This window comes from Chanos chanos, chromosome 13 (assembly GCF_902362185.1).
Source record: "Chanos chanos chromosome 13, fChaCha1.1, whole genome shotgun sequence".
Classification (NCBI taxonomy): domain Eukaryota; kingdom Metazoa; phylum Chordata; class Actinopteri; order Gonorynchiformes; family Chanidae; genus Chanos; species Chanos chanos.
Genome location: NC_044507.1, coordinates 6,856,713 through 6,927,637, shown reverse-complemented (window position 1 = coordinate 6,927,637; position 70,925 = coordinate 6,856,713). Strand labels below are relative to the sequence as shown.

General features: G+C 41.6%; 4 protein-coding genes and 1 non-coding gene across 5 annotated transcripts; 4 read left to right on the top strand and 1 right to left on the bottom strand.

Annotated features, from left to right (window-relative positions):
• The first annotated feature begins 14,515 nt into the window (after positions 1 to 14,515).
• Positions 14,516 to 25,144, top strand: eif4g2b (eukaryotic translation initiation factor 4, gamma 2b). The gene is made up of 21 exons (XM_030790578.1): positions 14,516 to 14,549; positions 15,643 to 15,751; positions 16,617 to 16,682; positions 16,873 to 16,998; positions 17,264 to 17,366; positions 17,848 to 17,979; positions 18,103 to 18,169; positions 18,264 to 18,415; positions 18,558 to 18,668; positions 18,954 to 19,136; positions 19,366 to 19,504; positions 19,746 to 19,909; positions 20,248 to 20,358; positions 20,703 to 20,831; positions 20,961 to 21,065; positions 21,310 to 21,525; positions 21,674 to 21,932; positions 22,170 to 22,374; positions 22,745 to 22,953; positions 23,154 to 23,275; positions 23,501 to 25,144. The coding sequence occupies exons 1-21, from the start codon at positions 14,516 to 14,518 to the stop codon at positions 23,564 to 23,566; spliced, it is 2,808 nt and encodes a 935-aa protein (XP_030646438.1). The 3' UTR covers positions 23,567 to 25,144.
• LOC115827128 (small nucleolar RNA SNORD97) lies at positions 20,405 to 20,592 on the top strand. Its single transcript, XR_004025870.1, has one exon. It is a non-coding gene; the product is annotated as a small nucleolar RNA SNORD97 (small nucleolar RNA).
• Positions 25,145 to 31,084: 5,940 nt separating the features above from the next.
• On the top strand, positions 31,085 to 35,743 carry lyve1b (lymphatic vessel endothelial hyaluronic receptor 1b). The gene is made up of 5 exons (XM_030790576.1): positions 31,085 to 31,190; positions 33,031 to 33,205; positions 33,705 to 33,844; positions 35,257 to 35,341; positions 35,572 to 35,743. Exons 1-5 carry the CDS (start codon positions 31,085 to 31,087, stop codon positions 35,741 to 35,743), a joined length of 678 nt encoding a protein of 225 aa, XP_030646436.1.
• A 703-nt stretch (positions 35,744 to 36,446) lies between these two features.
• rnf141 (ring finger protein 141) lies at positions 36,447 to 42,808 on the top strand. The gene is made up of 6 exons (XM_030790657.1): positions 36,447 to 36,526; positions 37,470 to 37,662; positions 37,983 to 38,091; positions 38,271 to 38,452; positions 42,059 to 42,166; positions 42,538 to 42,808. Exons 2-6 carry the CDS (start codon positions 37,526 to 37,528, stop codon positions 42,686 to 42,688), a joined length of 687 nt encoding a protein of 228 aa, XP_030646517.1. The 5' UTR covers positions 36,447 to 36,526; positions 37,470 to 37,525; the 3' UTR covers positions 42,689 to 42,808.
• A 1,831-nt stretch (positions 42,809 to 44,639) lies between these two features.
• ampd3b (adenosine monophosphate deaminase 3b) lies at positions 44,640 to 62,527 on the bottom strand. Its single transcript, XM_030790046.1, has 16 exons — positions 62,477 to 62,527; positions 61,507 to 61,590; positions 52,345 to 52,567; positions 51,675 to 51,852; positions 51,176 to 51,341; positions 50,700 to 50,919; positions 49,857 to 49,986; positions 49,497 to 49,691; positions 49,259 to 49,390; positions 48,348 to 48,511; positions 47,892 to 48,018; positions 47,395 to 47,558; positions 47,041 to 47,161; positions 46,531 to 46,704; positions 45,692 to 45,802; positions 44,640 to 45,315 (listed from the first exon to the last, which is right to left on the bottom strand). Exons 2-16 carry the CDS (start codon positions 61,565 to 61,567, stop codon positions 45,139 to 45,141), a joined length of 2,343 nt encoding a protein of 780 aa, XP_030645906.1. The 5' UTR covers positions 61,568 to 61,590; positions 62,477 to 62,527; the 3' UTR covers positions 44,640 to 45,138.
• Positions 62,528 to 70,925: the final 8,398 nt, after the last annotated feature.

Sequence of the window (70,925 nt, the reverse complement as noted above, 5' to 3'; positions counted from 1 at the left end):
CAATAGTCTGGAATGCATAATTTGCCACTGAGCCACCCACCATGTTTTTCAATGATGTGTAAGATATTAGTATTGAGTGATGAAGGAGTTTCGGTGAATTCCGCCTGTTCCTTTGCAGGTTCATGCATACTGAGCATAATCAGACAATGCACCATCTTGACTTTCCATTTTGCTAATAGTAAAGGCTACAAAGTAATGCAATTAGGGTAAAATGATTGCACGAAACAAATTAGTTCATCAGCCCAAGCCCAGCGCAGCAGAGACACACGCTGAATTCTAATTACATCTGGCACAGAGCTGAAGCCTGGTGAATTCAGGGTAAAATTTGCATTCTTCTGTCTTTCTTACCTCTTCCGCTGCTTTTCATACACCTGAAGGTGAAGTAATATACGACTGAGTTTAGCTTTTGCTTCTAAATCATCACCTTGTCATCGGATGACTCGGGGCAGTGGTTCTTTAGCATGACAACAAAACGTAACACAAAAATGAGGTTTATGAAATTGAATATAAATTGAAATGACTTTTTTTTAACAGTTGTGTTCAGGTCATAGCTGAGGAATCAACTGTCACCTACAGGCAATATGTAACGTATTAACACAAAGCTAAACACGGCAGCATTTATACCCAAAAACAATAGGGGCTACATCAATTGGCTAGGCAAATCCAAACAGTACAAGAGCACAAGGCCAGAAATCAAAACAAAAAAAACAAAACTTTTCTACTCCTACGTTGCCTAGTTTTCCATTTGAGTTACTGTGAAATGCATGCAGCATTTGGTCTCGTACGTTTAAGCGACCAAACGCACAACAAAGGAATGTCGGCTGACCATTGAGGCGTATCTTGGAACACGTTTTCTCTTTTAGTTCCTATCTTGTTACAGAAGAAACACATAAACAAGCTTGCAACGCTTCTCATGCTGATGCACCTTTTCAGTGAGTTCAAGATTTTAGATGAAGGCGGAACCAGCACCAGTCAGGGCGGACACCACCGCGCTCTCTCTCCGTGGTAGATAAGGTAATGTTTTGAACGTGCTCTTTTTTTTTTCTTTCCTTCTTTCTTTTTTTTTTTTTCTTTTTTTTTTTGAACCAATTAGATTTTTATTTCAGTCTACCCTTTTAAATGTAATCAAAGCAGCCTGTAATTATCTCCCAGTGAGGACCTTTCAACGTAGCTACAGGGCTCTTACTGGGAATTTGCATTTATAATCGATTCCCACTTCTCTTCAGCTGCCTCCAGGCCACGCAATCATGCCTTAAACTGTACGGGTCCCCAAGACCAAGAAAAAGTTTCTAATTCTTTTTTAATCATCAGGATTTTCTCCTCTTGAGGAAGAAGTCAATGCCTCCAAGAAGGGAGAAGGATATGAGGATGACTGGGTCATTGATGTTTTAAATTTAGGAATACACTGGAAGCATACCTATCCAAACCGCTGAGTTTACTGGATCAGCTAAGACAAATTATTTTCACCAAGCTATGAATTACTTGCTACCAGTGAACTCAGTATTATATGAAGAGAGATCATTTTTGATCTGTGATCTTCTGAGGCATAAATTAGTTTGGAAGTGTCTGCTGTAGACATGTTTTGACCGAAATAGTATGACTGTGACTTTAAATAAGCAACCCTCCTGTGTTATACTACCCAGAGGTAAGCCCGGGCTCTTAAATGGTAATTATATTAACAGTAAAAATTTCAAAGCATGAACTTAACACAGTGTGCCTGTTTTTGATAAGCCGCGTTGCTTGGTGTGTTGCCCTAATTCAAACAGCTCAATTCAAAAGAAAATAGGCAAATCAAATGCTTTTTCCAAAGATCCTTTTGATTTTTATCACTAAGTTAAAAAAAACAAAACAAAATCTACCTGACTTTCCGAGCTAATCGCTGCCCAACACATTCAAAATACAGATAGGCAAAACAAAGCAGATATGGATGTTTTTCCCATTTTATTTTCCTGTCTGAATCTTGGCCTGAAGGGGTATTTTTTTGTGTGTGTATTATGCTGAGATAGAGTGTTTAACTCAATAAAAATCCTCTTAGGGAGCTGTAACATAGCACCTTATTTCTGATTAATCTTCCCTGGTTCAGTTAAGGTAAAATTATTCGATCCGATCCCTGCTCATATGCAATGTATAACCTTAAACTGAAAGCACTTTCCGTTACCCATGTGACTAATCCCTCAGCTCCATCCAATGCAAACAATAAACAGTGTAAAAGTGCAGTAATGCACCAGTGAGCAGGAGTGGAAGCGGTATGTAATGGTTAGCCAGCAGGACATCAAAATTAGCTCAAATGGAGCATCCAATACTGGCCCTTGGTGGCTCTCTCCTGCTGCAGATTTATGGAACAACCTCCAGTCTTTTTCCCTTTGGAATCCATTATTTCTGCTTCTTCTACTCCCGTCAAGGTTGTGGGTGTCGAGTTGAAAGGACTTTTCAACTCAAGCCAACAGTTAAATTTAGCAGTTGTTTGTGTTGCTTTTTTTTTTTTTTATTTGGTTTATGCCTACTTGACTCAAAAAAAACTATCATCCCGTAAGTCTGAGGAGTAACCGCACAAGGTTTTGGATGTAGCGTAGATATAGTGTTCTGTGTATGCTTATTTTTGCTGGAACTGACAGATTAGCATTTTTTTTTTCCTAACAAAAAAAGCCTGAAAAATGTGATCTGCTTTTCAGTTCCCATGAATGATGCTATTCTGAGACAGCTAAAAAATTATTGTCTCATTACTTCAACCAGTATTGATCCACTTAATCTTTTTTGCCGACGACTTTTGCAGCATGAATGCTCCTCTGATTCTTTGAATAAAATAATTAACCATCGTGGCTTACGAGATTAAGTTCACCGCAGGTTACATGCATAAGCTCCCACTCACAGATAGCTTTGAAGTGTACACCAGCAAAGTTCACAGCCGGTTTTTCAGGTTACCACCCTCTTTCTTTGAAACCTAGACATCTGAGGGGAAAAAAGCCAAATTTTCACCAGCATCAATATGGCTCACCAATAATTCAATATGTTTTGCAGTGGCTCTCAATCAAACGAATGGTCCAATTCATTGATGAATATCTTGAGACATGATATTCTACAGAATCATACGATGTCATGACGGCTTGATTCATATCATCTCACCAGGCGTTGCAAAATACACGTTTACGTAGGTTTTCAATTTGCAGCGTGAATTTGTTTCCGAGCTAATGTCTTAGTTTTCATGAAATATCGAGAAGAGTATAATTGAAGTAATGATGAAAATTACACCCCACTGATCTTTGCAACTTTGGCAAAAAAAAAACCCCAAAAAACTCTGTTTTTGCCAGGATCAAAAACCAAATGATGGATATTGTTTGTCAAAGGAAACAGCGAGAGAAGCAGGGATAGAAGTCAATCCACTGAAAATCCAGCTCTCCCATCTTAATGCATTATTCATTACTGACTGTTGTATGTAAATGATTACTGATTCAAGTAAGACAACGGGCACAACAAAATCCTTAAATCGTGACATCTGTCGGCTCCATCTCAGATTCCATTAAGAATCAGATCCTGTGGATGAAACCTGAGCCCACTGTCCACAAAAAATTTAATGAAGAGTCTAATATTCATGTGAATTCACATTGTTAAGCACTCTAACGCAAATGTGGACCATGAAGAGATCCCATTCCTGACAGAACATTCTTTAAGTATCTGTGGAAACAGAGGATTAACTATGTTTACTAAACGCAGAGACGTGTTTGTGATTGTTATTTGTTTGCTAACACCACGGGCTTGAGTGGATCATCTCAGTCTTGTGTACTGCAGTACTTTTCACTTTTTGTTTGAGCAACAATCTGTTACATATGCTTTCCTAAGGTTTTTAATATATATATATACACACACACACACACACCCACACACACACATATATATATATATATATATATCATATTCCTCTGAAGTTAAAAGAAAAATTCTTCTCTCTCTTTTTGGTCTTTCATGTGCAAATTTTGAAAGCTAAAAAGTCTAGGGGTTATTGTGTTAGGAACTTCAAGAGAGAAAGCACTTCCACTCTGACAGAGATTATGCTTTTTTTTCTCTTTTTTCTTTTTCCTTTTCTTCTTCTTCTTCTTCTTTTTTTTTTTTTTTAGTCCAGACACTTTTGTGCAAGTTTCTCTTTCAGTACAGTGCATGAAGACCTTTTTCCAGAATCCAGCACCACAAGGCATTCCAGTGATACGTGCTGCCTGCTGCAAAAAAAAAAAAAAGAAAAAAAGAAAAAGTCAGTGAAAGATAAAATGGCATCCCATTTTCCTGTGTACTTCTCATTTGAATACAAATCAAAGGACGCTGTTTATGTTTTTCTCATTTCGTTCGCCGCTCACTCTGGACGCTTCCATTCCCTTGGATGTATCTGAGAGATTCATATCAGAGAAATCAAATTTAAAAACCAAAGACCAACATGTCTGTGACAGTCAGTTTAATACACTGCAATGACAAAACCACTCCATATTTAATGAGACTTCATTGCGCAGAGCTTGGACTTGTGCGATAGTAAAGTCACCCAGTGTTTTTTCTCATGTTACCCCTGCACCATGATATTACGTTACGTTACGTTACGTTACGTGACATCATGTAATGTCATGTCATGTAATGTCATGTTATGCTATGTTCGACATGCATATGCAACATGCGACATGCATTATATATATGAAACTTAATATTGTCTGCCCGAAGTTAATGCAATCATATGAAATCTGACACAGCATGTTTTCGGAGCCACAATCCGTTTAGCTGTCTGAGTTCTCATTCGAATCCTCTGCATTCTTCCGAGTGCTGTCTGGTGTCTGGTGTAAGCCGCTGCTGTAGCCGTCCTGAACCTCAGGTGTGATGGGAGGCTCGCTGGGGTACAGCTGAGTGGCATTCCATATGAGCATCTGTCTATCTTTAAAGTCATGGCTGTTAAGATGTAATTTTTATAGCATAGTTCTGTCAGAAGTGTCAGTAAATGATGCTCAAGAGTGTTGAAGACGTCGTGCGAGACCGTACATCGTTATCCGTTCCCTGAAACTGTCTCCAGATCCGTCGGGCGAGGCTGCGCTGACGTCTTACTTTTGCACCTTCTTAGCAAATACCATTGTTACAGCTTCAAATTCTCTCACCTCCCTTTCTTTTCCCTGTGACATTAAACGTTCCAACCTTGTCTCATTACTGTGTCTCCGTACGACCCCAAGCTAAGAAGACTTTCGCTTCGCACCTTCTGCTTTAGCGCTGTTAGCTGCCAAGGAGTTATGCACTAACACCTTCTGTCTGCCCCTACTTCTCTGTCTCTCTCTCTCTTTCCTTTTCCCTGTCTTTATCACCTTCCGTCTTTTCCCTCACCGTTTCTGCTGAACGGCCGGTATAAATGTTCAGTGGGATCACAAAGCAGACGCGGGCTTTACCTGCCCTCTGTAAAACCTTGAATTCATAATTCATCAACTAATTTTTGAGGTGATGCTATCAGCCGAGAAGCTCCACTTTGAGCCGTAACCTCTGACTGCCACTTTTCTGATGCCCCGTGCCCTCCCGCAGATAACGTCTTTGAGGTTGAGAGGTTTTAATGAGCCATGCGCTCTCCTGTTAACGATGGTTTTTTAATTATCATAAGAACCATAAGAACCACTCCGCTCATCAGCAATGGGGGCATGAAATTATCAGACTCCTGAAATTATTTAAGGTCGTGTTACCATCCTTACTCTAAGTGGATGGCCAAGAATGAGTTGATCTCAGGCCTCCTCTCACTGTTGAAAATTGATAACGAACAGCTGTCAATAAAGAAAGTGCTAGCGATGTATTGTGATTATTTTCACTGAGGATAAGAAAAAGAGAATGAGAACAGAAAGATCGAGCGCTGTTATTTTCAACAAATTTTCCGCAAATATTTGCCATCTCTTCCTGAGTGTGTTAGAGAAGCAGCCGGTTCTCAAGCAGATGAAAAATGTGTGCATATGGTCCAGTGTAGGTCAGAGTGATTTTTTGTCTTCTCGCAGGTTCACGCGAAAATAAACTCTAGCAGCTCCCTTGCTTTGTCCTTATGAATATTTAATGCTCCAACGAGGCGGAACAGCAGAAAACTCTTTCTCTCTCTCTCTCTCTCTCTCTCTCTCTCTCTCTCTCTCTCTCTCTCTCTCTCTCCCTCTCTCCTTCTCTTTTCACTGTTTGTTGCTCAGCCATAAATTCCACACGCTGACTGGTAACATCTGAAAAACAGAGATGAGTTAAAACACTTTTGGTTTGGTTTGTTTTCCCCCATTTGGTTGACGCTTACAATGAAACTGACTTTGCGTTTTCATGAGTAACGCTGTACGGACCGAAAGCTGCACCCAACAATTAAATAAATGGTTGAGGTTTTACATTAGCTTGAAGTGTCAGTGGTGAATTTACTGAAGGCAAGCTAAGCTAAGGAAATGTGGAAAAATCGATCCAAACACGCCTTGTGAGCAAAGCATATGAACAGAAAACCAGTCCCAGGAGGTGAACGTCATGACGCTAAACGTATCCATCAATCCAGTCCACCCCCCCCCCCCCCCCCCACCCCCCGACAGAACATTTTATAACTGACAAAAACCGGTATAGACCAGACAAACCAGAAGAGCAAAGACAAAAATGTCACGTACACGTAAGGGAAACCTCATGTTAAATTCTTTCATCCTTTTTGTTTTTATTTTTAAGACTAAACAAACATGACAGCCCTGAAGAGAAAACTGGGGAGGGCATGTGGTTCCCTTAGTAAACCACACTCAATCCCTTTCTCAAGCAGTCTGATTCTCCCATGTTATTTCCACAGACCCTCCAGTATAAACATTACACAAACCTCACACTGTGTGGGACACCCAGGAGACCAAACTTAACTTTGAACTTTTTTTTTTTTACAGTATGGAGATTATAAACATGGTCTTTTAAACTGGAGGGTACTTGTCTGAATTTGATGGTGTAAATATTTTCTCTTCTCATTCCCATTACAAAGATATGTTCTTTTCAGAGTCTGAAAAAGTCCCTCTGAAGTGATATTTGAAATTTTGAAAACTTTCTCTATCTGAAGCATTCCATAAAGTGTTTTCTTTTTGCTCTTCTCGTGTTTGAAATTGTTAGAGGTCTGAAACAGTGGGGATTTAAACTGTTGAAAAAAATGAAAATAACAAAACGGACATTAGATTAAGTTCTTTTGTAGACTAGAGCGTGTTGAAGTAGTCTTGCACAGTGCAAACACATGCTTACACACATCTGTTACATGTGAATCAGCTCCAGTGTTTTCATTTGAAAAAAAAAAAAAAAAAAACTTGGCATAGCTCATGTATACACAACTGTCTTTCATTTCAACTCAGCAGACTTTACATCCCGAAACGTTGCCTCGTGGTCACCTGTCTGGCCCTTCTCTGGTATGAAAGAGGATCGAAAAAGGACCTATTAAAACTATAATTCAAAAACAACAGTTCCCCAATGCCTGACATAAGGAAACAGACCATTTTGGTGCTCAACGTGGTAATGGGAAATTTTATCATCCGGTAAGGGAGATAGATTGAAGTGATTGCTTTGCATTATTGGTTTACCTGTAAAAGTCGGCAACATATTTATCAGTTTCTCCACAGTCAATCGCTGCCCCCTCCCACCCCCTCATCTTCAGTGACCTTCACAGAGTCTTCGGTGGGCGATGGGAGAGGGGTGAGGGGAGAGGGGAGGGGGCCTAACAGACACACACATTGGATCTGGAGCCTGATGGAGACCTTTTTTGGATGTTGTTTTTTCCCCACAGGGATGAAATATCTTTTATCTGCCAGTGTCGACCCCCCCCCCCCCTCCCCAATTCATTTTGAACCCCTTTCAGTGTGTATGAAGCGGTGGACATCTATTCAGTGGAGCATATTCTCTGGTATATGCCCCGCCCCCACCCCCACCCCCACCCCCCCGCCCCCCGCCCCCCACCCCCCACAATCAGATTCATCATTCTTCTATTGGACTGAAGTGTCGATTTCCTAGGGGGGCACAGGTGAAATGGCCATACACTGACTTTGTATTAAAGTGAAACAAATGGTACTGTGACCTGAATGATTTCTCCTGTCGCCTCAAGCCACGGGCAAATTGATGAAGATGAGAATCGGGGGCCTGTGCTCAGCGGTAGTTTTAGAAGAAGCAGTAAACTGTGAAATTTGAATTAAAAATGGTGTATGCCGTAGTCAGCCCCCCAGAGAGACAAATGTGGGTGTACATACACAGAATTCTATGGGAAACATAAGGGACAGGATACGGCAACTGTTTATCTTTTCATTTCCTTTGACTGTAACCATCAATTACAGTGTGTGTTTTTAAGTCTGTTTGTCTTTTATTGCTGTTTTTCTTTCTCTCTCTCTCTCTCTCTGTCTCTCTCTCTCTCTCTCTCTCTTTTTACCTGTGGACAAAATGAAGATGAGCTTCACACTACTTAAATAACTGTGACAAAGTTAAGAATATAATTCTGTATGGGCAAAATTCACAAACATGACTCTGCTGTACTGCTGAGAACCACTTGAACTCTAAATATAGTTTTGTGTGAATTCAGGTGTAAAGTGTGTTGCTGTACCTAGAGCTGTTTTGAATCGGCCTAGTTACTCGGGCTAGCTGGTATTATGATGTGTTTCTAGTGACACCTAGTGGTCGACTGAAGAAACGATACCTCACTGCCTAAAGGCAGAATCCTGCAGTGAGACATTCGGTTTAAGGACACGCTTGTTTATTTTTTTGCATCTATCCATATTTGTTTTATGTTTGGTACCTCCAGATATACAAATAAAACAGAATATGGGACATAGCGTGTATAACTATGTGTATACTACAGTTTATTGGTATAAAGGATCATCTGTGGAATGAGTATCTAGCATCATCCTTTAGTGTGTACCACTATTGTTACTCTGACTGTGATGTTAGATGGAAGGGAATCACTCTGACAGCTTCAAGAACTTTCTCCAGTCTTATCAGTACAGAGGGAGTCCTGCTGTCACACACACACACACACACACGCACAGAAATCTGCAGAGTGAGATGAAACCTGAGACAGGTATCAATCACAGAAAAGAAAGAACGAAGGAAGTGGGGGGTGTCCACTGGGGAGGAGGAAATGAGGGGGGGCGTTGAAACAGACAGAGAGAGAAAGAAAGAGACATAGTTACTAAAAGATTCATCCAGAAATGCAGCGCACTGACAGCCTTGTAACATCGTGTTGTTAGCCATTACACTTTTTCCTCACTGCTTCCACAAAACAGCTAAAACTCAGGTCTAAGAGGCCAAAACAGAAACTTAAGCCTAAATAATCAAAACAATAACCCTTTTTCACACCGGATTCATCTAAAGCATCTATCTTCACATTATATCAACATGAACACTATACGTAGTTCCCTTGGCTAAGCGCATTTTTGCAAAATGCTAAGTACGATCGCCTACAATTTCTTTTTTTTACACTTCTTTTCAAAGCGACAATTTTTTGGTGCATACATAGAAACTATCTGTTCACATGTAAAACTAATCATCAGTCTAGAATTGTAGGCCGTTAGCAGTTATGCAATTCTGTATCACTGTTTTTAAGAATGGCTGTCAAACTCTGTATTGTACTGTATGTATTTTCTATCATTTTGGATACACTGAGTAACCGAGTAGAGCATAATTAGAGTAAAAAACTGTGCAACAGAAAGCTATCAATCATACAGACTAGGTATTGGTTTCCACCACCCCCACACCACCTGGCAATGTCCACCTCATACATGCCATTTTGTAATGCACAAGTAAGTTAATACAGTGAGGATTTTTTTTCATTCAGTTTGAACACAGGTTGTAATTTTGGTCAAATGTGTGGCAGAACTGAACTACACTGAAGAAGCTGCCTCACTCTGCCCCGTTTCTCTCAGCTACTGCGTTCATCACATGTACCACATGCCATTTTGTAATACTCAATTATGTTAATACAGCGAGAATTTTTTCATTCATTTTTCAGAGCAATTTTCATATGTTCAAAGCTTCAGCTAAGAAAGAGAATGCTTCATTTTTACTGATGATTCTGTCAGTATATGTTATATGATTAAGTACTAACGCATCATACTGAAATCTGAGTTAGTTAGTTATTGAATGATGAAATAAACTGACCATCAGGGGAAATGCAGATCTGTGTTGGCGCAGATAATTAAGTTTGTGAGTCGTGTTTTCAGTTTTGATGGTTTACACACACACACACACACACACACACACACACACACACTTCTCAGAAAAAGAAAAACACTAATGTAATGGTGAATATTTATCCAGTTTTGTGATGAGGGATTGAGGTTTCAAGGTTGCTGGTGTATTTTGCTAAATGAAGCGTTGTTTTGGTAATCAGATTTCTGTTAGAAATGCCATCTAAAACATCCTGCAAGAACAATTTCTGTAGTGAGAAATGCATTCAAGCAAATAAAACTTGTACATTAATTTTTACATTTGGGTGTAATTTATTCCACAAAGCCATTAGGCATATGTGTGTTTTGTAGTGACACAAATATCTATGAATATTTACTCAACACATACAGAATGGACAATATTTCATATTACAGTTATATTTTCTCAAAACAACTGTTTACATACATTCCCTGAAATGGTACTCCATTTTCCCAAAACTATAAACCCAAATCTGAGGAAGCAAATGGTATTGGCCAAACCTCAGACTTCTGAAACAAAGCCAAACTTTTCATTCAAAGACATATTAACCTCCATGGGAATTAAACGTTGCATCCAGATGTCACACAGAAGACATCGTATATACAGAAAAGCACGTGGGAGTGTGCATTGGCAAAATTTGTTAAATTTACCAGAGTTTTGATGACAGACAAGGGAACTGCAGGAGACCAGTAAGTTATTTCTTTTTCTTTTACACAGTATGATGACAGCATACACATACTGTGTGTGTGTGTGTGTGTGTGTGTGTGTGTGTGTGTGTGTGGTTGTGTGTGTACATGCGTGCGTGTTTGTGTGCATGCATGTGTGCACACACATATGTTGTCATAACATATACATGTACATAACAAATGAAGCTCTGTGTGGCACTTTTTACTCATTCCCAATTTCTGATCACTGGTTCAATGTTCAATGTGAGGCTATCTGTCAAATGTGTTGACTCGAAGTGATCTGAGTGCAGAATACTGAATAAGAGAGCTACAGTTTCTACATGAAAACATGGGGTTAACTGTGCATTGTGAGGATGGTGTAGGTGTAGGGTTTTGTTTGGAAGATAGGTTTAACGGTTCTGCTGTTCTTGTGGAAAACAGGCAACTAGTGCATATAGATTTCATAACTGGGCCTTTCTATTGTTAGCTCATGTAATAGGTTTTGGAATTTTTTGTTCGCTGAGGCAATTTCACCACATAAGTGACAATGAAAAAATGTGACAAGCTGAGCGTACATTTAAGAGGGAGGGAGGAAGAGAAGAAGGGTTACAGTAAATATAGCAAATGCTAAATTCCATTTCTCACATTTCACAGTTTCACTGTAAGTACTGCAGTCATAACAGTGTTATGCTATTCACATTGTCTCAACATATGAGCATGGATTAATGAGTTTCCCTGAAGCGAGTCCACAGCTAATTAAACATTTAATCACTCTGCACTGTAAGAAAAAAAAGCACTAAGAAGAATAATTAATTGTAATTCAACGGCAGTGGAGTTTGGTTCATCAGAGAGAACTGAGTGGGTCATTGGCAACTTCCTTGAGTAACACAGAAGTCAAAGTGAACTTAATTCAAGACGATGAGTTTTCCTTTAAAACTGACCTCTTGTTGTGGAAAAATATTAGACGTCTATGTAATCTTGCTACCCTGGGACATTTATTAGTGAAACCGTTTTAAACAAGATATAATTGTGTGATATCTGTCTAGTGTTAAATCTAAGGTATTTTCTTGTTACACATACCCCAGATGAATTTCATTGACTTTTTGTCTTCCATTAGTTGATGTTCATGTCAAGAGCAACTTATGATTATAACTTTATGTGTCAAAGATCAGACACTTCTGGAAAAATCTCAGGGTTAAGAATGTTACTCAAGGGCACATCGGCAGTAAATCATGATACTTTGTATCCGAACCCACAGCCCTTCAGTTACTGGACTGCTTTCCCTAAAACCACACCATTACCACTCCATATGGTGGGAATTCAAATGATTACATTATAGGTGCATATTAAGGAATGTACTGCCTGTAGCAATTTTATTTATACCAGTGTCAGAACCCAAAACAAACAAACAAACAAAAAAAAACACTGGAATTATGTGATAGTGTATAAGAAATCTCTAAGTTTGTGCTCTCCGACTAGACCAGTCCTTATATTCAGCCAAAACAAATCTATTTGCAGGTATTTCTTTGGTTATTGTTCTAATGCATCTGTACAGAGGAACACAGTCAATCTTGACTGTGTCGGGCAAGCTGAGTGTAACGGAGAGAATGGTGGAAGGCTTTGCTCATAACCTGGACATACACACACTACAGCCTTTGAACAACAAGTGCCCTCTGGTGGTGGCCAGTTTAGCAGTTAGTTTTCGTTTGTGCAAGGTTTTATGTAGCTCAAGATTGGCTATTTCCCCCGACAGATGAAAATAATTTATGTTATTTACATTGTTGAGGGTTTTTTTTTAAACCCTTGTATAATAATTATAGGAGAACTGGTCACGCAGCATATGGGTAATAGACACAAATTATGGTAAAGGCCTCCAAATGACACACAAAATGTTAACATTAAAACTTCACAGGAACCGCAAGACATGTAATTTCATCCTGGCACTGGAATGCTATATTGGAAGTTTAAATTCTGCGGTAACATCATGGACATTGAGCTGCATGAACTTTGCCTGGTCATTCAGCATATATAGGTCAAACATATGTGAGACTGTGAGAAATTCCTGACCTAATTTTTGGGCGGTAATTCTTTTCCTCTCGCGTTGAAAGGTTGTTATACTGCCTTGTCTAGACTGTATTAAACCATCAACATTTCAAGTGACTCATTTAATTATAGGAACTAAAAGTTAAGCTTGTGTCTTTGAACACAGGTTGTAATTTAGGTCAAATGTGTGGCAGAACTGAACTACTCTGAAGAAGCTGCCTCGCTTTGCCCCGTTTCTCTCAGCTACTGCATTCATCACATGTACCAGATGATTACACACGATTTTTGACAGAGAAAGAACTGCTTTTCTTTCATCTTTCCAACTCATTCTAGTGCGGTGTTCATTAGGGAGAGTACATGGACAGAGAACAGGATTCTTGAGCATTTGGAATAGGGATAATGACCTCTATATTTAACAATTAGAGTAGGATATTGACACTTCTAGTTTAATTATTGCTGGGATTTTGTTTGCACTTGCACTGACACCTTCAGTACAGGGTTTGATTAAACCTTTTTGTACCATGCTCTCTCATGCTCTGGTTTGGTATGGTTTTCATTTGAACAAAAGCATGACTGGTGCAGAAATTGAATTTGCACTTATCTAGCAGTACGCTAGCAGTGGTGGGTTCATTTACAAGTTAATGATGTCAGATGGAAGCTATTCGGGAATTTCTTATAATCGAAATCATATTTATCTGTGCTTCTGCATACGCAATTATAGTTAATGGTCTTTCTTCTGCCTTCATTAGCTGGATTGTGGAAGTTTACATGACCGCTCATGTCAGCCCCACACACAGGCATGCACACAGACTCACACACACACACACACACACACACACACACACACACACACACACACCACAAATACAAATGTGAAAGAACAAGAATTACAATATTTGATTAGACTATCAGACTGAATAAAAGCAGCTCATTCAAATAAAATTCAAGTTTGGTGTGGACATGTTGGAAACATTGATCTAAATTTTGTTCTCTAAAGATAAATATAAAAAAACACACCCCTTTAAACTGTAATCCATATTTTAGATTGAACCAAGACAAATAATGAAGATGCAACACAACAGTTGCTAGTGAAGCCCATCCTCAAGTCTGTATGATTCTGTCACTCAGCAACATATCTTATTTCAACAGGTTCTGCTGCCCACTCATCAACGTTTTATGAGGCAACATTGCAGTAAAAACCTAGATAGGACTTTCCCACAGAATACCACAAAATGGGCTATGTTGGGTAAATTTAGGTTGTACTTCTCTTTCTCTAAGCATTGATTGGCCCCTCAGAGAGGATGTAAAGGGGGATAATCAGAGGCTAAATGCTACACCACTGTCTTTCCAAATTAATCTCAAATAAAATTTTAATGACCAAACAAGATAAGGGAGTAGAGGAATTTAATTCAGAGGCCTCACTGCTAATCAGGGTGCTGTTGTTCATTTAATTGGGCCCACTTGTCATCAGTAATGATATCCATAAGTTAAATAACTTGGCCCAGTGTTATTTGACAGGAAACGTTTAGGCTACCGAGTAAAAAGGGGGAACAGTCCATTAAATGCAAATTACTTAAAACTCTGGGAGTGCCATGTGGCTTATCTCCATAACAAGAAGGGAAGCTCATCAACATGATTTCATCTAAATGGTCCGAAACCAGACACCTAGCAACGATATACGTACACAACGGAAAATTACTACAAATCCAGCCAATAAAAATCGAGTTCAGTGCAGTGACGTCACTTGCAGTCATAAGGCAGGATACATTCTTCCTGAGCAGTGTGTGGTCCAGTTTCTGCTCCTCTGCTGCTGTATCTGAATATACTGAAAAAAATCAAATCAAAATCTCGATTTTTTTTATTTTTCTCTTTCTTTCTTTATTTGGGGTAACACAATTCTCAAAACTGAAGTTGCTTCGGTAAAGGTAAGATTTGTGTTTTCTTGAAGTTTTTCAAGTAAGCTTCTCCAAAATGGCTGCTCTTGTATTTTTTTTCCTGGTAGCTAGCATAGCGGCTATCCAGCTGACTAGCATCAGCTAGCTAACAGCAACTGCATAAAATGGCGTCGTGGTGGAAAAGCATGACTGCTTTCAGTGATACCGGCATTTTTTCCATGTTGTATGAATATGAAGCTTAACTGACACGGCATGAGAACGCCTTTATGCCATGTTGTGATCTCTATTGTTACCAGACAAACTTCGTTCATTGTTAAAGAAAACGGAACAAATCAAGCCTGTTTGTCAGAGCCATTTGGCTAGTGAGGTTAACTGGGGCAAAATGGCATGAGATTGTTCTGGTAACGTTCGTGCCCGAATGTGTACATTAAAGCGGATTAATGGCAGTAACTGTCTAAAACCCGAAAAGCTCGAGATGAGCTGATCCTTCATAGCCAATTTTCTGTCCATTTGTGCAGATATTATGTTATCTCAAGACAATAGCTTTAATTTGGAGAGGTTAGCTTAGCTATCCAGCAAGATAGCCTTTGTGCCTTTTAGCTCGCTATGCTGTTAAATAGCCTTTGTGGTGAAGAGTGCTCAGGAGGAAATATAGGACCTAGCCGGATGTAAGCTAGCCACAGTTTTGACGGCATTTAAATGTATCTCTTTCCACTTTTAGGATATAAAATATCCGTTATCTTATTTGAATGGTTGTAGTGCGAAATATATTGCTGTTGTCAGTTAAACGTCACCGAGATTTTTCATCAAAACAGGTAATGAAATGTATTTCCTTGATCCTATTGTGTTCTTACGATTTGTGCTTTCTCTCCCTCCAGCACGGTTTTCCCCACCCCACCCTTTTATACTTATTCTTTTGAAGATTCTTCGTTGTCAAGCCGCCAAAGTGGAGAGTGTGATTGCAGAAGGGGGTGCTTCTCGTTTCAGGTACATGTCGAAGACCTATGCATGATTTTATTATTTATTTATATATTTATTTAAGAGCCATCTCGTCTCTTTGTGTGTTTCAATATGAGCTCATAGCCGACGAAGAATCAGTAGTATGTGTAATCATCATTTATAGTGAGTCATTTCCGATAACCGGTTTGTAATAGACTTATTATTTGAGCAAATCTGTTCAGGAAATGAAGCCTGGAGCGGTATTGGTGCTAATTTGTATGATCTTTGTGATTTTTTTTCCTGTAATGAGAAGGTTTTGAGTTGAGCATTACCTGCATGTTCGCACATGCCAGCATCCGTGCAGGCTGCACTCTGACTTTATCATGTTAATGTGGTATTTTTCCTATTATACACATCTAGTTGCTGTTAAGACCAGAAAATCTGCATTGGCACCGCGCTGCTTCAATCCTCGTGGGCAAAACTTGTTGAACTAACTTAATTCATGAAAGAGGGGTAAAATATTTGACTAAACTTAAACGATATTTGTAAAATGTATGTCGCATTCAAAGAAACATTGCGCAGCGGCGGTTAGAAGTCGGCCACGTCCATCCCATAACGCTGGATGGTTTAGCTTGTGGCAGACCCAAATTCAGAGCATTACATCCTACATAGAGGGATGGTAGTCTTCTGATGTCTCTAACTGATTTTATATGTCTTCTTCACATGTTGTCTGTACTTTCCTTCATTTTTTTCCTTATAAACAATCAACACCACTATTTAACATTCCATCTTAAGATGTTTTATATTTGGTGTGCTGTAGCACTGTCTACCACAGTCCAAGACAGGAGTGGGAGCAGTTCTCCGATGGCCCATAGGTTAGTCATTCTGATGTCGTTTTCTCCCTCTTTTTCAGTGCTTCTTCGGGCGGAGGAGGAGGTAGGGGTGCACCTCAGCACTATCCCAAGACTGTCGGCAACAGGTATGTCTCCAGCTCCAGGTAGATGTTTGCCTCACTGTCCTGTAGCCTTCGGGCATAACGAGGAACGATTGCTCATCTCGATGACTGACTAAGCAGTCGTTTTTCGAGGTGTTCAGCGCTCTAGTTTCATGGTTTCCGTGTGCCAGTAAGCCGATGATAATTCTCATGCTTCTTTCTTGCCCATTTCCAGCGAGTACCTGGGGAAAACCCCAGGGCCTAGCGTTCAGAGATGGGTTCCTTCACGAAGCACTAGACGAGATGTCAACTCCACCAATGAAAAAGAGCGTCATGATGCAATATTTAGGAAAGTAAGAGGGTGAGTGTCCTCAAGGAGGGAAATAGCAGTGTCACAAAGCACTGTGTATGTATGTGCTTCAGAAGAGATTCAAATTAGCCACCCCCCTCCCCCCAGCTCTTTTGTGCAGAGCGTTCTGATCGTTTAGTGCATGGTTTGATGGTGAGTCAGCTGATGTTTTTCAGGCTGAGAAGAGTACAAATTGTTTTAACAAAGAACAGTTGTCTGTTGTCGTGCCAGCAAAGAACTGATCTCACTCCTTGTCCTCACTCTCTCCCTCTTGTAGCATACTTAATAAACTAACCCCTGAGAAGTTTGACAAGCTATGCCTTGAGCTCCTCAATGTGGGCGTAGATTCAAAACTCGTCCTCAAAGGAATCATCTTGCTGGTGAGTGTTAAGTCTGACTTATCCCTCTCTCAAAGATAGAGCCTTCATTTTCTTGTAGCTGGGAGCGTTTGTACTTACCAGCTAGAAGTGTGTTCCCTTATCATTTTGATCATATGAGACTCTCCATGGAACTTTTCTTTCTTTCTTTAAACGCACAGAGTCAGAGTTAGGCTCCCAAGTTTTTGAATACCAAGTGAAATGCAGAGACTGCATCTCTGTGTGCCTTCCAACAGTAGCCATGGTAACAAAAATGATAAGAATAGCCTAGTTCAGGCTTGCTTTACAGAGAAGTGGAAAACACAACATGAATATATCTTTGATGGTGTTGATAAATCTCACTCATAGGGGCATGGCAGCCTGAATTGAAATCAATATTTGATGTTCCCCCGTCTCTGTTAGCTGAAATGTGTTAGTGGATCTTGCAGCGTGAGCCACTGACAGCAGTGATTTTAATGCTTTCTTCTTGTTTTTTTGTGCCCAGATCGTAGACAAAGCCCTAGAAGAGCCCAAGTACAGCTCACTCTATGCTCAGCTATGTCTGCGTCTGGCAGAGGATGCACCAAACTTTGATGGCCCTACACCCGAGATCCAAACCTCACAAAAGCAGAGCACAGTATGTACCTCTTAAATTTTCATCTCTTCGCCCACCGTGACCAAAAATAATCTCTTTTGTCCAGAATCCCAGTGTTTGCGTCCTCACTTTGATTTTTTTTTTTTTTTTTTTTTTTTTTTACAGACCTTCAGAAGACTTTTGATTTCCAAGCTTCAAGATGAATTTGAGAACCGCACCAAAAATGTTGACAGTGAGTGTCATGTTCCCTTCTCTTTTGTTTGACTCCTGTTTTAATAAAATACCACTGGACATGCTCTGATATTTCTTTATGCTTTCTTCTTCAGTCTATGACAAACAGGACAACCCTCTCACTTCTGAGGAAGAGGAGCAGCGTGCCATTGCCAAGATCAAGATGCTTGGCAACATTAAATTCATCGGGGAACTTGGCAAACTTGACCTCATCCACGAATCTATCCTTCATAAGTGCATCAAAACAGTATGTTCACCATAGCTCATTTTCACATGTGGCACTCTAAAGCATTGCTTTAAACACTGTCTTTTTCCTCATGGAGAGACGGATGGGGCAGAGGACATTGTTTAGTCTAAACCCTTTCCCCTCTCTCTCTCTCTCTCTCTAGCTTTTGGAAAAGAAGAAGAGGGTTCAGCTCAAGGATATGGGGGAGGATTTGGAGTGCCTCTGTCAGATAATGAGAACTGTGGGGCCCAGACTCGACCATGAAAAAGCCAAGGTAAAAGACCCTGGGCCAAGTCCACCAACACGTAAACTGTCTTTGGATTTTGGGGTTTTGATATTTTGGTTTCTGTCAGTCTTGATTGTATGGATGTGGCAACAAACAAAACAAACCGACACAGGACAGTCGTGCGCACGTCTTAAGTTGTATGTTGAAACGTTCTTGACCTATGGAATTGGTCGTTATCCAGTAATGACTGTAAACAGATTTGTTTACTTTTGGTGGGATTATTTTTTTTTTTGCTTATTCTTGTTCCTCTTATCTCTCAATCACCACTCCCAGTCTTTAATGGATCAGTACTTTGGCCGTATGCGATCCTTAATGAACAACAAGGACTTGCCAGCCAGGATTCGTTTCCTACTGCAAGACACAGTGGAGCTGCGAGAAAACAATTGGGTTCCTCGCAAAGCTTTTATCGACAACGGACCAAAGACGATTAATCAGATTCGTCAGGATGCAGTGAAGGTCAGCAGTCTCAGTTTATTGTGATGGGTGTTAAAAACAGATGACTAAGCATGTCCTTTGAATCAGTTCTGACATTAAGTAACCTCATGTATGCACTTTTCATATTTATGTACAGAGAACTCATAGATGTGATATTGTTGGAAATGCCATTAATCATTTTTATGGTGGAGAGAGCCTCATGAGATAGACTGTTTATGGTTGAAACTCAAGCTTTTCTTTCCTGGTTTAGGATTTGGGCGTCTTCATTCCGCCCATGACCCAGGGAATGAGAATGGACTTCTTTCTGGAGGGCCCTTTCATGCCAGCCAGGATGAAAATGGACAGAGAAACTCTTGGGGGATTGGCTGACATGTTTGGACAGATGCCAGGTGCGTTTCACATTCAGATCACATCAGAACAGGGTCAGATGGTCTTGAGCAACATATAATCCCAGGTTTCCATGTAATGAGGCTTGATGCTTGGAAGTGCTTTGAATGCCAAATGTTATTTTGCAACAGGTTTTTGAAGTGCCATTGCTTCCAAATGGCTGTTCAAACATGTAGCATATTGCCAGTGTGGTTAAGGGTTGTGTGTGTGTGTGTGTGTGTGTGTGTGTGTTTGTGTTTGCAGGCAGTGGGATAGGGACTGGTCCAGGAGTGATCCAGGACCGATTCTCCCCCACGCTGGGGCGTCATCGCACAAACCCGCTCTTCAACGGCCATGGCGGACACATGGCTCCGCCACCTCAGTCTCAGTTTGACTTGGGCGTCAAACCTTTCATGAAATCAAACCAGGTAAGCACGAAACCCTACATACCACAGAACGTGCTTCTCCAAGGAAGAATGTGGCATGATGTAAACCAGATTTTTCCACTTACCAAAAACGACCTGTTAACCAGCTGTTTTTGCTAGACTCAAGACTTAATGGATATTTTATGATGTGCCTGGGAGTAGTCAGCACTAAAGCATAGACCATAACACATTTGTTTGTTTTTTAAACTTTTAAAACAGTTCCACCTGCATCCTTTTTTTTTTTTTTTTTTTCATCTTCCTGCTTTTCGTTTTGAAGAAATAGGACTAATGTTGAACTTCCCCCACCCTCCATTCTCAAGTTTTTCTTTCCTTCTTCAAAGGGGCAGAATCAGCATTTCCACAACCAAAATCAGAACCATTCGACCCAGCAGCAAGTTCAGTCGAAGGAAATGCCCCCTCGCTTCAAGAAAGGACAACTGAATGCAGATGAGGTATGATGCTGAAAGACAGCTAATGCAGTTCTAACTCTTGCCTCTCTCGCCCTGTGATTAAAAAAAGACGCGTTATTCTGAGGGGTCATACCGAAAACCGGTTTTCTCCCCTATTCTTCTATGCTTCTCATCTACTCTTTCTGTACCTGTACCACCTCCTCCTTTCCTCCATCTGTTCCTCCCTCTAAGGCTGGCTATCGGTCCACTGACTGCGATTATGAGATCTGAGGGTGTGCTGAGAGTATGATTCACTATTTCTCAAACCCCTTTTTGCTGTGGTTTTGTGGTGACAGTCTTTGTTCTCTTTTTTTTGTTGTTGTTGTTCGTCTGACTCTCGTAAACAGATCAGCCTGAGACCAGCTCAGTCATTCCTTATGAATAAAAACCAAGTGCCAAAGCTGCAGCCTCAAATTCCCACCATGATCCCACCCAGCGCTCAGCCACCACGCACCCAGACCCCGCCACTCGGACAGGTAGTACGGAAAAAAAACGACACGTACCTCTGTGAGAATCGTGGATGGAATTGGGAAGGGTTTCGTTTTTCGTGCTCTGTCTGATTTAATGGTTCTGTCTTCTATTTCCCTTTTGGTTTGGCACCATAGCCTCCTCAGCTTGGTCTGAAAACCAATCCTCCACTGATCCAGGAGAAACCTCAAAAGACCAGCAAGAAACCAGCACCAGCTAAGGAGGAGCTGCTTAAAATGACTGTGAGTACCTCTTCCATTTGCAGAATCTTCCTGCTAATCTGTGTGGTTAGTTTCTGCAGATCTTGCAAGTTCAGCCTCTTGCAGAGAGGTTCTGAAGGAGCAATGTGATGTAGTTCTTGATCAAAGTTTCCAAATGAGTAATATGTGTTCAGCCTTAAACACAGTTCTCATGGCTCCTGCACTTATTCCCTCATTTAGTCTGTAACATGTGCATTGTCTTTTTTTCTCTCTCTCTCTCCCACAGGAGACAATAGTGACTGAGTATCTGAACAGCAAGAACATGGAGGACGCGGTCAGTGGTGTGAGAGAGATGAAAGCTCCCAAACACTTCCTGCCTGAAATGTTGAGCAAGATCATCCTGTGTTCTCTGGAGCGCTCAGATGAGGATCGGGAGCAAGCCAGCACCCTGGTCCACACACTCCGCACCGAGGGACTCATCACGGGGGAAAACTTCATGCAGGTATGGACTGCGATGAGACCGCTCTAGCCCTCGGCGTACTCCTCCTGTCCTGAACCGCTATGTTTTTAAGACTCTCCAGACACGGTCCTCAGTTTCTCCGACCCTTGATTTTTTTTTAATTTTTTTTTTTTTTACCTGTGCTCTGCAGGCCCTCCTGAACGTGTTGGACCAGTGTCCTAAGATCGAGGTGGATGTGCCCCTGGTGAAGTCTTACCTGGCCCAGTTTGCAGCGCGGGCCATTATCGCCGAGTTGGTGACGGTGGCGGAGTTGGCACACCCACTGGAGAACGGCACCCATTTCCCTCTCTTCCTACTGTGCCTGCAACAGGTGTCAAAGCTGAAGGACCGTGAGTGGCTCACTGACCTTTTCCAGCAGAGCAAGGTCAACATGCAAAAGATGCTCCCTGGTATGTCCCCTATAATCAATGTATCTGTTTGTCTCTTCATACATACACGTGTGTGTGTGTGTGTATATATATGATGAAGGCTGTAGAAACGCATGTATATATGTAAGTAACAGGTTCTACAAGACGGAATCTCTGTACAAAAAGCTAAATCATCTCTGTAGCTTTCTAAGGAAGTTCTGTCTGTATAAATGTGCCATTCCTCTGTAGCAGTCTGAAGTGTTTGTGTGTCCCCTGCAGAGATCGACCAGAATAAGGACCGCATGTTGGAGATTCTGGAGGGGAAAGGCCTGAGTTTCCTGTTCCCACTGCTGAAGCTGGAGAAAGAGCTGCTGAAACAGATCAAAGCAGACCCGTCCCCACAGGCCATCTACAAGTGGATTAAAGACAACATCTCACCTAAACTCCACACTGACAAAGGCTTCATAAACATTCTTATGACCAGGTACCGTATCTTAATTAGAGGCAGCGTTTCAGTCCGCTCACCAAAACAGGCACGAGGCTCCCATAGCATACCAGTCTAATCATTCATAGAGGAGCAAGTTTCAGCATGCCCCTCTGCCAGACAGACTGAATGTAATGCGCACTGCTCATCTTCTCAGTCAGCTTTTTTTACAGTTTCTCTGAACAAGAGTGATTGCTAAACAAATAAATGTGAATGTAAAAGCACTGTTAAAGCACTGTTGTTTTTGTTTTTTTTAAGTGACCTGTTAGGGTATGTTGTATATCAGATGACTAGATAGGTACGTCTGACTTTGCCCAGCGCATGAGTATCTAAGAGCCTGTTGTTGTTGTTCTTTGTCTCTCTCCATCAGCTTCCTGCAGTACATTTCCCATGAGCTGTGCATGTCGGAAGGGGACGAGCAGCTGTCAGCGCCCTCGAAAGAGCAGCTGGACCAGGAGAAACAGCTGCTGCTGGCTTTCAAGCCGGTCATGCAGAAGTTCCTCCACGACCACACGGACCTCCAGGTCAGCGCCCTGTATGCACTACAGGTCCACTGCAACGCCAGCTCCTTCCCCAAAGGTAAGACACATCTGTTCACTGTAGCATATGGCATAGACCCGGGGTTTCTGGGTAATGAGGTATTAAAGAGGTTAATAGAGGACAACACCTTAAATGAACTTGAATGAACCCTTGTTGGGAACTGTAGAATGTCTGTGTCTAGTTTAGGTTCAGTGGGTTTTGTAAGTTGTGTAATTAATGAGGAGTTTGATCATTCTCAGGCATGTTGCTGCGTTACTTTGTGAACTTTTACGACATGGAGATCATTGAAGAAGAAGCCTTCCTTGCATGGAAAGAAGATATTACTCAAGAGTTCCCTGGAAAAGGAAAAGCTTTGTTCCAGGTAACCTCATGAATGACGTGTCTCTGTGCACCCCTTCCCCTCCATAAGTCTTATGTCATTTTTCTCACTAGATACTGTCTGACTGATCTAAACTCTGGTTTAAAGTACTCACCTGTCAAGCTGTGCATGTGCCATATACATGACACAGCACGTGGTCACAAAAACGGGCTCCATTTGTGTGAAACAGTTTTAGTGATGTAATACTGTATTCATGTATCCCCTCAGGTGAACCAGTGGCTGACTTGGCTGGAGACAGCCGAGGAAGAGGAGTCGGAGGAGGAGGCAGACTGAAGAAGCAGCCAAAGCTATCTGAGAGCAGAGAACCCTTCTCTAGAGATGCAGCTTTTTTATTTGTCCTTCTCTCTGTCTTATCTTTTCACCAAACTTACCCCATGTACAGTAACTCAGCCACTTCATCATCAACAACACCATATACTGCTGCTAGACTCATAAAGTATCTGAAAGGCACCGTGCAGTAGCAACATTTCACTGCCTGTAATGCTTCTCTTAGCCTCATGGATTTAAACTTTATATGTTCTTTTTTTCATTTCGTTTTTTTTTTTTTTTTGCTTTAGGGTAGACAGAGCTTTGAGTACCTGTGCCGCTTCTATATGGTAATAGTTTACACAAGCCAGTTCTATCACTAAACTCAAGATTTGATTTTTTTTTTTTTTTTTTTTTTTCCGGCTCATATCACTGATGCAGAGCAGAAATCTCAGTTCGTCTGAAACCTCCATGTTCCCCTTTGCTTTCTGGAATAACCAACATCACTGTTAGCATTTTGTACTCTCTAAGCTGTCTTTGACTGATAGAAAAAGAGGACTAAAAAGCAAACATGTTAACAGCTAACTAACTGATTACAGTTGACATGGAGCAGAATGACATTTTGGAGTGTTGAGAGGAGTAGTTACTTGAGCCCCTTACGTTTTGCTACACAAATGCACATTCTTTAGCAGTGTACGGGGATGCTTACAGTATTCATGCATCCCCCTGTAGTAATGGAGGAAAAAAAAAAAATCCACAAAACTGTAATAATTGGTTTTGTTGCCGAAACAGTTGTCAGTTTCTACCTCCTTCTGAATGGGCTATGATTGTGGTGCTGAGGATAATGAATGTACTCAGCAACCAGTTTTTTTGTTTTGGTTTTTTTTTTGGTTTTTTTTTCGTTTTTTTTTTTTGTCAGAGAAAATGAAGATCTTGGAAAAACAAATCTGAGCAGTAGTTTTTACAAAGAGAGGTCCTGCACAATACACAGGCCGGTAACGCAGCTTGCCGTGGAGCTTACAGTAAGTGCTTTGCAGGGCACCGGTGATTGTTACAGATCTGAAATAAACAAAGCTCTCAGTGTTGGCTTATTTCCCTGCTCTGTTCCCAACCCTTATGCCTTTAGCTTGGATCCAGTGTGTATGACTGTATAATTTACAGGTGTGTTTCTCTGTGTTACGGCTGTTCAGAATCAAACTTATGTGACCCTACCAATCTGTGACAGGCTCCGCTGTGAGCCCCTAAACAAAAGAAAGGTGATGTTTTAACTCGTCTTAAAATTGATAAAAGAATGCTGAAAGTGACACAAATTAAAAAACAAAAAATGATTTTTAATAGAAATGCCCTGTCCCGTTGCCCATTCTCGAAGAAATGCTTTTACCCTTGTCAGTACAAAGTGTTGAGACAACCTAACGTTATTGACAAGTGTTTTAATTGTGAAAAATAAGGGATGTTACATTCCCGTGGAGGTGTTACCAGCTGTCGGTCTTGACCATTCTAAGTGGCTTGCAATCATGTCATTTTAAGGTTGTGTAGTAGTGTTCAATATTGTACACCACTATTGCTTAACTTTCAATAAAGCAAAACACTTGACCACAAAAAAAATGCTTGTTGTGTCTGACTTAAGAGTGAGAAATCAGCAAGAATGCCACAGCCCACAAACTTGTATTCACCGGATATCCTGTAAAGTAGTGAGATATAACCTAGTCAAAGTGAAATTGAATAGTGGATGATAATTGCAGGATGAAGCAGAAGAACAAAAGGACATTCTTCAGATAGTGATCCTCTGAAAGGCCTGTTTTGAGCCACCTTAAGATTACAAATCTGAATTCTATTAGGAGTACACACACGCTGTAAAGAAACATCAAACCTTGAGAAAAACAAGACCATCATTGAGACATCCAGAACATCATTACTCTTCATCTGTAGGGATCCAGAAGTATTCCACAACTTTTCTGCTTCTCCTGGGGCAATAGTCCAAGGAATCTCCTCCCACTGGTGAAAGCTCGCTGAACTGAACTGGCCCGGAGTCTCTCCCCGCCCGAGGGGCGGCTACTCTGAACATGGCTCTGTCAGAGAGAGTGCAGGTTCCAATGAGTAAAAATATCAGACTGCAGATTCAGTGAAATCTACCAATCAGTCATCACACAAGCATAACACATTTACAACCAAACAAACACATTTTTCACCAGGTCCAGTGACATTTGTTTCACCCCAGTTTCAAATCAAGGCATTCCAGAATGGAGCAACTGTAATTTATACCCTTGCTGGGTGAAACTTTATTTGGTTGCCATGGAGAGAGTGACTGCCTTGGCACCTTTTGTTCATGGACAATAACGAGTTCTCAGATGGTATTATAAACAAGTTTGAAAACGTTGTTTAGTTTTGGACTGTGTGTTAATGAAATTCAATGGGCTGTGATCACCAACTGACAAGCAAATCTAATTTATGAGCCAATGGAGAAAACGAGATGCAAAAAAACCAAACAAACAGTACCTTCCTGAAGATTTGTCAGAGTCATCACTGCTAGGTTCAGGTGTGGATATAAACACTGGATCACCCTCCTGAGTGGTGAACAATACAGATAGTCAAAAACTTGATTCTTAAAAAACGACGAATTCTTCTGCTCATGCCCTTAACGCTTTTAACTTTCGCTTTGTTTCTTTTCTCTCCTTTTCTGCCAATGCTTAAAAACTGCAGTTTTAAAAATAGGTTTAGATGATTACCGTGAAATTCCTTGGGGTTCCATCGTGGTTTTTCAGGATCCTAACTCTCTGGTCACTTTCAGTCATACACAGGAAATAGCTTTTTATGGTAGCTTGGCACTGAAAGATTAAAAATGAGTCATTTACAATGCTTGCAATTTAAACAACTTTCAAAAAACATAACCGCGGCAAAACATCAAAGCCAAAGATCTAAGCGCAGACTAAAAACATTACTATAAGAGAGCGCCATAACTCAAACAGTCAAGGCTTTTTTCCCCATCTAGTATTTGAATCATGTCATCTCTCGTGTCCTGGAGTGAACCCACATCCATAAGGGACTCACTGCTTTGTTTTGTCTCTGAGACTTGAGGTCCTCCTGAGCGCTGAGGATTTCTGACAGTGCTTGGTGTTTCTCCCTCCAACTCAAGCACTCTTCGGTGCGATCTCGCCTCTCCCTCTCAGCCAGTCTCCTCTCCTTCTCGGCCTCCTGCTGGGCTTTGGTGGCCCTTTCACACTGCTCCTCTGCAGCCAGAGCTCTACGTCTGGAGCTCACCTCCCTACACAGAGGAGCATGTGGAGCTTACATTATCTCGTAGTAAGATAAGGAGACGTGCATTGCACACCGAACACCACAATGTCACAAACACATTATCTCACATTACTACCTTCCACGACTACTAGTTGTAGTTCCACTACGACTGACTCTTCCTAGTTGTAAGTAGGTAACTTTACTGAAGTCAAGATAACTTCAAGTCTTCATTACTGTGGACTCTGAACTCAGTTACTCAGTCACAGGGGAGGAACTACACATACAAGATATATATACACACACATACATACGTGTGTGCGTGTGTGTATGTATATATATACATACATACATACATATACATACATACATACACACACACACACACACACACACACACACACACACACACACACACATATATATATATATATATATATATATATATATATACACATATACATATATGTACAGTGCTGACAAAAAGTTCTCAGACCCTCTCAAGTTTCCACATTTTGTTTATGTTTCAGCCCACTGGGAGTCGTTCAGGTGCTTTTTGGCAAACTCCCAGTGGGCTGTCATGTGCCTTTTAGTGAGGAATGGCTTCTGTCTGGCCACTCTACCATAAGGACCTGACAGGTGGAGTGCTGCGCTGATGGTTGTCCTTTTGTAAGGTTCTTCCATCTCCACAGAGGAACTCTGGATCTCATTCATTAGTGACCACTGGGTTCTCGGTTACCTGTCTGACCAAGGCCCTTCGTCCCTGATTGCTCAGTTTGTCTGGGCGGCCAGATCTAGGAAGACTGGTGGTGGTTCCGAATCTCCTCAACTGGAGAATGATGGAGGCTACTGTGCTCCTGGGCACTTTTAATGCTGCAGAAATTCTCTTGTTATCTTCCCCAGATCTGTGTCTTGACACAATCCTGTCTCGCAGGTCAACAGACAACTCTCTAAACCTCATAGCTTGATTTTCACTCAGACGTACACCATCAACTGTCAGACCTTTATATAGACAGGCGTGTATACCTTTCTTAATTATGTCAAGTGAATTCACTTAGGCACAGGTGCACTCCAATGAAGTTGTAAAAGCGTCTCAAGGACCATAGACAGACGTAGGATGCACCAGAGCTCAAGGGTCATAGCAAAGGGTCTGAATACTTATGTAAATGGGATATTGCAGTCTTTTAATTTTAATAAGTTAACAAAACACTGCAGAAACCTGTTTTTGCTTTGTCATTGTGGAGTATTGTGTGTAGATTGATGAGAAAAAAAATGAACTGAATCCATTTTAAGATGAGTTTGACACATAACAAAATACATACATGTGTGTGTGTATATGTGTATGTGTGTGTGTATACATATATACACACACACACACACATATGTATATACTACTAGATTCATAACAACAGCAAATATTATCATATGCAATGTCACAGGGTTCAGTAACCGCGGTTCCAATCGATAACATTTACCCAATATGTCTTCTCAGAGTGTTACTGAGCAGCATAGTGGAGCATGTAAGCATCTAGATTTTTCTCCAGCATCAGGACATAGACCTCAGTCTATCTAAATTATACATGCACTCACTTCTCTTTGATCTTCACGTTCTCTTCAGTCAGCTCTTTCAGCTTGTGTCGCAGAATGTTCCTGTCTTCCTCCAGACTTCTGTTCTCCTCCAAGAGTACTTTTTTCTCTCCAGACACTCTGTCTAGTTTCAGCTTCGTTTCAAAGTAATTCTTCTCAGTTTGGGCCAGCAGGAGCTGAGCATCTGTGTGCTATGGATGAGTTCGAATTAGGCCACAGTACACAGCAGGTTACACCTTCTTGCTCTGAACTAACATTATATATATATATATATAATTTTTTTTTGTGTGTGTGTGTGTGTGTGTGTGCATGTGTGTATGTCTGTGTGTGCACGTGTGTGCGTGCATGCATTGGCACACATGTATGGATGTGTGCATGCGTGCATGTGTGTGGCACGCATGCGTGCGTGCGTGCGTGCATGTGTGTCTGCGTGTGCGTGCGTGTGTGTATGTTTATGTACCTCTTTCTTCAGCTGTTGTAGCTCCTCTGTAAGGCGTACTTTATCAGCCAACGCCACCTCCTTCTCCTGCCTGCTGTCCAGTGCTCGTGTCTCAGCAAGTGCCCGGTTCTTCTCTGCCTCCCCACGCAGTGTGTCAGCCTCCTCAGCTGCCCGGGAGCACAGTGTCGCCCTCTGCTGGCTCAGGTGGAGCTTCTGCTTTAGCTAATTAGAACATAGCACAGCTAAGAGACCATGCTGGAGGAAGCTGGAGCGTCTTACTCCGTATCCATCCAAAACTTAAATGAATTCAAGGGTATCATGCAGTTATTTGTTCTCTTTCCCTACACAAGTATTGATTTTCCTTTCACGAGCACTTGATACATGTGGATGTCGAGTGTTTAGTATGTTCAAGAACCTTGTACAGCATCATTGTTTGTTTGCATTCTATGGCTAACTAAATGCGATTGTTGTGTTTCGCATTGTCGCAGTACTCAGATGACATCTGCGGTGCGGTGAAGTACATAAGTTCAAGTACCTCTTTTACTTGGGCCTGAAGCTCTTGATTGAGGTTTCTGAGGTTTCTCATGGTGAGCTCACTCTCTGTTCTCATCATGATCCTCTCCATGTGAATCTCATTAGACAGATATTTATTCTCCTTCCTCAGATCCTCACATTCCTGAGAGAGATTTATACCCACATTCATTTCTCTTTTTTAAGTTCTCACAAACAATGAGAAATCTGGGGTCTCTGTTACATACCAAACAGACAAGGGAGGATGAGTCAGTGGAGAAACAAAGAAAAGAAACCTAGCTGAAGATGGTGTTCCCTCTGCAAGGCAATATTTGTTATTTTGATGAGGTATTTGTTTCTGTCTCTCTCATAGATGGTTTGTTAATTTGAGAAAGCAAGAGATCGTTCCTGTTAACATACGCTAGAAGCTGATTGATAAAATGTATTTTAAAGACGAAAAGCGGTTCTCTTTCAAAACTGAAAGAGAACCATCCTTTTCCAGCACAACAACTCGCAGTAGAGTTTGAGGTATGCTGTTATCTTTTATGATTTCCTTAAAAAAAATTTCAAAGTCCTTAACGCATTTACCTAAAAAAAAAGTGGGGTCTTACCTTCCTCTTTCTAACCAGTTCTCCTTTCAGGTGGTTGATTTGGAGGAAAGATCCGCTGGCAGTAAGGGCACTCACAGGCCTGACTGCCCGGACAGGCCGGCGCGGAGGGTGTGTGGGTTTGGACACTCCCGTTACCTCCTCCATGCTGTCTTTCCCAAATCGGCCGCCCATGTTGTTGCTGCTGAAGGTGAAAGATTTGTACAGGCCGCTGTCTAGAGCCTTGGCCGGTGACAGGGAATGGAGGTCCCCGTGTGAGGTGGCCCTGAGAGACATTCTGCCACCCAGGACAAATGCACTTTGACTGGGGTCAAAACATCCCAAATGTCCAGCTGATGAGGAGCCAAAGTACCTCTGTGGAGTTTTGGCGAAATTGGTGCTGGAAAGACGCACTCACCCGTGGTACAGGTTCATTATTCATGAGGTAATGTGACACCTCTTCCAACGGAGGAGAAACCCTATGCTAGCAAAGGGATCACAACAAAAGTTCAGTCCATCCTTTCTGAAGGCAGCTACCTGAACTAATTACACCCAACACCCGGCTCACATTAGCCCCAACAAATACAACTACAGTTGGTACTACTAGTAAATGGATGTTCCAGTGTAGTCAATTAGATCTCTAAATGATTTTTTAGTTTGCCAGTTGATAAACCGCAAACAACTGAAACACTTTTTTTCACATCACATCAACTGTATTCTATACTAGAGCAGTAAAAAGCAGTATCTATACTGTTTGCACGGAATGACTACCATCAGATATCTCCCCTAGTGTAGCACTCATGACCGATTCTCCTTCTCCTCCATAACAGACAGAGAAACTCAAACCCTTCCTATTTGGATATATTATTCAAAGCAAGTTACCGAAGTAAAACAAGTTCCACTGACCTAGTTCACCATTTTCTGAGATCAGATGTGATCACATGACCCTGTTCAATTTCAGCTGTAGACAAATACAAAATAAAAAATAAATAAAGAGCTACGAATCATCAGGAGCTATAAATATGATTTTGAGGAACATTTATATAACACTGATTACTCCCAGTAAGAGCATTCTGTACATGCATAATCTTTGCATATAACTTTTTGTATATATAGATGCACCTGATTACCCATATTATTTATCCCGTGGTGTGAGGACTGTGGTGTATGTACAGGCATTTACGTCAAAAAATGCTTAAAGTCACACGGTTACAGCAGCCCTGCTGTTATGGCTTCACAGCTGATAAACAAAACATTCCCAGAGGCTCCGTCAAAACAGACAAGTCACCCATGCCTGGTGCCCCGCCCATCCCACACGCGCTCTGAGTGAAATGTTTTGGAACCTATGTGTTCACGTTGAGACAATAACATCCGCAGAGCTGCGAAATAAAAAATGTGATACTCTGAAAGACTTCCTTTTGTTTACGCATAGTTTTCCCCCCTTGTGGATTAAACACAGAGAGTGGTTCCCTCTGCCTGTGTGAGCCTGCGACTTGTCACTGTGTCTGTTTTTGTCTTTGTTATGTCAGCACGGCATCTCGTTTGTCACTTTTGCTGAACTTTTGCTTCGGTCCAGACAACCACCGGCCGTCTTGTGGGAGAGGGATGAACTCTGAGTACGATGACATGACTAGGATATCCTTCTGAAAGCGCACTGGAGAGAATGCGGCCGAGCAACTCCAACCGCAAGAACAGCTTGGCTAATTACCGTTATTGGACACGCAGACATGTTGAAACAATTTTTTTTTTTTTTTTTACAGACGCACGGTGAATTAGATATTTCGACACATTGCAGAGGTCAGATCAGTTACAGAATGTTGCCAATTTGAAACAGCTGAGTTTGAACACGTCAAACACTCGCGGGGTATTTTCAAGTGTCCCGTGTCATTCAGTGAATACAGATGAAGTGGGAGATTTTGTACAGCCAAGTTCTGAATCGATGACCTTTGAACGGAATGCGCATGAAAGAATAGCTTTGCATTGCTGCAGGAAGCTGAATAGAAAAGGGCTTTCCTGAGGTGAAATAGCTATGAAAGAGAACAGATGAATGCCAGGAGGAGGTGGGAGGGGGGGGGGGGATAAGGAAGAGGTGGCACCCAAAATGAGAACATATACAGGGTCATTTCCACCAATAGTAAAAGGATCCATGGTCACAAAAAGTACATATCTGTTCCTGAAGTGTTGACTTGACAGGAAAAGTTCCTAATTCCACTGACTCCCAAAGTATTTCAACTTGTATTCATTTCAAATATACATGGTCATTGGGTAACATAAACAATTGCCACATCTTTATAGATTCAGCGTGGACAATAGTTTCAGTGGTGCTGTTGCTCCTGTCAGGACATCCTTAATGGGTATAATGTATATCAACCAATGCTGTCTACACATGAGGGATCAAAGGTCATCAAAAACATTCAGGACCCTGCAAATCTGCCTCAAAAAAACAAGAGACAATGGTCATGGAAAGATGTGGCAGAAAAAACAAAATATAACATATTGTATCCTTCATTACACATTATGTCATGACAACTTGCACTGAATAACTTATGAGATGTGAAGGTACATCAGGTTTACACTGTGCAGTTTTCATTCGGAGTCCCTGTGCTTTGCCCTCCGGGTTAACTGCCCTCGTAGGGAAGGTCTTCTCCCAGAGTATCCTCAGCTTCCTCTTCTCATTTCCTATAGGCCGTTTTGTGCACCGAAATGGGATAATGTATGCAAAATATTACCCTCTGCCACTGGTTCTTTGGCCAGATCCTCTTTTCTGGACATCCCTCATCTCGTCCCTCATATGAGCTGCTGCTGCAAAGATGATCAGAGTTTGGTCTGCCTTGGTCTGTCTTCTCTCCCTAGCCATTTGCGTACAATGTCTTGACCTCGGTCGACTAAAAGGTAGGTAATTCAAACTTAAATGTTTTTTTTATTTGTTTTAATGGATGGTAAATATCAAAAATTACATGACCCATCCCTAAAAACATCCATTTTCCACATTTTTGTAAATATCCTATTTTGTGCTACTGCTCGATTTCGGTGTGCTTTAGGACAAGATCTTAAATAATCACAAATACTTAAGTTTAGACGATGTCATTGCAATTATTTGCTCATGATTTTTTTTTCTTTTTTTCTGCCATTTTCAGTTTTTCCGGAAAATGGCAGAATATCTGGAGTGTTTATGGTCTATCTTGAGAGTAAACCTCAGGTATACAGTTTTAATGCTTCTGTGGCCAGAGAAGCGTGTCAGTCTCTCAATGTCAACATAGCCACCAAAGGACAAGTGGAGACAGCTCAGAAAAATGGTCTTCAGACCTGCAGGTACACTATTCTACAACAACACATACAATCACTGTTTCCACAACTACTTTTGAATGACAAGATCAGTCTAGCATTTGATGGTACTCACAAGACCAGTCATGACCAAAGCAGATGTTCTATTTACACTCTAGTTCACACTGATAAGATTTTTATACAAAATGGTCTCTTTGTCCAATAAGTATCTAAACCTGGCGTATTGGAACAGAGGAAATATGATATGAGAGGCTGAGAAAATGGACATTGAACTCCTTGGATGAAATGTGCAAAAGAAGGATAAATACAGCAATTCTTCTCAAACATGTTCAGTTTTAAAGGTGGAATTCATACTATTAAATTACAGCAGGGTGGAGATTGAAATTTTAATTGTTGAGTTTTCATTTGAGGTCATGAGCTGATACAGTTAACAGACTGTGTTGCCACTGTATGAATCTGACTTAGTTTGCAATGACGGGAGGTATATTTTGCAGTTTGCGGTGACAGAGGTTTTCTTGCACTGCAGGTATGGGTGGGTTGCAGAGAATTTTGCAGTTGTTCCCCGGACAGTCAGAAGTGAAAGGTGTGGTCAGAACAAGCTAGGGGTCATAACATGGCAAGCTGAGCCCAGCAAAGCTTTTGAAGTTTTTTGCTTCAATGCTACAGGTAGAATATGATTCTTTGCATTCTTTTCATGAATATGATGTGTGTGTGTGTGTGTATGTACAGAATACACAAACCAAGTAATAAAGCATGTGTAATGATGATTACTCACTAGTTAAAGCTCTGTTACACGACATGAACTAGAACAAACAAAGAACACAGTCACAGAAGGAAAAAGAAACATGACGGTGTTTAAAGCATGGAAGGATATTCAGATAACTGAGGAATTTGAGAACAAAAACAAGTAGCAGAAAAGATGTTCTTTGTTTGTGAGAGTTAACTTACACATCGCCTGATGAGATTTGATAAAGTGTAATTATCTATTTAAGCTTTATTAAACCATGTAAAAATAGCTGAAAATACGATATCATTTACAGTGATAACCTAGCAAAGATACACACAACAAAAATGAAATAGCAGTAATCACATGCAGTGGAAACAAAAACCTAAAACAGTAAACATTAGAGCACGAAATGACGACTTAAGGACAATTCATTGGTCCAATATTTGGAGTCATCAGCAAGCACTGGAAATAATTCATTCCTGAATTCTTTGAGAAAGTATTATTTGTAAATTCAAAATACTCAAAAGAGTGTTCCACTCACGTGCAGAACAATACTGAGAGTCATGGCGCTGAGAAAAATGTGAACTTGGAAAATTTTGTAATATATAATCAGAGGATGAATAATTATTTTTAATTAGTAACCTTAGACCCTGCACACACGCGAAGGTTACGCAGAATTTTGAGTTTTGCTAAATGGTGTCATGCTAATATATCGGCCCTATAGGAACATTTTGATAAACTCTCTCTTTTGTACCACAGATCTGGCAAAACAGATAGAAACTACAAGTTCCAGTGTCCTTTCAACCAAACCAAGTGGGAAATCAGTCTCTACGGAACCTCCACGAGAGACGGCTGTCTCACCACTTCTTTTATCAACTATGTCTTTCAGACTCCCTCTCTCTCCTTCTACACCCACACCGTTCATGTCCACTGTTTTAAATCCTTTCTCTACAGTGGTCTCTTCTTCTTTATCAACCTCCGTTGCTAGTTTGTACTCCACCCAAAGCAGTGATATTCTGTCTAGCACTAGCACTCTGTCTTTGACCTCTACATACACATCCACCTCCACCTTCACCTCTACCTCTACTTCCACCTCCACACAGTCATCTCTCTCCACTTCACCTCCCCAAACCATGTCTCTTTACACAGGCAATCCTGTCCAGCCACAGACAGTCAGCTCTCTGGAATCTTCCTCTAAAGGTTGAGTTTCTTTAAGCTAATATCAGTTTGTGCTAATATCAATTTTAGTTATGGTAGTTATGAGGTATTACTTAGTTTGTGTATGCCACATATGACTTGACAAAATTGCTTTCATTTACAATTTTTTTTCCCTTATTGTTTTGTATTTTAGCAGTGCTAACAGCACTAATCATTTCTGCTAGTGTGGTACTCCTGTTAGCAGCAGGAGCGGCAGGAGCAATATGGTATTACAAAATGTAAGCTTACAAAACTTGCTCTAAAGTTTTCATTGTAAGTTCATTTCTTGACAATAACTTATTGAAATCCATCAGTCATTGATAACATTAAACTCAATCATTAACTGTAACACTTCATTGTAACATCATAGATATTCTCATGATACATCCGCTCAGTAAATTCAGCTGCACTTAACCCATAGCCTGACACCGGTGACTGAGTATTCTTTATTATCTTTCTCTCTGACCAGAAGAGGACGTAGTTTTCCACTGTGGACCAGGATACGAAATAAGGAGATAATTGAAACTGAGATGTGGAGGCACTTTAGTAAAAGACATCAAAACTCTCAGCAGCGCTCCAGAGAAGACGACACCAAGTCTTACGATGACATCACCGTCCAGATGGATCTTGACACAGACTGATCTGAAAACTAGCTCTTACATGCGAACATTGCACAATGCAGTTTTGGAAAGACGTGTGAATGGAAAACATTAGCAATGTGATGATGTAGTTAAAGACAATAAAAATCAATTCTCCTTTATTTGAATTAAATATCTATGTTTAATTGAGACCCACTTTTGATTTATGAACTTTGTTTTTTGATTATTCTGCAAAATGTTCTGATTCATCAAGTTTTCCTATTCTATTTGTCATCCTGTCATACATATTTGGGGGTTTTTTTAACAGTCTTCAAGGGATCATTGGCTTAAAATCTCTCTCTCTCTCACATGTATATTTGCCTGTTTTAGTTTGACCATTGACTAGACAGCCCATGCACTCGGTTTTAACTAAATCTGACTTTATCTTATTGCGCTCTTGAGATTTTCTGTTCAAAACTACAGTTTGGTGTAGTTTCGTGAGTAAAGATGAACTCAAATTATCTAAATTAAAACGAAAAGAAATACTTAGCTGAACAGAAAGTATTTGGTGACCTGCATAAGTGTTTTTCTGTCTTTTTTTTTTTGTTTTGTTTTGTTGAGGAGAGATTTTAGAAGCCCTTTTAACTTGTGTCTACACAGCGGGCATAAAAATAATTAGACGGTATATAGCCTCCAACAGGCCAGCCTCCCAAACACGATGACGTCATCATTAGGCGTCGAGGTGAGCTAATAAGGTAAATAACTGTATACATCCGTCTTGTCAGGCGCAACAGCATCAACCGACTTTACCCTCAATATTCGTTTAAAAAATACAGATGCCGATAGGTAGGAATTTTGTGGATTTATTAAAATCTATGCCCTTTCTGCATTTAGGCACTATGTTCTTTCCTGTGTGTTTGGCGTCCTGTCATAGCTGTCGACGTTAGGGCAGTCAGAGTGCAATACTTTTCAACAGAAACAACTGTCTAGGACGTAACCCGTGATAAAGTTGTTTTATTATTTGTTGTTTGTTATTTGATCAGTTTTCTACGTACTGGGCAAGGCCTCGCGCACACCGCCCTTTATCTGACAACCTGAGTTACACCCAGCAATTAGCCAGCCGCATAGCACGATGGTGTTTCTGACTTATACGTAAAATTGAAGGAAAAAAAATCATGAGAAATCCATGAGAAGAAGCTACAGCCACATGACTGTAGTCACGTCGTGACAGTTTGTCTTATCGACAGGATACATTTTGAAAGGACTTTTACGCTTATATAATAATACAAGAACAAGTTTGTTGAAACTGGAAAAATCGTGAAGTAAAACGGCGAATAGTACTTTATTAGCCTTGTATAAACGCATTTTACTCTCTAATTATTATTTTTTATCTACTCTTTAGCCATGGTTGCACTACTGACTAAGTTGTTAATAATTTCCATGCATATGCATTTAGACAGTGTGAATCGGACTCATTTTGATGTGGCTAGAGTACTTCACGCTCCAAGGTAGTGATATCATTTAGTTTATGCACGTGATATAAGAGAGGTAAAAGATCATATTTGCAGTGACAGGGGCCCGTGGTGGACGGTGGCACAGGTACTACAAATGTCACAGTTGTAGCAAGTTACCCTGTCGCATTTTTATATAGCACTATTGTTATGAAGAATAATCAGTTTTCCACTAATGTGAAGGGCACGTTGATAAACAACCTATGGGACAAAAGAATTACACTTCACTCCGTGGAACCACAGAAGTTATGCGATGACTGTGTCGATCTTTGTTCTAGGGAGATTTGCGCTGAATGTAGTCTAGTATTCACACGGTGCCGTTCTCAACGCCGAGATGGGCCAGCAACTTACTGGCCAAGCTGTGATGCACAAACTGCCCGAGAAGGTGGTCAAACATGCCGGGCTAGTGCGAGACAGCGGCTACCTTACCTACGATGAGTTCCTGGGTCGGGTGGCAGAACTCAATGACGTGTAAGAGGAATTATAGATTCATGCCTTGGTAGAACAGTGCTTTGAGTCCCAGAAGGTCAATGAACTTGTGTGCATTACTAGCCTAATTTAGGCCCAGTTTGAGAAATCAAACATACTTTGAAATTTCATTCCATTAACGATCATGGTATGTATGAATCAGATGTTGGTAACGATCCTCTCACATAGAGGTATTTGTAATGTAACTTATTAGTTACATTACAGTATAAGTAGCTTGTTATTGGTTTATCTGGAGTGTGGTTTTATCAGATAAGAGAAGATTAGTGTGATGTTTAAATATGTGTTAATGTTGTCACCAACAGCACTGCAAAACTGGCTGCTGGTCAGCCGAAACATCTCCTGTTTGAAGTCCAGCCTGGATCAGACACATCTGCACTTTGGAAAGTAGCTGTGCGAATAGTCTGTACTAAGGTAGGATCAAATGTACAAGATAACTTGCTGCTTTTCCTAATGGGCTAAACAGAAGCATGACATGCATGCTATAGAACCATGGTATAGGTGTCTGTAATGCACATGACTTGGTGTGTCCGTATCCATGGTGACTTAAGGTTGATTTGGAGATGGAATGTTGCTTTTCTCTGTACTGACAGATTAATAAAGAGGACGGAATGGTGGAGGCCTCGCGGATTATGAACCTGTACCAGTTCATCCAGCTCTATAAAGACGTTACGAGCCAGGCCGCAGAAGTACTGGCAGCAGAAGCTGGCGCTGAGGGCCCGTCGGGACAGCTCTCCTCAGCAGAATCCTGCCAGGCCAGCATGTGGATGGGCAGGTATTAAAACAGTCAACCTGTCCCCCAGTGGCGACAAACACTGATTACGGACTAAACAATCATAAATTCATATGGTTGAATTGTATACCGGTCTAGATGAACTATCCATCCATCCATCCATCCATTTTCTTCCGCTTATCCGGGACCGGGTCGCGGTGGCAGCAGGCTGAGGAGGGTCGCCCAGACATCCCTTTCCCCGGCTACATCCACCAGCTCCTCCTGGGGGATCCCAAGGCGTTCCCAGGCCAGCCGAGATATATATTTCTCCCAACGTGTCCTAGGTCTTCCCCGGGGTCTCCTCCCAGTTGGTCGCGCCCGGAACACCTCCATAGGGAGGCGCCCAGGAGGCATCCTGACGAGATGCCCGAACCACCTCAACTGACTCCTTTCAATGCGGAGGAGCAGCGGCTCTACTCCAAGCTCCTCCCGGGTGTCCGAGCTCCTCACCCTATCCCTAAGGGTGCGCCCAGCCACCCTGCGGAGGAAGCTCATTTCCGCCGCTTGTATCCGCGATCTCATTCTTTCGGTCACTACCCAGAGTTCGTGACCATAGGTGAGGGTTGGAACAAAGATCGACTGGTAAATTGAGAGCCTTGCCTTCTGACTCAGCTCCTTCTTCACCACGACGGTCCGGTACAATGACCGCATGACTGCCGCCGCCGCCCCGATCCGTCTGTCGATCTCCCGCTCCATTTTACCCTCACTCGTGAACAAGACCCCAAGATACTTGAACTCCTCCACCTGAGGCAGGAACTCAGTCCCAACTCGGAGGGGGCAAGCCACCTTTTTCCGGCATAGGACCATGGCCTCGGACTTGGAGGTGCTGATCCTCATCCCGACCGCTTCACACTCGGCTGCAAACCGCCCCAATGTGTGCTGGAGGTCACAGTTTGATGAGGCCAACAGAACCACATCATCTGCAAAAAGCAGAGATGCAATCCTAAGGCCACCGTACTGGACACCCTCCTCACCCCGACTGCGCCTTGAGATCCTGTCCATGAAAATTAAGAACAAGATCGGAGACAAGGTACAGCCCTGGCGGAGTCCAACACTCACCGGGAATGAGCTTGACTTTGTGCCGAGAATACGGACACAGCTCTCACTGCGGCTGTACAGGGACCGAATGGCTCGCAGCAGCGAACCCGGCACCCCATACTCCCGCAGTACCCCCCACAGGACACCCCGGGGGACACGATCGTAAGCCTTCTCCAGGTCCACAAAACACATGTAGACTGGATTGGCAAATTCCCATGATCCCTCCAGTATCCGTGCGAGGGTGAACAGCTGGTCCGTTGTTCCACGGCCAGGACGGAATCCACATTGTTCCTCCTGTATCCGAGGTTCGACAATCGGCCGCAGTCTCCTTTCCAATACCCTAGAGTAGGCTTTCCCAGGGAGGCTGAGTAGTGTGATACCCCGATAGTTGGAGCACACTCTCCGGTCCCCTTTTTTAAAAATGGGGACCACCACCCCCGTCTGCCACTCCACAGGCACTGTCCCTGACTCCCACGCGACGTTGAAGAGGCGTGTCAGCCATGACAGCCCAACAACATCCAAAGCCTTCAGCATTTCAGGGCGGATCTCATCCACCCCTGGCGCCTTGCCACTGTGGAGTTTTCTAACTGCCTCAGTGACCTCTGCCAGAGAGATGGGTGACGACCCTCCTGATTCTTCTGGCCCTGCCTCCTCTATGGAGGGCGTGTCAGTCGGATTTAGGAGCTCCTCAAAGTGTTCCTTCCACCGTCCGACCACATCCTCAGTTGAGGTCAGGACCTCCCCGTCCCTGCTGAGAACAGCCTGGACGAGGCCCTGCCTGCCCTTCCTGAGTCGCCTGACGGTTTGCCAGAACCTCTTTGAGGCCAACCGAAAGTCCTTTTCCATGGCCTCCCCAAACTCCTCCCATACCCGAGTTTTTGCTTCCATGACAGCCGTTGCTGCTGCCCTTTTGGCATGCCGGTACCCCTCAGCCAATTCCGGAGTCCCCCGTGCTAGCCAAGCCCGGAAGGCCTCCTTCTTCAGCCTGACGGCTTCCCTCACCGGTGGCGTCCACCACCGGGTCCTTGGGTTGCCGCCACGACAGGCACCAACGACCGTCTGGCCACAGCTCAATGCTGCCGCTTCAACAATGGAGGCTCTGAACAGGGTCCATTCAGACTCCATGTCCCCAGCCTCCCTCGGGATCAGGGAGAAGCTCCGCCGGAGGTGTGAGTTAAAGATCTTCCGCACAGGGTCCTCAGCCAGCCGTTCCCAGTTCACCCTCACTATGCGCTTGGGTTTACCAGGTCTGTCTGGCAGCCTCCCCCGCCATCTGATCCAACTCACCACCAGGTGGTGATCAGTTGACAGCTCTGCCCCTCTCTTCACCCGAGTGTCCAGCACATACGGCCGCAGGTCTGATGAGACAACTACAAAGTCGATCATCGACCGTTGGCCTAAGGAGCTCTGGTACCAGGTACACTTATGAGCTACCTTATGCTCGAACATGGTGTTCGTTATGGACAATCCATGACTCGCACAGAAGTCCAATAACAAAGCACCGCTCGGGTTCAGATCAGGTAGGCCGTTCCTCCCAATCACTCCCCTCCAAGTCTCTCCATCATTGCCAACGTGAGCATTGAAGTCTCCCAGTAGAACTACAGAGTCCCCAGATGGTGTCTTCACTAGGACACTTTCCAGTGTATCTAGGAAGGCTGGGTACTCTGAGCTGCCGTTCGGCGCGTACGCCGTCACGACAGTCAGAGATTTCCCCCCTGCAACCCGAAGGCGCAGTGAGGCAACCCTTTCGTTCACCGGGACAAACTCCACCACGGCGGCGCTCAGTCGGGGGCTAACAAGTAACCCCACACCTGCCCGCCGCCTCTCGCCCCAGGCAACTCCAGAGAAGGACAGAGTCCAGCCCCCATCCAGGAGTTTGGTTCCAGAGCCAAGACTGTGCGTAGAAGTGAGCCCAACTATATCTAGTTGGTATCGCTCCACCTCCCGCACAAGTTCCGGCTCCTTCCCCCCCAGAGAGGTGACATTCCACGTACCAAAAGCCAGTTTCTGCACCGTAAGTCCAGTCCGCTGGGGCCCTCGCCCCATCCTGCCACCCGTGTGGCATCGCACCCGGCCCCTATTTCTCCCCTCGCAGGTGGTGGGCCCACGAGAGGGCAGCCCCACGTTGCTCGTTCGGGCTGAGCCCGGCCGGACCCCGTGGCAGGTCCAGCCACCAGGCGCTCGCCGACGAGCTCCCCTCCCAGGCCTGGCTCCAGGAGGTGGCCCCGGTCTCCCTATTCCGGGCGAGGTGCCTGTTTCTTCGTGTGTGCTGTTCATAAGGGCTCTTCTGAATCGCTTTTTGTCTGGCCCCTCACCTGGGACCTCTCTGCCTTGGGTGACCCTACCAGGAGCTTAATGCTCCAGGCAGCACAGCTCCCAGGATCACAGGGACTCACAAACCCCTCCACCACGATAAGGTTGCGATTCCAGGAGGGGTCTAGATGAACTAGTAGGAGTTAAATGCAAAACATAAGGGTAAATACATGTTCTCAATCTGATATGAGTCCAAAAAGAGGGTGTTGGTATAGGATTACTGAGGTCTGATTATGTCTACGGTTTGCTCTCTAATAGAGTCAAGCAACTGACGGATGAAGAGGAATGCTGTATCTGTATGGATGGCAAGGCTGATCTCATTCTGCCCTGTGCACACAGCTTCTGTCAGAAATGTATTGACAAGTGGTAAGAACACTTCTATAAAGTCTGAACTAGCTGTCAAGCCCTAGCAGTTGCCCCAGATGGCTGACCAGCCTCTGTCTAGATAAATGATCACAGTTTCTGTTTCAGTTGGGTAAGGGCTGCTAGTTGTGTGGTAACAGGATAAGAAGTTGAAGTATCTCCAAAAAGACATGGATAGCAATGAAAAAATTTGACTTTAGTCAAACATACTTGCTTAACTTAACCATTGTGTCACGAATCACATCATAGAGGCATGTTTCTCCAGTTCTGGGGCGTGTTGGAGAATTTTTTTTCCCCTTTGTTCGATATGTTCCAAGAGAGCTAACAACGTCTTGTTAAAACAGGCTTGTCATTGTTTTAATTGTTTGAAACAGGAGCGGTCAAAACCGAAACTGCCCAATTTGCCGCCTTCAAGTGACTGCTGCCAATGAATCGTGGGTCATGTCTGACGCCCCTACAGAGGAGGACATAGCAGGTTACATTCTCAATCTAGCTGACGAGGCGGGTTACCCTCACAGACCTTAAAGCTGAAACACTCTGCCACTCTCTTCCATCTTCATCAAACCCCCCTCCTTCCATGTGTAAATATCCATTTATATGTCAAAGATCCATCGACATAGATTATATTCTTAACTGGAGGCAATAACCACTGAATGCCCCCCCCCCCCGGACACACACACACACACCCCCAGTCCATTTTCTTTGTAAAGATGTTTTCTACCTATGGTGTTTTCAGACTGTGAATCTTATATTTAAACATCGTAGGATACACTTTGCGCAAACCTCTTACACTGTTTTTCTTAATTAAGTTATTGCACTGTACTTATGTAAGCTTTGGGGGGGGAGGGGTCTGGGATCTCACCTGCTTACTTTTGGGTGAGAAGACAAATAGCTGAGAGTTTGATGACTGACTTGGTGTTGTATTTGCACACGTTCACTTTATTAGTCATCAGCATTTTCTCTGAGGCCTTGGCTCGTGATATCTGGACATTGTAGAGGCTTGAGCACGAAGGAATCAAAACTGCAATCACACAAAGTACACCTGTGTCATCCATAAGGCACACTGATTACCACGCTGTACGTGACAGCAGTACAAAACGTCTGTAATGCTCTATGTGGAATGGAGATATGGAATTGGATGTTGGAGTTGCTCGCAAAACCCCTCTGACTTATTCACAGTTCATTGCAGGAGGCATTCACTCTCCGTTCTAAAATGTGTGCCCTAATGTGCTAAATATTTAACACTGTAAAAAAAATATCAATAGGTATTTTTCTCTAAACGAATGAGCGAAGTCGTAAGAGGTCCATTAAAAATGCTTTGATTGGTTTTTACCAAAGCTGAAATGATACTTTCAGTCTGAAATTTTTGCATAGCTTACGACTAGTTGATTAAAGTTGTGACATACTTTTTCAATACTCAGGTAATTTAACCTAGTGATAATTTTTAGTTTTGCAAACTGACCATGCGAACTTTTTGGGCCCAGGACTTTACTGTAACTCTCAAGAAATATTTAGAACAAATGTTAGTATTTTAATATATATCCTAACTTAATAGAATAATTCTAAAATACCTTTCTGTACACAATTTCAATTTAATTTCAGCCTTTTTTCCCCCCAACAGTTGAGCACTTGATCACTATCTCTTTTAGCTTATGGTATATGGTTTTGGAGGAGACCTTTTTGGATATGAAATGTGGATTGTTTATTTTTTTTAAAAAGTTCTCCAGCCTGTACTTAATATCAGATGGCATTGTTCTCTTTCCCTGACTGCTGGTGTTCCTTGTATTGTCATACAGCTGCATTCACCTTTACCCACCACCAGGTTGCAGTGCTGAGTGTTATAAATAAATCACTTTTACAGTTACTCTGCAGGTTTGTGTTACAAGTCCATTTTCTGTTCATGTTCATTTTTAATTGATTGGTGATCACTGTGCTTAACATATTACTTATTTTCAGATAGCAGTTTTTAGACTGTATGAAAGAGGCTGAGCATTGACTAAATTTCTGTCACAAGCAATGGGTTGTTTTCTTTCAGTTGCATTATTGATAAAGACAGTTTGATACAATATAGGTGTACTTATAGAAACTTTATTTAAAAAGAAAAAAAAATACATTTTCTCTCATGGTAAAGAAGGGAAGACAGTGCCGTGTTGGGAATACTTAAATCCCCACTGGACAGAAGAGCAAGACCGAGCATGCATCCACACACACATTAAAACTAGCAATATATTCAAAAGAACCTCAATCCCATTCAAACATTGTCTCACCCTATTTGATGCTATAAAATACCCCTTGAGTGGATCATATTTTTGATGCTTTTGAGAAGCCTACATTTTTATTTGTGTAATGTTATGTGGTAAGTGAGCTCTTTCTGTGATATCATCAGTTGAAAGTCAGATCAGATGTCTTGTATAGCTCACAGGTTTTCACTGAGATTGCGTAACTGCTGAGCAAAGAGGAACCATGGCTTTTTTTCCCCTATATGGTGTTAGGGCTTCAGCATTCTCCCAAACAAACCAGTTTATCAAGGGCGAGTATCAAGTGTTGCTTCCCTTCCCTAGGTCTCTTTAATGCTAGACCCCACCCATACAAACAATCCATCCAGATAAAAAGGGCTGTGTATCAAAAATATGCAAAGGCAATGCGAAATTGACTCCTGAGAAAGTAGAAACAGCACACACCTACTTAGCACATGCAAGAAGTATTTAAAAATGGTTCATTACAAAAAACTATTTCCCTTTATCCATCATCTGTGTGGTTTCTGAGGGGATCCTCTGATCCTCTATGTCTTGGAACAACTTGGCCATTTTTTTTGGGTCGCACACCTGGCTTATCCAGAGCTATGCACCTTCTAGCTCAAGTTTCTACGACACGCTATAGTGTCCTTTCTACGACCAGGATGCATGACGAGGCTTGTTCTGTTCCGTGCAGTTCTGTCAGGTCAATAAAGGCAACTCCTGCTCACATCTAGCTGGTCACTCTGCTTTTGCACTCATTGAGTCAGACTTCACTGCATCCACCAGGAAGCTGAGTTCGTTGCACAAGGTCTCGTGCCTGTAGGCCATACGGATCTGGGCCACGTTGGTTCGTCGGATATCGTTCCCCTCTGGTCCGTCCTGAAGATAGTTCTCACCAAGGAAATGTTTCTTCTCCTGAAGAAGAAAAAAAAAAAAAAAGGAATTTGTAGGTCACAGTTAAAAAGCGCCGCACGACAAGAAAGCTGACGGAGGGATTGTAACCTTCAACACGGGGTGGGACCTCATCACTTTTAGATCATTAATCACTTCAGGAAGGATGGTATGTTCTTAAGTCACAAGCAAAGGGTAACTTGAGAACAAGGCATAGTTGCCTACCTATGTCTCTTCGCAGTTAAAAGCGCCTTTACTGAAGCAAAAACGGATGTTCTGTCACTTAATAGGGGGGCTATGAGGAGTTCTTCACTGTGTCTTGACTTGTCAGTGACAGTACAGGGCGATAACTGGACTTGAAAGGCAAGTAGATCTGAGTGAGGTAAAAGTCATGCTTTACCTGGTGAGACAGTCCACTCTGTAACACACTGTTCCTGGCAATCTCACACACGTCACATGTGCTCAACTTCCACAGTTGTGCTGCGATGGCATATTCCTCCATCAGTGCTTCCTGCAGAGCATGACAACATAAGCCATTTCAAGCAAATACACAGAAGCACTAGAACAGTATGTGACAGAGGGGCCAGTATAAAAAGGCAGTGCAGTAACATGAGGACTAAGTGTCAAAGCATGTTGTTGTTGTCGTTGTTGTTCCTGTTTTACGCCAGGGACTCCCCTTTTGTACGGGGGCTAAGGCAGTGCCCTTTGCAGGGACATTGGATGTGTCGGTGTAGCACTTTACTTGACCGCATGCCCTTAATGAGGTCAACCATGGCTCAGCCAGGCTCAAACTCCCGACCCTCACATTGCGAGGTCAGCCACGGCAGCTATGAGTAAGTGTCAATGCGTAACGTTAATAAATACACCTCAGATCATTCTGGAGAGGAATTTAGTCTTATCATGTAATGTAGTCAACAAATGTCACCCCATGACAGTTTTTTTTTTTTTTTTTTTGAAGATTTACAGGTTTGTAAATATGTTCTTTGTAATGCTCACTGATGAACTACATCTGATTGTTATAGTTTCTATTTACAGATATTTTTACTGTCAAAATGGCCTAAATATTTCAGATAGTGACTTTCTTAACCTGATGAAACAAAGCTGGAGTCAAGGGTCTTGGTGCCTTTTGACAGATTTCTGACGGAACTTTAGAATTTGTTCTGCTGGCTTAGCATGTATAGTCTAGGTTAACATGATGCTAACCGCACAGACATATTAAAGCATCAGCGGAGGCCTTACCTTGGTGTAGTGGAACTGCATGGGGTCGTCTGTGGACAGAGACACACAGAGACCCTTGTGAAGGAACTCTCGCAGTGGGTTCTTGGAGTACTCCAGGAACAGACTGTTGTTACTGAGGGGTGACATGGCTATGGGCACCTGGGCCAGGTAGTAGAGGTACTGCAGTACGGGACTCTTGGTGGGAGAGACAGTTGAGAAGTGATGTAGTTAGCACAACACGCTCACAAAGCTAGCAGTGCTCAGTCATAAATTGTCATTTTTGACAGAATTCTCTTTCTTTTCTTTCTTTTTTTTTCACTTCATTGCTTTATGCTCAAGCCTGATTGAACTGGTTGTGTTTCTGTTCACCCTTTGTTTAAATCGTAGTTTTACTACTTTAAGATATTGAGCAGAACAGTTCACTGTGGGTATATTCCTCCTTCGTAATTCCGTAAGGTCTGTGTGCTTTAGTCGTGAAAGCTTACACAGGTGGTTGACTGGAACTACGATGGTCTGGTCCGGTGTACTTACCTTCTTCAGATTGAGGCCATGGGAGATGTTGTCTGCAGTCAGGAATGCCGATACCAGGTGGGTGATTGATCCCGCTTCACCACAGTGGGGGCGGAACTGAAAGGTGTTAAGGCCACGCTCTCTGCAAAATCATTGCACCGCGGTCTCAGTTACTGTTTTTTCAAAATGGTGACAAAGTAATCTGACCATGAGGAACCTCTGAAAAACTAATTATGCAAGTCCGTAAACAAGTGAGGAAGTTTCTACATCAGTGCAAAGCATTGTGAACTAAGTACGAAGTATTGCTAAATACAGATAAAAAGCATTGTCATTGAATTGCCAAAAAAGGGGTGATGACAGGTAAGAAAAACTTACTTGCGCAAATTATTGAGAACCATGATGTTAGCATACATGTGGAAGAGGTAGTAGGTGTAGGGTGGATTATCCTCCGTGGTCCACTCTTCAGGTTTAGGGCTCTTATAGGAGAACATGTGATCACTGTGTTTGGACTCATCATCCACACTGTCGAATCCTGTCACCTGCCATCAGGACACACGCAGTCAATATGCTTAGCATTTCGATATGTATATCAGTCAGAACATCAACAATCTTCTGACTTTCAGACATTCCAGTGAACCACTGAACAAATATGGGTAGTTACAAGCAAAGAGGGAAGAAGAAGAAGAAAAAGAAGGAACTAAATATTTAGAAGGAACTAAATATTCTGTTGTTTGTCTTTGTTACTTTGTCAGTAACCATTTTATTTGGTGGTTTTCACTACACTCCTCAAAGAGCAGTCTAAATGAAAGGTGGCACGTTAATCGCGGATCAGTCTTGTACTGGTCCAGTACAAAAGAGCTTGATACACTCACATATTTTAGGAAGATATACAACTCCTTGTGTTTCTGAGGGTTCACTGTGGCCTCGAAAAGAGGGAGAAAGATGTTCTCCAGCATCTTGGCAAAGTTAGGAATGATCTTCTTTGATCTGAAGATATCGCTGAGGGTCAGAACACACTTATGGTTACATTTACTTTAACTGAATATTCAGCAGATGCTCCTACAAAGTGTGAGTTGCATCAGCAATATGTCGATTTCAATAGGTAGCCCTATGACACTTGTCAGTAGAGTAACTGTGTACAAAAACCTTGTTACATTAAGTCCTCTGTATTTTAATTTGTATATGTGCTGTTTGTATTTTTAACAGAATTTTTAATAGAGTTATTATACTAGTGGAAAAATATTTTTATATCTGTCTGGTTGAATCTTAGTGATCGGTGAAGTTTTATTACTGTCAATTGTGTATCATTATTAAAGTGGAATACTTACTAGATCCTGGGGACCTGGATCATCCAACGCATATTGGGGGAGTGCATCTTGTGCTTGATGAACCATTTTGAGAGGTTGTCCCATTCTTCAGGAGACCGGCCATAGATTGAAAGGCGGGGCTCAGCATATTGGTACTTGCTCTCCTCCAACTCATGGGCTACTTCCTGTCAGGAGTAGTGATATGAAATATTTATTTATTTATGTTTAAGTTACTTTACTTTTAAGTTAATTTGATAACGACAACAGTCTGTGCGATCATCAAATCAAGCATATCATGGCAGGCGGTTGAGATGCATGCCAGACATAGCCACTCTGTACCCAGACCCTTGTTCACAGAACCATGAACACTGTGCTAACACTGTCTAATGATCACTGCCTGATCCTGAGAATCATTCAGTCATGTCAAGGAGTGGAGAACGAAGGTAAATTAAATGTTCATGTTATCGCAAACATTTAGCTTATATTACATGACCCAGCCTTGCAGATGGTATCTTCTTCATTTCAGTTGAATACGCCTGTGTTTCACAAACAGTTAGCAACCTAGAATTATGTTAATGATAATTAGCTAACAAGCTAACCATCTTAAATGAGCAGTGTGAAGAGACTAATTCTCCTAAAGGAATAAATTAAACATTTAAAACCATTTGATGCCCTAGAGATGGGTATTATCAGGTATATTCTTTCATGAACAGAACTGGTCCTCATTGTTTACCATGTCTCCCTCTGTTTTGTTTCCCAGCCAATCGGTGTTACATGTATATTTGGCCTATCCAACGTGACTTCACACTTCTTTGCATACATTTATATCTGAATCAGTTCACATAGTGAATTAAATTTAATGTCAGGTTATCAGAAAGTTTGTTAGTGTTTACACGATTTATTCTAGTACTGGATTCACATTTTTCATTTACCTTTATGAGTCGTGCAAAATATTCTCCATCTATATAGTTGTCTGTTTTCAAGTAGATCTCTCTAAGCTCACTTGCTCCCACTGGGTTGTATTTGGAGTTGAATTTGTCAAATCGGTGAAAGGTTTGCCTGCCCTGAAGCACAAAACACAAACATTCATTGTACACCACAGTATAAATGAACTAAATTGGACAAACTGCAAAATGTTAGTCAGCCATGGTGTCTAAGGCTGGATCTTACAGCGTGTACATCCAGGGAGTCCACTGTCAGATCATAGGGATCCATGGCAAGCTTTTCAAACAGCTGTTTTAAGGTGATCTTCTTCCCACCCTTCTCCAGCACCTCCCGTTCCGCCTCCGTTTTATATGTGGTCTGGATGAATTTGAGCAGATGTTTCTGGTTCATGCAAGCAGCAGCATGGATGTGGGTATCCACCTGATCGTATGACAAAAAGAGATGGTATAAGTCCATAAACATGTGGCTTGAATCACTGCAATGTCTCATAACCCATCTCAATCTATCTTCAAAGACATGACCTGAAAAAAAAAATAGAGATATTATGATAAATTTCGTGTTTCTCTGCTGATGATAATTGCACACCTTTCTGACGTTGTAGAAGTCTCTGTGTGGCACACTCTTCAGTTCCTTGAGCTCTGCCATCTCGTTAAGCATTTCGTGAAGGTAAAACTTGGATGCAAGGAAGTTGAGACGTCTGTGACAGTAGGTCTTCCTGAACGAGAGAAAGAGAAGAAAGAGGTGGGGATGGGTGGGGTGAATGAACAGTACTTTCCCCTCCCTCAATATGCACGGCTGAAGTGCCCTTGATCAAGGCACCTAACCTCCAACTGCTCCCCAGGCGCCGCAGCTGTGGCTGCCCACTGCTCCAGGTGTGTGTGAGTGTGCTTAATGCTCACTGCTCTTAGTGTGTGTGTGTGTGTGTGTGTGTTCACCGATACCTTGGATGGGATAAAATGCAGAGGTCAAATTTCCCCGTTGTGGGACAATAAAGGGATTAAACTTCATTTAAACAAATGTAATGCTAATGAGTGGTGCGATTTATTGAACTGTTTGAATGGTCTGGATAGCGTTTTGACCGTGACTAAAGACTCAGAGTTAAAATGTTAAACAGATCCAGCCTGCGCCTCAGTAAATCAGTGTGGGTCACTGTGTCGTAAATCTTCGTAACGGGCATCTGAGAGCACTGGCGCTTTGCTTTTTTCACATGGCAAGCTTTCACTGCTATGGACGGTTCTGCATATCACTTTGACTTACACTTTGAATACTCCAAAGTGACCTGCTTATATAAGCACTGAATGTTACTGAAGCACTGTAAGACATAACTTTTTGTTGTTAGGCTGGTTGGAACACAGGTACAGTTATGTAGCTTTTGTTTAAAGCACATGCTAAATGTACTGGTGATATAAAGTATGTGGCTATACTCACGTTGGTCCGTCAGCAATCATAGCGAGTACATGGCTCAGGTCAATGGCAAAGGTTTCCAGGTCTGGGTACGGCAGGCTGTGAGGCTGCTCCTGCTTCAAGGCCTCATCGTTATCATACACACATATAATACCGTCCTTCATCTTCAGAATGTAGTCCAGGTTCTGTGGGATGTCCTCCATGCTGTATGGGTCCTGACCATCACTTGGGCATGGGCACATGTCTATGTGAAGTGAAAAAAGGTTTGGATCAGATGACCTATCTGTTTGGGAATTACAGTTAACACAATCCTCATATTCTGGTCTTATCTTCATAATAATAATAATAAAAAAAAAAAGCTGAGGAGTTTTTACTATAGTTCTACAAACATTGGTGTGGTCTCTGTCACACCCGTTAGCTGAGATAACTAAAACCCACCACTGGAACTGTTTCATAATGTCACCTTCAGGCAGGAGATTAACCACAAAAATAGCTCTTACCTGGAAGTACCTCTTCTTCCTCGTTCCATTTCTCATTATTGGCATTCCTTAAAAACTTGGCAGCTGTTCTAGGAAAACGATGGTAAGCTAACCGGGAGTATTTCTCACGAATGAACAATGCTTTCAGCAGACTTTTGGCTGCCAGTTCATAGTCCTCAACTGTGATCTGGAACAGTAGAATTCAGAAAAAAAATGAATGTCGTTGGATGAAAGATTTGGATAGGTAACTTGGAGAAAAACTGTACTCATTCTTCAGTTATTTAGTTTAATGCACTAAATGTGCACACAAGTGTAGGTATTTGTCCACACTTTTGTGCTCTTCCAAAAAGTTAGATCTTTTAAAAACAAAATTCTGGCCTTAACCTGACCACAATACCCTCATTCAACAACTGGCCTTAGACTCCTTCAAAATAAGTATAACCAATCTGACACCTCTTGTACAGTTGAAATGCAACTCATAAAGTGAAAATAGGACAAACTCATGGGTCCACTCTCTTACCCCTGCACAGTAATCTCCACTGATGGTGACTCTCTGGAATTCTGGGACATTGTCCGTGACAGGCGGAGTAGGAGTGACAGGAGAAAACAGAGGAGACATCGCAGATAAGGCCCAGTCTGCAACTCCAGGGATCTGGAGGGACAGGGACTGAGAACGGATGAGCTTGAAATTCTTCTTCCTGTGAAGACAAAAATAGATTAGAAAAAGAATAAATGTTTCGTCTCACAGGTATAAATATTAGTCTGGCCATTAGTCTGTGCCAAACAGGATAGTTTTTCTCAGCTCCAACTGTGGACGCTGACTGAACAGAATAGTGCTCACCATGCCCCTCCCCAAAGTTTAATTTAGAAAGTTTGTAAAAAAAAGAAAAAAAATTAGGGTAAAAAGCTTGATGGTAAGTGCCAGAGGTGGATGGCTCAAGCTACAAGACTTGACTGAAGTGCCACTGATGTCTCAAACTGGCTGACTTGACACTTGCATGACAAAACATGTAAGAAGATGCATCATGAGTAAGACTGGAGACTCACTTTGGGTTTTCATATATGCTACTCTTTCACCCCTACCTCTGATAAGTACACAAGCTGAATCAGATCTGCTAGTGTTGGGATGAAACTGTGTTGGTAAGATGAACCCTCAGGACTGACTGGAGTGACTATGGGAGTTGACTAACCTCTTTGCACTCTGCTCAGAGTGCTGTTCTGCAATCTCTTTCAGCAGCTCCCTTTCCTTAGCCTGGTTCAGGCCAATAGGGCAGTCTTCAGGCACTGTGAACATGGACATGACATCTTTGGTGTTCTCCTCCTTCAGTGCAGAGGCGTAAACCTTCTCAGCCATGAGCCGCACGGACTCATCCACCTCTTTGAAGGACATCCTCTGGAACTGTCGCGACATGTCTACGTATAGACAGAGAGAGAGAGTTCGGCCATTTTTTAATTCAATTCAATTAAGGAAGCAGACATAAAATTCAAGGTGCATGTGTAACACCCGCTACACTACTCCTATAGAGTGCACGTGGGCATGGGCACGGCTGATAGCAGGTACTAATGTCCACAGAAAATCAAATTTAGATCTCTTTAATGTTGGTACTGTGGATTCAATTGCATAAAAAATAGTGTTTTTGCATAAAATAGTGTGAATAAATTAACAAAAAAGTTAAATTTAAGATAGAGCTCAGAGAACGACAGCCATCTTGACGGCGCGTTCCACTGCACTCTCGGTTCACTATAGGAGGATTAAAACAGACAGACCAGTGATCGATAAATAAAAAAAGCTGAAATAATTAACATAAAAAAGCTTGATAAATATATTTTTTTAATTATATATATATATATATATATATATATATATATATATATATACATACATACACATATGTGTGTGTGTGTGTGTGCGCGCACGTATGTATATATATATTGGGGCTGTCACGATAGCAGATTTTCACTCCACGATTATTGTGGCCAAAAGAGTTCACGATAACGATATTATTGCAATATCTATAGAAAATTTGAACAAAATAATAATAATAGTGCTATTAGTCAAATTCATCTTTAAATTTGTTTACTGTGTGTCTCTAACTGTACAAAAGCACATGAAAAGAACAATTACACTATTTCATGGATAGTGAAAAGGCCACCAGATGAACTGATAAACAAACTAAACAAAAGATCCCCAAGGCCTAACATCTGCCACCAATACAATGTGAACTGAAACAAAATGACTTGCAGGGAGCTTGCGCTTCTACTCCCACAGTTTTCACGATATTGATCCCATTCCAGTGATAACAGGTCCGTCCTAATGCCTAGTAGTGTGCTTGTTTACAACTGATGTATATAATTGATCGGTCCACTCGTTTTATTTTAATTGCTGGTTTTATTCGCTTAATCTCTCGTTGAGAATGTAACCGGGGGTCATTAGGACCCAGCGGAAAAACAATACGCAACACATCGTTTAGCTCCTGTTGTAATATTTGGTTGACCCGCATGTCTGGTATTTTGTAGGAACGCTGTAGCATCAGGCAAGCAGCAACCCGAGGTGATGTAATGTACTGTTAAACCAATGTAGTGGAACTCTCTTAATGTGTTTTGGTTTCAACAATACTATTTGTCTTTTAGTTATTAATGTGCTGAATGTGCATAGCCTGACTATTGCCAACAATAGTCATCTGTGATCTGCCGGGTAAACAACCTCATGTAGCCGGTGCGTCGCTGTCTGTGGCTGAGAATCACTGGTTCTTTGCAAAAGGTACAGAGCTTTTGAAAGGAATATTTGTTTTTAACTGTTATGATCATTGACTGCTGTTTGTTTGATCAGTCCACTCGTTTTTTTTAATTGCCGCTCTTAAATGCTTATTTTCCGATTGGAAATGAATGGGGAAAGTTTTAGATCTCTAGTGCTACGACGAGGCATAGCACACAGCAGTCATAGTTGGATTCAGTGGTCTTTTGCTCCATGACTACACTTCACCTGGAGCTGGATCAAGTATTTCTACAGTTAAGATTCAATGATGCTGCGACACAGTCATGTTGGCATTTTCTCGTGGAAATGCATCTTAAGTTTACAGTATTATCGTGTATTATTAACATAATATCAATATTTCACTTTTTAAATATCACAGTTATCGTCAATACCGGTGTATCGTGACACCCCTAAAATATATATATATATATTTATGTGTGTGTGTGTGTGTGTGTGTGTAAACAAGTGGGAGCAGTCTCAATAAAATCAATCAGTCAATCAATAAATAAAGTGACAAAAATATAAATGTGTTCCTCTCAACTGTTACCCCCTTTTCTTTTCTTTCAATGGCCATTTCCCTTTGGGTTGCAACCATGTACAACTTTTGTATCTACTCAGTATTAATTTAGTTATATTCACTTGATAAGGACATTTTGAATGATTGTTGATTTCTCTCAGGATGTGCCGTGGTGTGCACTCTTTCATAAACTCACAAAGAGTCTAGCTGACCAAAACAAAAAACAAAAAAAAACCCCAACAACTTGCATTTATCATTTTAGAATAGAATAAATTCAGTTTGTTCACCTTCACACACCAGAGTAAAGCACCACTCAAAGATGGTTCTGGCAGGGATCAACAATTTCCTCGCTAAAACCGTTTTTTAGGGTTTTTAGTATTTAATAGATGTACTATGAATAAGTCACCAATGGAAAAAAAAGAATGTGAGCTATTCTTAAATCATTAAAATGCCATATGCACCGCCACACGCCCATTACAAATAAACGGGCACACATATATATTAGAACTTGTGCAGGTTCACAAATACTTAAACAAGCCCTATGCTCTCTGTTGTCGATAAAGCCATTCACTAACAGAGGGATACATTCATGAGAAATGTAAACAGTATTTAGTGACCGTAGTCACTTCTCGTTATACCATTTTGTTGATAAGTCTATATGTTGGCATGCCTTAACTGTGGCCAAAGTCAGTGTGGTGTAACTGATGGACGATGAGCAGTCATATACCTTCTGGAGTTGAGCTAGACTCTACATTGTAAGGATGTCATATTACATCCATATAGTGCACTTGCATATAGCTGTTTATGTAAATCAGTGAACATATTATAAACCATTTTTAGGGCAGCTCCACCATCTCTTATCAAGCTTCATGTTTAGACTGTCAAAGTTGCACCAGTCATGCTTGCACTTCTTTTCTTATCACAACAGTGAAACAGGAGAGGGCACTGGTTGTACCTAACTAGGCTTATTTGAATAATACCATCTATATACTTGCATACTTGCTGCACCAATGGTGCATAACTGAACAGATACCACACCTATGTGAGTGAATTGTAGTTTAAATTTAAACTAAGATTAGAAGCCAAACATCAGGGACATGCTAGTGCCACTGAGTCTTTTTTTTCTCAGCTTTGCTGTGGTTAATGCAGTATGTGAGTTCCTCAGAACCTATGCCTTTATGCATAAACTTCCTTCTTTCAAGTCATTCATTCTTAAAATTGCACGTAGAAGACCTTTGCACTTAGGTTTGAGAAAATATTAGTACAGCTAGTAAAACATACTGGAGGTTATATTAGATCTCTGCTTGCTGAAGCAAGCTATGTTGGATTCACAACAGCACAGCACAAATCAATGCAGTAAACATGTCTTCTAAAGTTCCCCACTGCACTTCAGATTTCCTTTCAGACCATCTTGATCCAAAGCGTTAGTCATGTTACTGTAAACATTGCCAATCAGCCATTCCTGCTCCCCTGTGACACAGACACCTCGGACCTGAAGGGTGAGTGACAACATGACCTGGAAGTTTGCATGTGAATATATAGTTGGCGTAACTCGTATCACAGGCTGAGTGACAGCAATTTCTGCTGGCACTTTCTGTAACACATCTAGAAAGTATCAAGTGGGGAAAGGGATTAGAGGTTAAAGAATGACTGTAGACCCATTTATTTCAGGTTGAGTCAGCTAGAATAAGCTAGATCCTGTAAGGCAGGTTTATAATGAGGTTATATCAAGTTTTATCACTCATTTGTCTTTTATTCTAGAACAAAGACGTAGAGACTCCCTCATCATGGTTTTGTTAAGACAGGTTGGCAAAACAAAATCAAGTGTTTTGAAACAAGGCCACATGTTATTGTGTTTGACTGGGTCAAATGTGGCGTCTTTAAACTGCTGTAACAGTTTGCACTTATTGCCAGGTTCAGGTTTCGAGACAGCATTTAAAATGTACTTGTGTAAGTTAAGTTCTCTCTCTCTCTCTCTCTCTCTCTCTCTCTCTCTCTTTCTCTGTTTCTGTGAGTATTCAGAGGATAAGTAAGAATAGATTGTATGTTTATCTGGCCTGCTGTAGCTGGTCCTGGTAACTTGACCTTTCCCATGTCCTCAGTGTGACATTGGCATGAAACTATTGTTTGAATTTCAGAGACTATTTCGGATTCTCAGAGTCTCCAGCACTTTTTCTCACACTGTTCTCCTTTTAGTCTTCTCTCAAGTTTTGTCTAGTTGGAATAATAGTTAGCAATTCTCAAACAATGCCCATGAAAATATGAGATCAGTCAGTTTTGGGTTTTGAGTTTTGGGTCCTGCCTTTATATTCAATGAATCGCTTTGATCACGATCACATAAATTTCTCTGCACATAAACTACCCTGTCAAGAGAGAATGTTGCATACCTTAAAGACCAGCAGAAACTAACCAAACTTTTAAGAGTTTTACACCTGACAGTACAAAACTACTAGCTTTAGTCTGTATCAGACATATTGCTTTCAGTGCAGTTAGAAAACAAAACTCATCATTTCTTTGGTAACATGTTTACCTAACCAGCTACACCAACACCTCCATTCGGATGTTGAGCAGTGCTTCGAAAGCCTGAGATGAGGTTAGCTGGGTCTGTAAACAGCCTGTCTGAGTCAGGGGGATCTTTCATGGTGAGGGTCAGGTCAGAAGTGGCAGAAGGTCTCTCTGTTGATTCTGAATCCTGTTGACTTGCAACTGGATCCCCCACATCACTGTCAACAATCTTGCTCTTCTCAGATACTTAGCTTTGTTGATGACCCCCCGACCCCAAACACTCATACGCCCCGATGCATTAAAAGGAAACTTCCAGTCTCTTCTCTTAGCCCGACCTCATCTAACAAGACCCGCATTCTTGGCACTCCCTCATAGCACGTTCCTGCACTCTCTAGAACAGCTGTGAGTTCCATGTGGAAGCTTCTTCCATCACAAGCCTGGCAACAACAGCCTGACCCAAATACAGGGCAGTGAAACATTGTGGGCACTTGAAAGATTGGAGAGCCGTGAAACAGAAACTGTACCGTAGTTTCAAAGCCCACCTCTCAATCAGAATTTGTGTCTACCTGTCCTGCATAGTCACGTGAAATGAAACGCTGAGACGCAGCATTTTACACCGGTGGGGGAATTAGCGTAACCTGGCTAACCATTGTCATCAACATGAACTTTAGCCTGTTACCTTTCCATTCAAGACAAGCCTAGCACTCTGGTCTCTGGTGCCCCTTAACCCATACTGACCCTCGTGGTTGTCAAGGCTTTTGACTACCACTGACCCCTGTGATTCTGCCTAAGGAACCCCATTGTTCACAACACTGAAGAGCACACAGTTTCTCTTACCTTCTTTAGCAGTTTGTGCCATGGCTTCTGTCTCTCTGTGTGTCTCTATCGTGGGGCACTCTCTCTCTCTCTCTCTTTCTCTCAGTGGCTCTGGATGGAGCTGTGTTCTGCTATCTATCAGGTCCTGTCTGTATCTGAGCCAGCTTCAGCCTTTTGCCGTCTTGACTATCCTCACTCTATTTTAAGAGACTGATAGCGTCACGTCAACGAGACCACCGAGCTTCGTAAGGATGTCACAACTGGCTGTCAAATAGGAGAATGTGAGTGTTTGAAACTGAGACCCCCCACCACACTGCCAGTGTCAGGAACAGAGGTGAAGACATTTTAATCTCCTGACTGGCTGTATGGTGAAGAGCATGCAACAGAATAGAAAAGCACTGTGTCCAGCTGCTCTACTAAACTGGTTGATGATTATGGTGCAATGGACTCTTGGGTTTTATGCCTAGTGGAACATCATGTGCCACTGATCATAAAAACTACATGTTCTTAAAATTAAACATTATGTTTATAGATTACAGTTTATGAGATATAGGAGTGCACATCCAGGCCTTTAAGTGTGACCACAGAACAGCTAAAAATCATAAATATCAAACAGCAGTAACATTAATAACAGCATCATATATGGTACAGAGCACAGTGCCGTACCCACCTGATGCTGTGTTTTACACATTACAACTTGCAAATGATGTAGTACAGAGGCTTGTACAGGGCAAGGCTCCAAACGTACACACATGCAGTAAAAAACACGTCACTCATTTTTCTGACGGAAAATTTCTGGGAGTTTTACAAATCAAAGACATGCCCATCCCTCAGGCTACACTGTGTTACTCTGTTCAGCCTGTATTACCTAAGCGCTAAAACAGCTTCTTCTGCTGGCAACTAGCATTACATGTGATCCAGCGACTGACAATGCACCCAGCGCCAACATAAAATGTCAAACTTAGCCCAAATGTCCAATATCAGCATTATCAGCATCTTTGAGGCTTAACCTAATGTACCAAAGTGGCTTAATGTTGCATGCCTGTCTTGTTTTTATTTTGTTAGCTCTGACCTTGACTTACATACAGTCAAACACAAGTGGCAGTCAGGCTTAAAATAAATGACCCATTCACATCTTCCCTGCTCTCTCCAAAGCCTTTTGAGCCCACGGTAAAGTGTATGGATTACATGTTAACTCCCCTTCTCTGGGTGACAATTCTCTCTTATCCGCAGACACGACCCTGGCCTTAGACAGCTAACGGTGACTGAGATAACCACAAAACCAGTCTGATAACTGCTGTGTGCAACACATTTGCATAGACTATAAAATCCAGAAACCATTTTCTTGTTCTGTCAAACTCAGCTGTAAAAAGGTGAAGAAAGATTAGCAATTTGCTATTTGTTTTGTTTGTTTTTTGCTCTTTTTTTTTTTTTTTTACCTGCAGTTAGAGACCTTCGGTGCAGTTGATAGTTTCCAAGTCGGGGGGGAGTGTGAGAGAGGTGACCAGAGCGGACGTCTATTTATTTCACTGCTGGTGAGCTCCACAGCCCTTTCAGTGTTTTCAGGAAAACAATTGGGGGAAACCTGACTCCGCCTTGCAGTACAGCTCCAGCTTTGTACCTGCCCATCCAACCCTGCCTTGAGCAAGCCTCAAACTGCCTTGTCTGCTCCCCCTTTTTCTCCTTCTCCTATTCATTCTCAGCTTACTCCTCACTTCTTCACTGCCTGCCAGCAACAAAACTTACAACACTCTCATCGACTGACCATATTTGGCCTTTACTATACACACACACACACACACACACACACATACACACATGCATAGGACATGTAAGAGAGAGAGAGAGAGAGAGAGAGGCTTGCAAGACTCACAGGAGTTGGACAGAGGACAGAGTCCTTATAGCCTAGACAAAAACACACTTGAGAGGTAGAAATTCTGAGAATTTCTAATGAAACAGAATTGCAGTCAGCTGGCTAGCTTTGGCGACTATGAGTATTCACATGGTCAGACTCACCTAAAATGAACCAACAGATATGAGACAGCATGCCAGTGACACTTTTCTGTCAGTACTATTTCTGTGTGTTCTGAAAGTCGGAATAAAGTTCTTCCCAATAAAGCTGTATAAACATATATGTTTGTGTAATTTATATTCTGGACTGTGGTGTTATAATCCACTTTCAGCTTCTCATTAACTGTGAATAAGTTGTTGCTGTGAACATGACATGCAGTGTTTGTGCAAAACTGGGCATGGGCACTCCTGTTTGTTTTAGCAGACATTACACTGGGGTAAATGGAAAAACTGGTTCTTTCTGAGCCTGTTAAAACCCGAGGCTTCACAGCACTTCATCGTAGACAAGTGACTGCTCCAGCCAATCAGAGTCAATGGAGCTGAAAAACAGGCCTGACCATTGGTTACTCTCTTAATGTGGGCGGGATATGCCGGGGCCAGATATTTGCCAAGGTATATAATAAGCTGTAGTTCTCGGAGATTTTGTTGTCACAGTAACTATCACCTAGCATCATTCCCATGGGTGCATTCAAATGAGCAGGAGAGTTAGAGAAGGTGAGTTTGTCTGGTCATTTTCTGCCTGCAAGAGAAAATGACTGAGCAAACATTTAGGTTAAGCCTGTCAACCTCTGGCGTTGGACTTTATTTAAGTCAAGGCTGTTTCACAACAAGACCCTTTAAGCTACGCCTGTGACACTGCTGCTATAAAACAGAAATAGAGTGCTCAGCTTTTTTAGCACAGCGGTTATGAGGTGTCAAGTCACAAATATGATTCACTTAAAAGGGAAAATAAAGAAATAATGGACCTTGAAAGAAAATATATTGATTGTAGAGCAGGACTTTGGCTGTTTCTGTTAAAACGACTTGTGATGTGGCTATTTCTTCACTTTCTTTGCCTTGTTGTTGAATGATGCAGTTTACATAGCGTGTGTTTATGCCCCATACTTTGGTTCATGTTTAAACAAATGTCTCTGTGGTATTAAGTTCAGTAAGTGGTTAGTCAGTGTGTCAAGAATGCTGTGTTCAATGAACGCAAGGTCAAATATTTTGTGTCTCTTGAGGCTTATAAAATATACTATATTAAAATTTTTCAGAGTGTCCCCCAAGCAAATAGTCCGACATTTTCCCCTCAACTCAAGAACTATTTTCTGTACCGATTTGACATTCTTTTTGCGTTTCAATTGGCACAGTGTTAGTAAGAGTGTATTATTTGCCTTGTACCTTAGTTCTGATGGTACATAAAGTTTTATTTTTAAAGAAAGTCATTTTTCAGAGGGGTAGCCCTGCAACAAACAACAAATCGCCTCACAGTTTCACGTCTTGCAGTCCCTAATTTTTGGATGATACTATTCAAATGATCGTCCTGTATAGTTTGATGTGGCATTTCATGGCATGCTACCAAGGAATGTTGAAGGCCACCTATACGTTTCAATAGAGCACTTTGTGGCAATCTACCAAAGAATGCCAAGGGGCGCATGCCTTTCACCAGGTAGTAAAGGGGGGCAGTCGTGGCCTGATGGTTAGAGAAGGAGGCTTGCAACCGGAAGGAGCTGTCAGGTAGAATATGAGTCTATCTGTGCGTGCGTGTGTGTGTGTGTGTGTGTGTGTTAGTGCATCTAGGAGTGCCAACAGCTCAGGTTTAAGGCTCTAATCATAAAGAATGACTCTTTGATGTTTTCCAGTTCCCGATATGAGTTGGCTGAGTTGAATTTTAATTCTCTGTCTGCATAGTGCATACCAAATACTCACCCTTTCCCAGGGCGGGAGTGGACTGCTGTTTGTGCAAGGGTGTCTCTCTCCTTTTCTTCATATTCTCCTGCTTATTTAGTTCTCCTGTGAATAAGAAATGAACTGTTACCAATGAAAACTTCACACAAACTTCACACTTAAATGAAAAATCTTGCTCTTTCAACTGTTTTTGTTTTTTTTTCAACCGCCGAAGCTGAATGTCGGGTCAGTATTTTAAAATAAACATTATTCTAACCAGACAAATGACACAGACAATTGTATCTTATGTGACTGTCCTTGAACTGAATAACTTAAGCTTGTCGTTTCAAAATGGTTTGTAAACCAATGAACGTTAACCACTTTCCCCAGCGGTGTTAGTTAAAACAGGAAAAAGGCTTTTTCTCCAGTTATAACTCAGCACAGATAATATTTACTAGTTTCCTGTGTCACCAGAAGCAGAAGCTATAGTAGTACATTATGTATCTGCCTATGACAGACTTCTCAACCAGAGCCTGTGTTCTCAATGAAAGTGTTTTAGTGACAGTACAAGTTCTACCAGTTCGCTTGTGGCTGCATTAGTGTAGCATAAAGTTATCTTCTGGGCCCATTCATTCGCCTAAGCGTCGTGCATGTTTACTGATAATGCCAACATGTCTGAGCATCTTGGCTTGATTCTGCAGGCTTCTGTACCATCCCTGGTGGTTAGCACTGTAATTTGCAAATAATTTCTCATATAGACCTTTCTTTTTCTTTTTGGCTTTTAAAGCCAAAAAAAAAACAAAACTATGTTCTCCTTGGTCGGCAGTGCGTAGGTTACATTTGTTTGTATTTCTCAGCATTTATCAGAGTGAAGGAACATTTCAACAAGTTACGACACGCCAAAGATGCTTAAGCATCTGGCTAATTCCTGTGCACAGCAGCCAATGTTAATGTGCACTGTTTTAACAATATTAGAACGAGTTATTTAAATTGACAGAGCAAAAATTCTTACCTTCTGTTTTGACTAGTATACACACTGTTTCCTGCTCTCTCTCTCTTTCTCTCTCTCTCTCCCTCTGTGTTTCACTGAGTGTGTCTTAGGCTGTTCCTGAAAGACACCTCTCTCTCTCTCTCTCTCTCTCTCTCTCTCTCTCTCTCTCTCTCTCTCTCTCTCTCTCTCTGATTGAAGATAAGCTTCATGCCAGAGCTCTTGACAAAGTTTCACAGCACTTAACTGTTTCATTGCCAGCAAAGAGAGCAGAAATACTACTGCTGTGTCAGAGGATTATGAAGTGTATATTGACAGTCTGTCTTTCATCTTTAACATGGTTGAATGTGCATTACTGAATGTGCAAGAGTTTTAAGAGTTTAACCATTTTAAAAATGAAAATATCTTTACACTTAAAACAGCGTGTGAAAGCCAGCTTGGTTTGAAACACACTTGGTTTGGTTGTTAAACGGAACTGTTGAACCACACACTTCCCTGTTTTGCCATGCAGTGTGTGTGTATGTGTGTGTGTGTGTGTGAGTGTGAGTGTGTGTGCGCGTGTGCATGTGTGCATATGTGTGTGTTTGTGTGTTTGCGTGTTTGTCAGCAGACGAGACAGTACTCCACTGGTGTGACAATGCCCGTTTAATGCAACTGTCTGCTTCCTGTCTTATAGTAAATGTTTACACAAATACCCGGTCAACTCTCTTTCTTTATGAATAAACAAAGACAAATGAAAGGGAAGGGACACAGGATTGTTCCTCTGGGATATTTTTCATTCTCTTACCTACTCTGTGTTGTCAGTTATTTGTAGAATATTTTCAGTTATGTTCCCATTAAACATTAGTGGTTTCCAGTGCACACTCCTGTTAGCATAACACAGTATTGTATGACGGGTGGAAGTTACCAGAAATAATGGAGTTGGTGAAAATACTTATGAATTAAAAATGTTAGTATTAATGCATAAAAATGCATGCAAACTGAAAATCTGAGTGATAGTCATTTGCTTTGACAAAATTCAGAGATAAATATAGCTGCAAGCAGCAATGCCAGGGCCAAGCAGCTCATAGGCACGACGTAGACAAGCAATCAGAACCACCCTGGAAGAGCCTTAGCAGATGCCAAGAAAATCCACATAGCACTCCAATGGCCTGCCATAGAAAATCAGAGAAAAAAAAGGATAATACCAAGATTGCTATAGAACAAAATACAACACAGAGGGTTCATAATTTCTCAACTGGGGTCCTTTAATGTGATAACTCACAAGAAGTTTGGCTGAAATATTGGCTTTTTGTCTTGGAGTTAAGGGTATCTTAATACATTTTTACATGTTTGTCTGCTATAGTACCACCATGTGGCCAAATTTTATGAAACTCGGTGGGGACTGAGTACTCCCGGAGTCAATGTACTATACCAAGTTTGGCATCAATCCAACGAAGCATTGCTGAGATAAGCCCACTTCCTCTTCGGAGCTGGCACCATCAAAATTCATTGGACGACAGTGGCAATACTGTTTGGCGTAGCAAGATTCTTTATAGAACTTTGGCTCAGGTCCCTCTCTAGATGAAACATACCAAATTTAGTGTTGATTGGATCAACGGCCTAGGACTAGTTCACAAAAGTAGGTTTTTTTTAAGAAAAATTCAAAATGGCGGACAATCCAATGTGGCAGATTTTCAAGAAATGGATCCATTCTCTTCATCATGACCCAGGAAATAAGGTGACACAAAGGTCACCACTCTAGGTCAAAAGGTTCAAAAGTTATAAGCAAAAATATATTGTGGAGTTTGGCCTGTTGGTGGCGCTAGAGCCAATGATGGAATGACACCAAATTTGGTGAATGCATATCTTTTACTGTGCTCTTGAGGGTGCCAAATTTCATCATGATCCATGAAGGGCTTCCATGGTCTGCCATTGAAAATGACTTATTCCAAGATGGCGGACAAACAAAATGGCTGACGGCTAGGGGTCATAGTATTCCATTTAGGGCTTGATACTGTGATGATGCACAAGAGGTTTGAGTGAAATATCTGCTTTTGTCTTGGAGTTATGGGTATTTGAATACAATTTTTTATGTTTGTGTGCTATAGCGCCACCATGTGGCCAAATTTCATGAAACTTGGTGGGGCCCCAGTATTCATCATGTCAATTGAACTACACCAAGTTTTGCATCAATCCATACAAGCATTGCTGAGATATGCTCACTGCATTGGACGACAGTGGCCGCACCCTTTGGCCTAGCAAAATTCTTTATAGAACTTTTGGTCAGGATAGTCTGTAGATGGTGTGTACCAAATTGGTGGTGACTGGATTCGACTCGCCATGACCCAAAGATTCAGGGGGGAAAAAAATCACGACTCTAGGTCAAAGGGTTCAAAAGTTATGAGCAAATATGTACCAAAAAAGTACCTTGATTTTTGGCCTTTTGGTGGCACTACAGGGATGGATGGATTGACCCCAAATTTGGTGCCTGGATACCTTGGACAGTCTTCTACCAATGTGCCAAATTTCACAAAAATCTACCAAGGGGCTCTAGGGGCTGCCATAGACCCGCATGTGACGAAGTATAATAATAATAGTGGAACTTACTAACAATTACAATAGGGTTCCAGCAGTACAGTTGATTTTAATACGAGCCACCATTTATAATTCATCACCGTTTTCTGTTATTCACCATTTATCATTCATCACCGTTTCTGTTTTCACCATTTATAATTCATTACCATTTTCTGTTATTCACCATTTATCAGTCATAACACAAAACTACCTCTATCATGTCGGCTGGTCTCATTTAAGGGCACATGCAACAATTATCCTTTGCTAAAAAGAAAGGTGAAAAAAAAAATGCATGTGAATTGAACTGAACTGAACTGAATTGAATTGAATTGAATTGAATTGAATTAAGTCTGCCCTGCGATGGAGTGGCGACCTGTCCAGGGTGTTTCCACCTTTCGTCCTATGAACCCTAATCAGGATAAGTGGCTTAGATAATGAGTGAGTGAGTGAGAGTGAATTGAATTGAAACGTTGAACATGAATTGAAAACTTAAGTGGCCTATTGTCAAATGATTTGGTCTCTTCATTAAAAAAAATATTCATCATTTAATATAGTTATTTTGTTTTTCCTGCTTCATTCAGTATTTAACAAAAGATGTTTTTGTTACTTCTGCCTCTGAAGGTAGGTTTAGGCTCTGAAAAATTCTGTCTGCTGACGCACAGTGAATCACTTGGCTTTTCACTGCCACTGACTAGTGTGTGTGTGTGTGTGTGTGTGTGTGTGTGTGTGGAGCTTACATGACTCAACTAACAGCCCTGAAAATATTAATTAACTAAGCAGATATTTTCTGAAAATGTCAAAAATTCAGAAAACTGATTTTCTGTGCCCACTGTTATGTTGTTGTGACACCAAACTCTCTTCATTGTGGCAGTCAGGGTGGTGCACAGGTCGCAGTCTCCCCCTGGAAGCGTTGGTTCGAATCCCGCATCTGACAACAATCATTTTTGGGGGACAGCTGTGGCCTAAAGGTTATTGAAGCAAGGCACCTAACCCCCAACTGCCCCCCGGGCACTGCAGCCGTGTGGCTGCCCACTGCTCCGGGTGTGTGTGTGTGCACTGCCTCCTAGTGAGTGTGTGCTAATTGCTCACTACTCTCAGTGTGTGTGTGTGTGTGTGTGTGTGTGTGTTCACTGCTCTGGATGGGTTAAATTGCAGAGACTTAATTTCCCCTAAGGGATTGACAAAGTATTTAAAATTAAAATGAAAAAAAAAAAAAAAGTTTTCCCCTCCCCTCCCCTTCATGTGTGTGGCCTGCATTACTTCACTAATTATTCAGACTTGCGTAATTGTAAAATAACTTCCTTTGTAGTGCCCCCCCCCCCCCCATTTGTTGTTTTCATGACAAATGTTTGCTCTTACTTGCAAGCTAGCAGACTTCGAGTTAGTTAAAAAAAAAAAGCTAAGTGTTTGGATGAGTTATTTTACAATTGTGTAAGCCTCAGTAATTAGCAAAGCCAGCCCCAACTATTGCAGCATCCCGAATTCAAACCTCAAACTGATGCATAGTCCCCTCTAGTGGACTTTAGATGTAATAACATGGGAACTAAAAGTGACTTACTATTTTAGGAGTGTACAAATGACTTCCAGATTACAAATGCAAGGCCAGCTTTTACTCCCCCTGCACTCCTCAGTGTGACAGTGTGACCTTTTTTACATGCATGCTATTTGGTAAGTTTTCTTTTATAGAATTCGGTAAGGCTCATACAGAAAAAGTAGAAGCAAGCATAGCCTGAGAGCACTGTTTTAGTTTGTGAGCCTTGTTTTAAAGTTTTGGGGTTTTTTTTTGTACACAGACCCAGTAGTTTTGCCTGTTGGCAACACACAAAAGACAAACAAGGGAGACGCAAAAGAATTTTTCCGGCATCTCATCTCCAACACAATAAATATCATGCCTGGCCAGCCAGTGGGGGGTGTATCCTGCAGCAGGGAAAATCCAGGCTTGGCATGTCCAGGGGTCGCAACATCCCACATGTCTCTTCCATAACAGAGAGTACATGGTGGGGGCTGTGTTTGTTCCCCTATCAAATTTAGGGAATGTCATATTAGATGGTGCGGATGAAGAAAAAAAAAATTACACACACACACACACACACACACATATATGTATAGATAATAAAACACTGCCTTTAGGTGTCAAAGTTGTCAAAGAACATCCTCGTGGAAACTTTTATTATCGTAGTATGTAAGTTGCTCTTGAGTGTGTTTTGCTCTGTCATTTGGTAGAATTACTAAGGGTCGAGTGTGCCGAAGGAAGTTACGAGGTGCGCTGTGTTTTATGGAAGAGTGGCAGTAGGCTATGCATTGAATGGAATTCAGGATTCCTTTCCAAGTCACATGCAAAAGACATCTTTAGTGTTCTTCCACAAAAACTCTACAAGCCAACAGGGAGAACCAAAAATACTGAGACCCCTTGATTGCTTCCATGGAATTGTGTTCATGACTTTTTTTGCTGAATGTCTATATGTGTCACAACCGCATTGCGCTCCCTAGTGGTCAGAGTGCACACCTACATCTGTTTTGCTTTAAGTTGAGCATTCTCCATCCCCATGCCATACATGGGGATGGAGGACCCTCCAGTCTCTGACAGACACAGAGGTAAAGATGCCTCTTCCACACTAGTCAGGGTCATGCATCAAAGCTAATGACATCTTTTTCCCTTCTCCACTGTATTGTCAAATACTGCTCCTGTCAAGACAAAAAGTGTTCATGTGGACTATATCATGCATCCATTCTAAGTGTTTTCTGAAAAAAAAAAAACAGGATATTGTATGACCTCTTTTAGCGTATTTTGTGAACAACATTTAGAAGAGAATAGACAAAAAGTATGGGCTACATCTTTAATTTGAACTGAAACTTCAGCGTCTTAATTGATTCCAAAAGAATTTTTTGGAGGAAAATGACTGTTTGAATTGGTTTACCGTACATCTTTGGCACAGGCTTTTTCCTATCTTACTATATATTGATGAGAAGAAGAGTATACAGTCCTCAAATTACGCTGTAATACTGTAATACAGTATTTACTTCACACAGCTTTATACTATTCTTCTTTCACTTTTCTACAGTTCCTCTCATCTGTGTTTAGTCTGTATCTCTTCAAGACGCTCGAATCTTGAAACACTCACAAGTGCCCAGACATATGGCATTGCTCTTAACAGGAAAGATCCATTCTCACACAACCAAATGATCCTCTTTACCCAAATTATATTTGCTACTGCTGCCTTTTATCCACCCCCTCCCCCCACCCCCCACCATGATGGCGCTGTCATTCAGTTCTGCAAAATGCATATAAACGTACATACATTAAAAAAACATATATGTGGGCAACAAAAGAAACTGACCGCATACAGTAGAAATAGACTGTAGCGCAGTGGTGATTTTGCAGTAATTCATTTTTGGCCAGGTTATTGTTGTATCATGCAGAGTTTAGTTCTGCAGTCTGTTTGTACCTGTTCTCATTGTCCTGATATCAGAGGTTACTGTGACAAGGCTCAGGTTTAGCTGAATTCTCTATCCAGCCTCTCTTTGGATCAAACCACATTTGATCACATGGTTAATCTAAGCGATGAGTATTTTGTCTTTACTCTTCCTTATCCTCTTCCTCCTCTTACTGCTCCTTTCCTTCACATGAATGCTCTGTATTTCTCTTTGTGAGCAATGCTATCGCTCTGTTTGCCGATTGACCGATTCGAGCAATTCCAGTCTGAGATGTGACTGACAGGTTTTTTCCACATATGAATGCAAGATATAGTTCCCTCAAGAAAATTTGACCTCATTTGAAAATTGGCCTCCCTCCTATGAAATGCATTTAATGACACTGACAGTGAATTGTGTGTGTCAAAAAGCAGAATGTGCTACAGTTTTGAAAAATGTATCTTTCATTTTTAAGACAGGAGATTACTGTTTTCCACAGGGACTTAATTGCACCGGTTCCAGCATGTAAATGATTGCGCCAAACTGTAATATATAGCATTTCGGTCTAATTTCTAGATTATTTTTTGCACGGTTTGACTTTTTTGCATACTTGATTTGTAGCCGTCACAAAAAAAAACTGCAAGAATAAGTCAGCGTTTAATTTAACTGTGACTTCTCTCAGCTCTCAAATGTGGGTAAAGGTTGTAAAGATGTCAGAAGAAAATGAGGAGCTGTAATTTATATAGTCTTGAGAGAACCGCTGTGTCAAATTTCACTTGGTCAGCATGGGCTAGAAAGTCATATATTGAGAATAACGTTAAAGGCCTCAAAAAAAAAAAAAAAATGAAGCACATATTTTCACCCTCTGCCCAAAAAAAAAGCACATGCAAAACAAAGATCAGAAAAATCACTTTGGGAGGCTAAAAAATATCTGCTCCGAAAAATGGCATTTTACGACGGAATTTTGTCGGCGCTGCTTAGCATGAGGTGGAACGATAAAATGTGGAAAGTGAAATACTGTTGTCTGAGCGCGAGGAGATATGAGGAGGAAAGCCAGAGAAAGAGCTGAAACATTCTTTAACTTTGACGCTAGATGGCATCATCCAGGTACCTGCTGAAATAAAGTAAGCTCTGGAGTGAATGAGGGACGTAAAGTATTTTGGAAGCAGGTGCTCCAGAACAGGCGTGATTCCTAGACTTGTAAGGCAACGAACATTTCATCGAATTTAAGAAAGACTCAGCCACTCATTAATTTTGTTTCCAGGACTACAAGAGGAAATAGTGATTTGGGGGCAGCTTCACCAGAAGTTTCAGTGATGAAGATGGCTCAATGTATTCTGTTTCAGAAGGAACAGTGACTAAGGTGATGTTGGTATGGAAGTTTGATGAAAAGGCATCATAAGCTGAACTCAACTGTGCACTGAAGAAGGCAGTCAGACAAGCAACTGTCAGACATATCAAGTTAGGGCGTGAGCATTAATTTAGGGCCTAAACATTCTAAGAACAGAGCAGTGTGACTAAGAGCTTCACGGGGAGGGATGCTGTCTTCATGCTACAGTGCACAGACTATTTACTGTACCTTAAAATTCATATGTCAGGGTTACGTGGTACAAAGACCAGAGTACACTTTTGGGCAGTGGAAGAATGGTTAGATGAGTCATCCTACAGAGTCTTCACAACAAGCGGACAAGTGTATACGTGTGTATAACTTGACAAGTGTACGACTTACGAGCCTCGCAACTTTTTGTCTGCCTGATGAAGGGCTCTGGCTGCTCTGATAGGGCTGTGTAATCATGGCGTCCTTAAAGAGCAAGTTAAACCTAAATAAGGATACAGCTATTCTGACTGATCCTGCAGATAGCTTTTTTCAACTAATATCAACAATACACCAAATGTTGAATTGCTCAATTGAAGCCATTCCAGCGGCTCAGGGTGTGACACAAATCCCTGAGACAACTTTCTTTTTTTGAGAACTACCTACAGAACAAGAATCCACTTCATGGTACTTCATCCTTGGCCATCCACCTCCGTCTAAATTTTACCACGCTTTACGTGCCGTGGTTCAACTATGGTTGCAGTGTTTTCTTGTTTCTTGAACTCATTTGCGGAGAGCATGTAAAGCCTAAACCTTTCTCGTTCTTGTCACGACAACTGTGTAAAAATTTACAGTATTCTGTCTTCATATAATGTCAATATGATATATGACCCATTTTTTCTGAAGGATATGAGGTTCAGTCTTTCTTTTCAGGGGGAAGCATAAGCCATGGCTGTTAAAAGCAAGCGGGACTTCTTTGCTTTGACTTTCCTTTTTTTTATAGTCAAATAGTGGCCCAAAGCCAGACTGTGATGGTTAAAGCATATGTGAGTTTTGTGCACCTGTTGTCGTGGACACTATGTACCTTCCGCTCACGCTAACACATCTCAGTAGCGCTTCTTCGTTCTTAAAATAAAAGAGGCAAAATCGTTTTGGGTTGTTTGTTTGTTTGTTTGTTTTATTGTTTTCTTT

Excerpts from the sequence above, each read along its gene's own strand:
- lyve1b (XM_030790576.1), top strand. The coding sequence starts at position 31,085 with ATGCTTAAAGTCACACGGTTACAGCAGCCCTGCTGTTATGGCTTCACA. Across the intron at positions 33,206-33,704 it reads AATGGTCTTCAGACCTGCAG|GTATGGGTGGGTTGCAGAGA; the intron begins GTACACTATTCT and ends CTTGCACTGCAG. Across the intron at positions 33,845-35,256 it reads TTTTTGCTTCAATGCTACAG|CAGTGCTAACAGCACTAATC; the intron begins GTAGAATATGAT and ends TTTGTATTTTAG.
- ampd3b (XM_030790046.1), bottom strand. The coding sequence starts at position 61,567 with ATGAAGAAAAGGAGAGAGACACCCTTGCACAAACAGCAGTCCACTCCC. Across the intron at positions 50,920-51,175 it reads GGAAGAAGAGGTACTTCCAG|ACATGTGCCCATGCCCAAGT; the intron begins GTAAGAGCTATT and ends CACTTCACATAG. Across the intron at positions 49,987-50,699 it reads ATGATTGCTGACGGACCAAC|GAAGACCTACTGTCACAGAC; the intron begins GTGAGTATAGCC and ends TCTCTCGTTCAG.
- rnf141 (XM_030790657.1), top strand. The coding sequence starts at position 37,526 with ATGGGCCAGCAACTTACTGGCCAAGCTGTGATGCACAAACTGCCCGAG. Across the intron at positions 38,453-42,058 it reads GCCAGCATGTGGATGGGCAG|AGTCAAGCAACTGACGGATG; the intron begins GTATTAAAACAG and ends GCTCTCTAATAG. Across the intron at positions 42,167-42,537 it reads CAGAAATGTATTGACAAGTG|GAGCGGTCAAAACCGAAACT; the intron begins GTAAGAACACTT and ends TGTTTGAAACAG.
- eif4g2b (XM_030790578.1), top strand. The coding sequence starts at position 14,516 with ATGGTCCGAAACCAGACACCTAGCAACGATATAC. Across the intron at positions 18,416-18,557 it reads TTCATAAGTGCATCAAAACA|CTTTTGGAAAAGAAGAAGAG; the intron begins GTATGTTCACCA and ends CTCTCTCTCTAG. Across the intron at positions 19,910-20,247 it reads CTTTCATGAAATCAAACCAG|GGGCAGAATCAGCATTTCCA; the intron begins GTAAGCACGAAA and ends CCTTCTTCAAAG.